Below are 72,089 nucleotides of genomic sequence, written 5' to 3' on the forward strand. Positions count from 1 at the left end.
TTCCTGAGCTTGATCGCAGAAGGGGCATGCCGAGGGGTGAGGAAGTTATCTTCTTTGCAATCTATCCGCCGTCCAACATCTATTTCTCGCCGCCAGCCAGGCGAAGAACTTGCAAGAGTTCGGTGCCCTCGATTTCCAAATTTGGGCGGCGCCATCCGACTCGATTACGCCAGCAAAGTAGGCCCTGTAGGCCGATTTTACAGTGAATTGCCCCGTGCTCTCCCAAGCCCAGTGAACCCTGTCTTCCGTGCCTTGCGTGAGGACCACGTCCTGCGTTCTGTCGACGAGCGCAATGAACTCGAGCAAAGCTTGCGCTGTCATGTCCGGTGAAATATCCTGCCACCAGCCCTCCGTCATGGCCTGCCGGACCGTTTTCAGCCGGGCAGGTCTTCTCACAAAGGCGTAGAGGTTGGGCATCAAGTCCTCGAGCCTTCCATCCCACAGCCACCAATCCGTCCAGAAGCGTGCAGATTCATCATCACCGAGTGTGCATCTCGTAGCTGCTTTATATAAACCCAAGGAATCATGGGACGCTTGCATGTTGAACTCGGCCCAGGGCCTGAGGGGGTCAATTCTTTGGAGCCACGGCCATCGGGCGCGCAGGGCAGCGTTCATCAGCCTCGGGTTGGGCACACCAAGGCCCCCGAGATCCTTAGGCGTGCACACCCGATCCCAGGCCACCAGACAATGCCCACCATGCACATCTCGACGCCCCTTCCACAGGAATCCATGACATATCTTGTTGGCCGCGGTGTTCGTCTTAACCGGCAGGTCAATCGCCATCATAGCATGTATCGGCATAGAGGCCAGGGTCGTGGGCAAGAGCTCCAATCTGCCCGCGCGGAAGAGGAGCCTAGCCTGCCAGGCAGGCAGCCGATCAACCATCTTATCGATCATGTATTGTAACTGAGCCGCCAAAACCTTACGCAAACCAAGCGGGAGCCCAAGATACTTGCAGGGCCAGCTCAGAACCTGGCACTCCAACTCGGTGGCGATCTGCAGGATTTGCTCCTCCGAGCATCTAATAGGGTGAGCGGAGCTTTTGATCAGATTTGTGCGCAGCCCAGAGGCCCGCCCAAAGTCACGTAGCAGCATGGAGCATGCCATGAGGCTTTGCAGGTCCGATTTGATGAAAGTGACCACATCGTCGGCATTGATGGAGGTGCGTTGCCGGAATCCAGTGGCCGCCAGTGGCTGCAGAACTCCCTCCGTCGTGGCCGAACTCAGCAGGTGGTGAAGCGTTTCCATGACAAGGACGAACAAGAGCGGCGAGACCGGGTCTCCTTGCCGCAGGCCTTGCCGGTTGAAGATGATATCCCCAGGTACAACATTCAGCAGAACCCTAGTTGAGGAGGAAGCGAGCAGGCCTGCGATCCATGAAATCCACTAGGCGCCAAAGCCCATATGCCGCGGGACATCCATCAAGAAAGCCCAATCCACCGTGTCGAAAACTTTAGTAATGTCCAGCTTGAGCATCACCGCTTCTTTCTTAGAAGCGTGCAGTTTTCTAGTCATCCCTTGCACCATCATAAAGTTATCGTGGAGCCATCTTCCTCTGATGAACGCGCTCTGGTGTGGCCCAACCAAGTCCGGCATCTCATCGGCTAGCCGGATCGCCAACACCTTGGCCGCTAGCTTCGGAAAGCTATGAATCAAGCTTATCGGCCGAAACTCCCATATCTCCAAGGCCGCGGGGGATTTAGGAAGCAAGGTAATGAATGCTTGATTGATGGAAGTGAGGCCACAAAAATCCAATCTCTGTAGAGAGGCAAATGCCTCCATCACATCCTCTTTGATGATCGACCAGCATGCCACGTAGAATCTGGCCGGGAACCCATCGGGCCCCGGCGCTTTGTCGAGCCCTTGCGAGCGAACAGCCGCCAGCACCTCCTCCTTGGTAAAATTGCAGAAAAAGTCGATGTGGGATAGGTCTTTGCGAGGGACGCCAATTTCCTCCAGATCCAATGTGAACTCACGCTCTGTAGTTTCCCCGAGCAGCTGGGAGAAGGAGTCCACAGCCTCGGCCATGACTTCGTGATCCGTCGAGAGCACAGCGTCCACATTGAGCTTGGTGATGTAGTTTTTCCGTCTTCTGTGGCTAGCATGTGTGCAGAAGTATTGGGTGCATGCATCACCCTCTCTAAGCCGGAGGAGTCTGGCACGCTGCCTGGCAATCGTGCGCTCAAGCGAAGCAAGGCCAAGAAGCTTGCGCTTGAGCGGCCTCCTAAGCTCCACCTCGGCCTGCGTCAAGGCCCTCCCCTCCATGGCGGCATCCAAGCGAAGGATGACCCCATTCGTAATGCGAATATGTTGTTGACATTCCCCACGTACTTATTGCTCCACTTGGCGAGTTGCTTTGTCGTAGCCTTTAACTTAGCCATGAGCCTCTTGAAAGGGTTCCGGATCAGAGGCTGGCTGCTCCACGCCGCCTGGACCACTTCTTGGAAGCCCTCCACCCTAGTCCAGAATGATTCAGAGTGGAAACGCCTGCCCCGCTTCAAATTAGCCTCCAGCACAAGGTGCAATGGGCAGTGATCAGATATGTTCGTGTTGAGCGCCGACAGGAAAGAAGTAGGGTACAGCGCCTCCCAATCCACGGAGACGAGAGCTCGGTCCAGTTTCTTGAACGTTGGTTCCATCCTCTCATTCGACCACGTGTACCTCCTACTGTTGAGGTAGAGCTCGTGCAAGTCCAGGTCAGTGATGCACCTTCTAAACCACCCCATCATCTGCCTGTTGATCCTATCGTTGCTTTTGTCGGATGGGTCCGTGATCAAGTTGAAATCGCCAGCGACCATCCAGGGACCTGCATGTCAATACCGGATGTCCTTAAGCTCCTACATGAAAACCACCTTGTCACTATCCTCCTGGGGCCCATACACCCCAGTGAACCACCAGCCCACCGACTCGTGGAATTGAACCCACGTCGTCACCGCGATTGTCGTGATGAGAGGATTCGACAGCTGCGTGCATGTGGACTTGCAAGCCAGTAGGATACTGTTGGGAAACGTAGTAATTTCAAAAAATTTCCTACGCACACGCAAGATCATGGTGATGCATAGCAACGAGAGGGGAGAGTGTTGTCCACGTACCCTCGTAGACCGATAGCGGAAGCGTTATCACAACGCGGTTGATGTAGTCGTACGTCTTCACGATCCGACCGATCAAGTACCGAACACACGGCACCTCCAAGTTCTACACACGTTCAGCTCGATGACGTCCCTCGAACTCCGATCCAGCCGAGTGTTGAGGGAGAGTTTCGTCAGCACGACGGCGTGGTGACGATGATGATGTTCCATCGGCGCAGGGCTTCGCCTAAGCTCCGCAACGGTATTATCGAGGTGTAATATGGTGGAGGGGGGCACCGCACACGGCTAAGAGATCTCAAGGATCAATTGTTGTGTCTCTGGGGTGCCTGCCCCCGTATATAAAGGAGCAAGGGAGGAGGAGGCCGGCCCTAGGAGGGGGCGCACCAAGTGTGGAGTCCTACTAGGACTCCCTAGTCCTAGTAGGATTCCACCTCCCATATGGAATAGGAAAAGAGGAAGGGAAAAAGAGAAGGAAGGAAGGGGGCGCCCCCCTTCCCCAGTCCAATTCGGACCAGACCAAGGGGAGGGGTGCGGCCACCCTTGAGGCCCTTTTTCTTCTTTTCCGTATGGCCCAATAAGGCCCAATACGTATTCCCGTAACTCTCCGGTACTCCGAAAAATACCCGAATCACTCGGAACCTTTCCGAAGTCCGAATATAGTCGTCCAATATATCGATCTTTACGTCTCGACCATTTCGAGACTCCTCGTCATGTCCCCGATCTCATCCGGGACTCCGAACTCCTTCGGTACATCAAAACTCAATAAAACTGTCATCGTAACGTTAAGCGTGCGGACCCTACGGGTTCGAGAACTATGTAGACATGACCGAGACACGTCTCCGGTCAATAACCAATAGCGGGACCTGGATGCCCATATTGGCTCCCACATATTCTACGAAGATCTTTATCGGTCAGACCGCATAACAACATACGTTGTTCCCTTTGTCACCGGTATGTTACTTGCCCGAGATTTGATCGTCGGTATCTCGATACCTAGTTCAATCTCGTTACTGGCAAGTCTCTTTACTCGTTCCGTAACACATCATCCCGCAACTAACTCATTAGTCACAATGCTTGCAAGGCTTATAGTGATGTGCATTACCGAGTAGGCCCAGAGATACCTCTCCGACAATCGGAGTGACAAATCCTAATCTCGAAATACGCCAACCCAACAAGTACCTTTGGAGACACCTGTAGAGCACCTTTATAATCACCCATTTACGTTGTGATGTTTGGTAGCACACAAAGTGTTCCTCCGGTAAACGGGAGTTGCATAATCTCATAGTCATAGGAACATGTATAAGTCATGAAGAAAGCAATAGCAACATACTAAACGATCGGGTGCTAAGCTAACGGAATGGGTCAAGTCAATCACGTCATTCTCCTAATGAGGTGATCCCGTTAATCAAATGACAACTCATGTCTGTGGCTAGGAAACATAACCATCTTTGATTAACGAGCTAGTCAAGTAGAGGCATACTAGTGACACTCTGTTTGTCTATGTATTCATACATGTATTATGTTTCCGGTTAATACAATTCTAGCATGAATAATAAACATTTATCATGATATAAGGAAATAAATAATAACTTTATTATTGCCTCTAGGGCATATTTCCTTCAGTCTCCCACTTGCACTAGAGTCAATAATCTAGTTCACATCGCCATGTGATTTAACATGAATAGTTCACATCACCATGTGATTAACACCCATGGTTCACATCGTCATGTGACCATCACCCAAAGGGTTTACTAGAGTCAGTAATCTAGTTCACATCGCTATGTGATTAACACCCAAAGAGTACTAAGCTGTGATCATGTTTTGCTTGTGAGATAATTTTAGTCAACGGGTCTGTCACATTCAGATCCGTAAGTATTTTGCAAATTTCTATGTCTACAATGCTCTGCATGGAGCTACTCTAGCTAATTTCTCCCACTTTCAATATGTATCTAGACCGAGACTTAGAGTCATCTAGATTAGTGTCAAAACTTGCATCGACGTAACCTTTTACGACGAGCCTTTTGTCACTTCCATAATCGAGAAACATATCCTTATTCCAGTAAGGATAATTTTGACCGCTGTCCAGTGATCTACTCCTAGATCACTATTGTACTCCCTTGCCAAAATTAGTGTAGGGTATACAATAGATCTGGTACACAAAATGGCATACTTTATAGAACCTATGGCCAAGGCATAGGGAATGACTTTCATTCTCTTTCTATCTTTTGCCGTGGTCGGGCTTTGAGTCTTTACTCAATTTCACACCTTGTAACACAGGCAAGAACTCTTTCTTTGACTGTTCTATTTTGAACTACTTCAAAATCTTGTTAAGGTATGTACTCATTGAAAAACTTATCAAGCGTCTTCATCTATCTCTATAGATCTTGATGCTCAATATGTAAGCAGCTTCACCGAGGTCTATCTTTGAAAAACTCCTTTCAAACACTCCTTTATGCTTTGCAGAATAATTCTACATTATTTTCTATCAACAATATGTCATTCACATATACTTATCAGAAATGCTGTAGTGCTCCCACTCACTTTCTTGTAAATACAGGCTTCACCGCAAGTCTGTATACAACTATATGCTTTGAAAGCGTATATTCCAACTCCGAGATGCTTGCACCAGTCCATTGATGGATCGCTGGAGCTTGCATATTTTGTTAGCACCTTTAGGATTGACAAAACCTTCTGGTTGTATCATATACAACTCTTCTTTAATAAATCCATCAAGGAATGCAGTTTTGTTTATCCCTTTGTCAGATTTCATAAAATGCGGCAATTGCTAACATGATTCGGACAGACTTAAGCATAGATACGAGTGAGAAACTCTCATCGTAGTCAACATCTTGAACTTGTCGAAAACCTTTTTGCGACAATTCTAGCTTTGTAGATAGTGATACTACTATCAGCGTCCGTCTTCCTCTTGACAATCCATTTATTCTCAATTGCTTGCCAATCATCGGGCAAGTCAACCAAAGTCCACACTTTGTTCTCATACATGGATCTCATCTCAGATTTCATGGCCTCACGCCATTTTGCGGAATCTGGGCTCACCATCGCTTCTTCATAGTTCGTAGGTTCGTCATGGTCTAGTAACATAACCTCCAGAACAGGATTACCGTACCACTCTGGTGCGGATCTTACTCTGGTTGACCTACAAGGTTTAGTAACTACTTGATCTGAAGTTTCATGATCATCATCATTAACTTCCTCACTCATTGGTATAGACGTCACAGGAACCGTGATGAACTACTTTCCAATAAGGGAGCAGGTACAGTTACCTCATCAAGTTCTACTTTCCTCCCACTCACTTCTTTCGAGAGAAACTCCTTCTCTAGAAAGGATCCATACTAAGCAACGAATGTCTTGCCTTCGGATCTGTGATAGAAGGTGTACCCAACCGTCTCCTCTGGGTATCCTATGAAGACACATTCTCCGATTTGGGTTTGAGCTTATCAGGATGAAACTTTTTCACATAAGCATCGCAACCCCAAACTTTAAGAAACGACAACTTTGGTTTCTTGCCAAACCACAGTTCATAAGGCGTCGTCTCAATGGATTTTGATGGTGCCCTATTTAACGTGAATGTAGCTGTCTCTAATGCATAACCCCAAAACGATAGTGGTAAATTGGTAAGAGACATCATAGATTGCACTATATCCAATAAAGTACGGTTATGACGTTCGGACACACCATTACACTGTGGTGTTCCAGGTGGCGTGAGTAGTGAAACTATTTCACATTGTTTTAACTGAAGGCCAAACTCGTAACTCAAATATTTTACCTCTGCAATCATATCGTAGAAACTTTTATTTTCTTGTTACGATGATTCTCCACTTCACTCTGAAATTCTTTGAACTTTTCAAATGTTTCAGACTTTGTGTTTCATCAAGTAGATATACCCATATCTGCTCAAATCATCTGTGAAGATCAGAAAATAATGATACCTGCTACGAGCCTCAATATTCATCGGACCACATACATCTGTATGTATGATTTCCAACAAATCTGTTGCTCTCTCCATAGTTCCGGAGAACGGCGTTTTAGTCATCTTGCCCATGAGGCACGGTTCGCAAGCATCAAGTGATTCCAAAATCCCATCAGTATGGAGTTTCTTCATGCGCTTTACACCAATATGACCTAAACGGCAGTACCACAAATAAGTTGCACTATCATTATTAACTTTGCATCTTTTGGCTTCAATATTATGAATATGTGTATCACTACGATCGAGATCCAACAAACCATTTTTCGTTGGTGTGTATGACCATAGAAGGTTTTTATTCATGTAAACAGAACAACAATTGTTCTCTAACTTAAATGAATAAGCGTATTGCAATAAACATGATCAAATCATATTCATGCTCAACGCAAACACCAAATAACACTTATTTAGTTTCAACACTAATCCCGAAAGTACAGGGAGTGTGCGATGATGATCATATCAATCTTGGAACTACTTCCAACACACATCGTCACCTCGCCTTTTTACTAGTCTCTGTTTATTCTGCAACTCCCGTTTTGAGTTACTACTCTTTAGCAACCGAACCAGTATCAATTACCGAGGGGTTGCTATAAACACTAGTAAAGTACACATCAATAATCTGTATATCAAATATACCTTTGTTCACTTTTACTAGTCTCTGTTTATTCTGCAACTCCCGTTTCGAGTTACTACTCTTAACAACTGAACCAGTATCAATTACCGAGGGGTTGCTATAAACACTAGTAAAGTACACATCAATAATCTGTATATCAAATATACCTTTGTTCACTTTGCCATCCACCAAATAGTTGGGGTAGTTCCGCTTCCAGTGACCAGTCCCTTTTGCAGTAGAAGCACTTAGTCTCAGGCTTAGGACCAGACTTAGGCTTCTTCACTTGAGCAGCAACTTGCTTGCCGTTCTTTTTGAAGTTCCCCTTCTTCCCTTTGCCCTTTTCTTGAAACTAGTGGTCTCGTCAACCATCAATACTTGATGTTTTTCTTGATTTCTACCTTCGTCGATTTCAGCATCACGAAGAGCTCGGGAATTACTTTCGTCATCCCTTGCATACTATAGTTCATCACGAAGTTTTACTAACTTGGTGATGGTGACTAGAGAATTCTATCAATCACTATTTTATCTGGAAGATTAACTCCCACTTGATTCAAGCGATTGTAGTACCCAGACAATCTGAGCACATGCTCACTAGTTGAGCGATTCTCCTCCATCTTTTAGCTATAGAACTTGTTGGAGACTTCATATCTCTCAACTCGGGTATTTGCTTGAAATATTAACTTCAACTCCTGGAACATCTCATATGGTCCATGACGTTCAAAACGTCTTTGAAGTCCCGATTCTAAGCCGTTAAGCATGGTGCACTAAACTATCAAGTAGTCATCATATTGAGCTAGCCAAACGTTCATAACGTCTGCATCTGCTCCTGCAATAGGTCTGTCACCTAGGGGTGCATCAAGGACATAATTTTTCTGTGCAGCAATGAGGATAATCCTTAGATCACGGATCCAATCCGCATCTTTGCTACTAACATCTTTCAACATAATTTTTCTCTAGGAACAAAAAATAAACACAGGGAAGCAACAACGCGAGCTATTGATCTACAACATAATTTGCAAAATACTATCAGGACTAAGTTCATGATAAATTTAAGTTCAATTAATCATATTACTTAAGAACTCCCACTTAGATAGACATCTCTCTAATCATCTAAGTGATTACGTGATCCAAAGCAACTAAACCATGTCTGATTAACACGTGAGATGGAGTAGTTTCAATGGTGAACATCACTATGTTGATCATATCTACTATATGATTCACGCTCGACCTTTCGGTCTCTGTGTTCCGAGGCCATATCTGTATATGCTAGGCTCGTCAAGTTTAACCTGAGTATTTCGCGTGTGCAACTGTTTTGCACCCGTTGTATTTGAACGTAGAGCCTATCACACCCGATTAACACGTGGTGTCTCAGCACGAAGAACTTTTGCAACGGTGCATACTCAGGGAGAACACTTTTATCTTGAACTTTTAGTGAGAGATCATCTTATAATGCTACCATCAATCAAAGCAAGATAAGATGCATAAAGGATTAACATCACATGCAATCAGTATAAGTGATATGATATGGCCATCATCATCTTGTGCTTGTGATCTCCATCTCCGAAGCACCGTGCTTGTGATCTCCATCTCCGAAGCACCGTCATGATCACCATCGTCACCGGCGCGACACCTTGATCTCCATCGTAGCATCGTTGTCGTCTCGCCAACTTATTGCTTTTCCGACTATCGCTACCGCTTAGTGATAAAGTAAAACTATTACATGGCGATTGCATCTCATACAATAAAGCGACAACCATATGGCTCCTGCCAGTTGCCGATAACTCGGTTACAAAACATGATCATCTCATACAACACATTATATCACATCATGTCTTGACCATATCACATCACAACATGCCCTGCAAAAACAAGTTACACATCCTCTACTTTGTTGTTGCAAGTTTTACGTGGCTGCTACGGGCTTAGCAAGAACCGTTCTTACCTACGCATCAAAACCACAACGATAGTTTGTCAAGTTGGTGCTGTTTTAACCTTCGCAAGGACCGGGCGTAGCCACACTCGGTTCAACTAAAGTGAGAGAGACAGACACCCGCCAGTCACCTTTAAGCAACGAGTGCTCCGAACGGTGAAACCAGTCTCGCGTAAGCGTACGCGTAATGTCGGTCTGGGCCGCTTCATCTCACAATACCGCTGAACCAAAGTATGACATGCTGGTAAGCAGTATGACTTATATCGCCCACAACTCACTAGTGTTCTACTCGTGCATAGCATCAACGCATAAAACCAGGCTCGGATGCCACTGTTGGAAAACGTAGTAATTTCAAAAAAATTCCTACGCACACGCAAGATCATGGTGATGCATAGCAACGAGAGGGGAGAGTGTTGTCCACGTACCCTCGTAGACCGATAGCGGAAGCGTTATCACAACGCGGTTGATGTAGTCGTACGTCTTCACGATCCGACCGATCAAGTACCGAACGCACGGCACCTCCGAGTTCTACACACGTTCAGCTCGATGACGTCCCTCGAACTCCGATCCAGCCGAGTGTTGAGGGAGAGTTTCGTCAGCACGACGGCGTGGTGACGATGATGATGTTCCACCGACGCAGGGCTTCGCCTAAGCTCTGCAACGGTATTATCGAGGTGTAATATGGTGGAGGGGGGCACCGCACATGGCTAAGAGATCTCAAGGATCAATTGTTGTGTCTCTGGGGTGCCTGCCCCCGTATATAAAGGAGCAAGGGAGGAGGAGGCCGGCCCTAGGAGGGGGCGCACCAAGTGTGGAGTCCTACTAGGACTCCCTAGTCCTAGTAGGATTCCACCTCCCATATGGAATAGGAAAAGAGGAAGGGAAAAAGAGAAGGAAGGAAGGGGGCGCCCCCCTTCCCTAGTCCAATTCGGACCAGACCAAGGGGAGGGGTGCGGCCACCCTTGAGGCCCTTTTTCTTCTTTCCCGTATGGCCCAATAAGGCCCAATACGTATTCCCGTAACTCTCCGGTACTCCGAAAAATACCCGAATCACTCGGAACCTTTCCGAAGTCCGAATATAGTCGTCCAATATATCGATCTTTACGTCTCGACCATTTCGAGACTCCTCGTCATGTCCCCGATCTCATCCGGGACTCCGAACTCCTTCGGTACATCAAAACTCAATAAAACTGTCATCGTAACGTTAAGCGTGCGGACCCTACGGGTTCGAGAACTATGTAGACATGACCGAGACACGTCTCCGGTCAATAACCAATAGCGGGACCTGGATGCCCATATTGGCTCCCACATATTCTACGAAGATCTTTATCGGTCAGACCGCATAACAACATACGTTGTTCCCTTTGTCACCGGTATGTTACTTGCCCGAGATTTGATCGTCGGTATCTCGATACCTAGTTCAATCTCGTTACTGGCAAGTCTCTTTACTCATTCCGTAACACATCATCTCGCAACTAACTCATTAGGCACAATGCTTGCAAGGCTTATAGTGATGTGCATTACCGAGTGGGCCCAGAGATACCTCTCCGACAATCGGAGTGACAAATCCTAATCTCGAAATACGCCAACCCAACAAGTACCTTTGGAGATACCTGTAGAGCACCTTTATAATCACCCATTTACGTTGTGACGTTTGGTAGCACACAAAGTGTTCCTTCGGTAAATGGGAGTTGCATAATCTCATAGTCATAGGAACATGTATAAGTCATGAAGAAAGCAATAGCAACATACTAAACGATCGGGTGCTAAGCTAACGGAATGGGTCAAGTCAATCACGTCATTCTCCTAATGAGGTGATCCCGTTAATCAAATGACAACTCATGTCTATGGCTAGGAAACATAACCATCTTTGATTAACGAGCTAGTCAAGTAGAGGCATACTAGTGACACTCTGTTTGTCTATGTATTCACACATGTATTATGTTTCCGGTTAATACAATTCTAGCATGAATAATAAACATTTATCATGATATAAGGAAATAAATAATAACTTTATTATTGCCTCTAGGGCATATTTCCTTCAGATACCGCCATGGGTCCCGACAGCCGGCGCGCAGAAGAACTGGTCAAAGGTCGGCCCGAGGCAGTGCCATACAAGCGACGTGTCCATGTCCTGTATTTTGGTCTCCTGGAGACAAACCACACTCGCGCCCGAGCTCGAAATGGCGTTATTTATTGCATTGCGCTTTGCCGGATTGTTTAAGCCGCGCACGTTCCACACAACTAATGGAAATATGCCCTAGAGGCAATAATAAAGTTATTATTTATTTCCTTATTTCATGATAAATGTTTATTATTCATGCTAGAATTGTATTAACCGGAAACTTAATACATGTGTGAATACATAGACAAAACATAAGTGTCCCTAGTATGCCTCTACTTGACTAGCACGTTTATCAAAGATGGTTATGTTTCCTAACCATAGACATGTGTTGTCATTTGATGAAAGTGATCACATCATTAGGAGAATGATGTGATGGACAAGACCCATTCGTTAGCTTAGCATTATGATCGTTACAGTTTCATTGCTACGGCTTTCTTCATGACTTATACATGTTCCTCAGACTATGAGATTATGCAACTCCCGAATACCGGAGGAACACTTTGTGTGCTATCAAATGTCACAACATAAATGAGTGATTATAAAGATGCTCTACAGGTGTCTTTGAAGGTGTTTGCTGGGTTGGCATGGATCGAGATTAGGATTTGTCACTCCAAGTATCGGAGAGGTATCTCTGGGCCCTCTCAGTAATGCACATCACTATAAGCCTTGCAAGCAATGTGACTAATGAGTTAGTTGCGGGATGATGCATTACAAAACGAGTAAAGAGACTTGCCGGTAACGAGATTGAACTAGGTATAATGATACCGACGATCGAATCTCGGGCAAGTAACATACCGATGACAAAGGGAATAATGTATGTTGTTATGCGGTTTGACCGATAAAGATCTTCGTAGAATATGTAGGAGCCAATATGAGCATCCAGGTTCCGCTATTGGTTATCGACCGGAGATGTGTCTCGGTCATGTCTACATAGTTCTCGAACCCGTAGGGCCCGCATGCTTAACGTTCGATGACGATTTGTATTATGAGTTATGTGATTTGATGAACCAAAGTTTGTTCGGAGCCCCGGATGAGATCACGGACATGACGAGGAGTCTCGAAATGGTTGAGACATAAAGATTGATATATTGGAAGGCTATATTCGGACATCGGAATGGTTCCGGAGAAGTTCGGGTATTTTCCGGAGTACCGGGAGGTTACCGGAACCCCCCGGGGAGTTGATGGGCCTTAGTGGGCCTTAGTGGGAAGGAGAGGTGGCGGCCAGCAGGTGGCGCCCCCCCCCCAAGCCAAGTCCGAATTGGACAAGGGGTTGGGGGCGCGGCCCCCCTCTCCCTTCCTTCCCCCTTCTCCTTTAGGTGGAAACCTACTAGGACTTGGAGTCCTAGTAGGATTCCCCTTCTCCCGACGCGCCTAGCTTGGCCGGCTGGCCTCCCCCTCCCTCCTTTATATACAGGGGCAAGGGGGCACCCTAGAACACACAAGTTGATCTTTTAGCCGTGTGCGGTGCCCCCTCCACGGTTACACACCTCGATCATATCGCCGTAGTGCTTAGGTGAAGCCCTGCGCCGGTAACATCATCATCACCGTCGCCACGCCGTCGTGCTGACAGAACTCACCCTCGTCCTCAACTGGATCAAGAGCACGAGAGACGTCATCGAGCTGAACGTGTGCTAAACGCGGAGGTGCCGTACGTTCGGTACTTGGATCGGTTGGATCACGAAGAAGTTCGACTACATCAACCGTGTTACTAAACGCTTCCGCTTTCGATCTATGAGGGTACGTGGACACACTCTCCCCTCTCGTTGCTATGCATCTCCTAGATAGATCTTGCGTGATCGTAGGAATTTTTTTGAAATTACTGCGTTCCCCAACAGTAGCATCCGAGTCAGGTCTATTCATAGATATTATATGCACGAGTAGAACACAAAGAGTTGTGGGCGATAATAGTCATACTGCTTACCAGCAACGTCTTACTTTCATTCGGCGGTATTGTTGGATGAGGCGGTATTGTTGGATGAGACTGGTTCTACCGACGTGCTTCACACACAGGTGGCTAGCGGGTGTCTGTTTCTCCAACTTTAGTTGAATCGAGTTTGACTATGCCCAGTCCTTGTTGAAAGTTAAAACGGCACACTTGACGAAAAATCGTTGTGGTTTTGATGCGTAGGTAAGAACGGTTCTTGGTAGAAGCCCGTAGCAGCCACGTAAAATTTGCAACAACAAAGTAGAGGATGTCTAACTTGTTTTTGCAGGGTTTGTTGTGATGTGATATGGTCAAGACATGATGTGATATAAATTGTTGTATGAGATGATCATGTTTTGTAACAGAGTTATCGGCAACTGGCAGGAGTCATATGGTTGTCGCTTTATTGTATGCAATGCAATCTCCATGTAATTGTTTTACTTTATCACTAAACGGTAGTGATAGTCATAGAAGCAATAGTTGGCGAGACGACAACGATGCTACGATGGAGATCAAGGTGTCGCGCCGGTGACGATGGAGATCATGACGATGCTTCAGTGATGGAGATCATGAGCACAAGATGATGATGGCCATATCATGTCACATATTTTGATTGCATGTGTTGTTTATCTTCTATGCATCTTATTTTGCTTAGTACGGCGGTAGCATTATAAGATGATCCCTTACTAAATTTCAAGGTATAAGTGTTCTCCCTAAGTATGCACCGTTGCTACAGTTCGTCGTGCCGAGACACCACGTGATGATCGGGTGTGATAAGCTCTACATTCACATACAACGGGTGCAAGCCAGTTTTGTACACGCAGAATACTCGGGTTAAACTTGACGAGCCCACCATATGCAGATATGGCCTTGGAAAACTGAGACCGAAAGGTCGAGCATGAATCATATAGTAGATATGATCAACATAGTGATGTTCACCATTGAAAACTACTCCATCTCACGTGATGATCGGACATTGTTTAGTTGATTTGGATCACGTGATCATTTAGATGACTAGAGGGATGTCTATCTAAGTGGGAGTTCTTAAGTAATATGATTAATTGAACTTTAATTATCGTGAACATAGTACCTGATAGTATTTTGCATGTCTATGTTGTTGTAGATCAATGGCCCGTGGTACCGTTCCTTTGAATTTTAATGCGTTCCTAGAGAAAGCTAAGTTGAAAGATGATGGCAGCAACTACATGGACTGGGTCCGTAACTTGAGAATTATCCTCATTGCTGCACAGAAGAATTACGTCATGAAAGCACCGCTAGGTGCTAGGCCTGCTGCATACGCTAATGATGATGTTAAGAACGTCTGGCAGAGTAAAGCTGATGACTACTCGATAGTTCAGTGTGCCATGCTTTACGGCTTAGAATCGGGACTTCAAAGACGTTTTGAACGTCATGGAGCATATGAGATGTTCCAAGAGTTGAATTTAATATTTCAAGCAAATGCCCGAGTTGAGAGATATGAAGTCTCCAACAAGTTCTATAGCTGCAAAATGGAGGAGAATGGTTCTGTTAGTGAACACATACTCAGAATGTCTGGGTACCATAACCACTTGACTCAGCTGGGAGTTAATCTTCCTGATGATAGTGTCATTGACAGAGTTCTTCAATCACTACCACCAAGATATAAAGGCTTCGTGATGAACTATAATATGCAAGGGATGAACAAGACAATTCCCGAGCTCTTCGCAATGCTAAAGGCTACGGAGGTAGAAATCAAAAAGGAGCATCAAGTGTTGATGGTCAACAAGACCACTAGTTTCAAGAAAAAGGGCAAAGAGAAGAAGGGGAACTTCAAGAAGAACGGCAAGAAAGTTGCTGCTCGGGAGAAGAAACCCAAGTCTGGACCTAAGCCTGAAACTGAGTGCTTCTACTGCAAAGGGACTGGTCACTCGAAGCGGAACTGCCCCAAGTATTTGGCAGATAAGAAGGATGGCAAAGTGAAAGATATATTTGATATACATGTTATTGATGTGTACCTTACTAATGCTCGTAGTAGCACCTGGGTATTTGATACTGGTTATGTTGCTCATACTTGCAACTCGAAACAGGGGCTACGGATTAAACGAACATTGGCTAAGGACGAGGTGAATATGCGCGTGGGAAATGGTTCCAAGGTAGATATGATCGCCGTGAGCACGCTACCTCTACATCTACCTTCGGGATTAGTTTTAGACCTAAATAATTGTTATTTGGTGCCAGCGTTGAGCATGAACATTATATCTGGATCTTGTTTGATGCGAGACGGTTATTCATTTAAATCAGAGAATAATCGTTGCTCTATTTATATGAGTAATATCTTTTATGGTCATGCACCCTTGCTGAGTGGTCTATTTTTGTTGAATCTCGATTGTGATGATACACATATTCATAATATTGAAGCCAAAAGATGCAAAGTTGATAATGGTAGTGCAACTTATTTGTGGCACTGTCGTTTAGGTCATACCGGTATAAAGCGCATGAAGAAACTCCATGCTGATGGGCTTTTGAAATCACTTGATTATGAATCACTTGGTGCTTGCGAACCGTGCCTCATGGGCAAGATGACTAAAACTCCGTTCTCCGGAACAATGGCACGAGCTACTGACTTATTGGAAATAATACATACCGATGTATGTGGTCCAATGAGTGTTGAGGCTCGTGGCGGGTATCGTTATGTTCTTACCTTCACATATGATTTGAGCAGATATGGTTATATCTACTTAATGAAGCATAAGTCTGAAACATTTGAAAAGTTCAAAGAATTTCAGAGTGAAGTGGAAAATCATCGTAACAAGAAAATAAAGTTTCTACGATCTGATCATGGAGGTGAATATTTGAGTTACGAGTTTGGTCTTCATTTGAAACAATGTGGAATAGTTTCACAACTTACGCCACCTGGAACACCACAGCGAAATGGTGTGTGCGAACATCATAACCGTACTTTATTGGATATGGTGCGATCTATGATGTCTCTTACTGATTTACCGGTACCGTTTTGGGGTTATGCTTTAGAGATGGCTGCATTCACTTTAAATAGCGCACCATCAAAATCCGTTGAGATGACGCCTTATGAACTATGGTTTGGCAAGAAACCAAAGTTGTCATTTCTTAAAGCTCGAACCCAAATCGGAGAAGTGCGTCTTCATAGGATACCCAAAGGAAACGATTGGGTACATCTTCTATCACAGATCCGAAGGCAAAATATTCGTTGCTAAGAATGGATCCTTTCTAGAGAATGAGTTTCTCTCGAAAGAAGTGAGTGGGAGGAAAGTAGAACTTAATGAGGTAATTGTACCTTCTCCCGAATTGGAAAGTAGTTTATCATAGAAATCAGTTCCAGTGATTCCTACACCAATTAGTGAGGAAGATAATGATGATGATCATGAAATTCAGATCAAGTTACTATAGAACCTCGTAGGTCTTCCAGAGTACGGTCCGCACCAGAGTGGTATGGTAATCCTGTTCTGGAAGTCATGTTACTAGACCATGGTGAACCTACGAACTATGAGGAAGCGATGATGAGCCCAGATTCCGCGAAATGGCTTGAAGCCATGAAATCTGAGATGGGATCCACGTATGAGAACAAAGTCCGGACTTTGGTGGATTTGCCCGATGATCGGCAAGCCATAGAAAATAAATGGATATTCAAGAAGAAGACTGACACTGACGGTAATGTTACTGTCTACAAAGCTCGACTTGTTGCAAAAGGTTTTTGACAAGTTCAAGGAGTTGACTACGATAAAACTTTCTCACCCGTAGCGATGCTTAAGTATGTCCGAATCATGTTAGCAATTGCCGCATTTTATGATTATGAAATTTGGCAAATGAACGTCAAAACTACATTCCTGAATGGATTTCTAGAAGAAGAGTTGTATATGATGCAACCAGAAGGTTTTGTCGATCCAAAGGGTGCTAACAAAGTGTGCAAGCTCCAGCGATCCATTTATGGACTGGTGCAAGCCTCTCGGAGTTGGGATAAACATTTTGATAGTGTGATCAAAGCATATGGTTTTATACAGACTTTTGGAGAAGTATAGAGACTTTTGGAGCTCTGTAGCATTTCTAATATTATATGTGGATGACATATTGTTGATTGAAAATGATATAAAATTTCTGGATAGCATAAAAGGATACTTGAATAAGAGTTTTTCTATGAAAGACCTCGGTGAAGCTGCTTACATATTGAGCATCAAGATCTATAGAGATAGATCAAGACGCTTAATTGAACTTTCACAAAGCACATACCTTGATAAAGTTTTGAAGAAGTTCAAAATGGATCAGTCAAAGAAAGGGTTCTTGCCTATGTTACAAGGTGTGAAATTGAGTTAGACTCAATGCCCGACCACTGCAGAAGATAGAGAGAAAATGAAAGCCATTCCCTATGCTTCAGCCATAGGTCTTTCATGTATGCAATGCTGTGTACCAGACCTGATGTGTGCCTTGTTATAAGTATATCAGGGACGTACCAAAGTAATCCCGGAGTGGAGCACTGGACAGCGGTCAAGAACATCCTGAAATACCTAAAAGGACTAAGGATATGTTTCTCGTTTATGGAGTTGACAAAGAGCTCGTCGTAAACGGTTACGTCGATGCAAGCTTTGACACTGATCCGGATGACTCTAAGTCACAATCCGGATACGTATTTTTATTGAATGGTGGAGCTGTCAGTTGGTGCAGTTCCAAGCAAAGCGTCATGGCGGGATCTACGTGTGAAGCAGAGTATATAGCTGCTTCGGAAGCAGCAAATGAAGGAGTCTGGACGAAGGAGTTCATATCCGATCTAGGTGTCATACCTAGTGCATCGGGTCAAATGAAAATCTTTTGTGACAATACTGATGCAATTGCCTTGGCAAAGGAATCCAGATTTCACAAGAGAACCAAACACATCAAGAGACGCTTCAACTCCATCCACGATCAAGTAAAGGAGGGAGACATAGAGATTTTCAAAATACATACGAATCTGAATGTTGCAGACCCTTGACTAAGCCTCTTCCACGAGTAAAACATGATCAGCACCAAGACTCCATGGATGTTAGAATCATTACAATGTAATCTAGATTATTGACTTTAGTGCAAGTGGGAGACTGAAGGAAATATGCCCTAGAGGCAATAATAATGTTGTTATTTATATTTCCTGATATCATGATAAATGTTTATTATTCATGCTAGAATTGTATTAACCGGAAACTTGATACATGTGTGAATAATAGACAAAACAAAGTGTCCCTAGTATGCCACAACTGAAGGAAATATGCCCTAGAGGCAATAATAAAGTTATTATTTATTTCCTTATTTCATGATAAATGTTTATTATTCATGCTAAAATTGTATTAACCGGAAACTTAATACATGTGTGAATACATAGACAAAACATAAGTGTCCCTAATATGCCTCTACTTGACTAGCACGTTTATCAAAGATGGTTATGTTTCCTAATCATAGACATGTGTTGTCATTTGATGAACGGGATCACATCATTAGGACTATGATGTGATGGACAAGACCCATCCGTTAGCTTAGCATAATGATCGTTAAGTTTTATTGCTACTGTTTTCTTCATGACTTATACATATTCCTCTGACTATGTGATTATGCAAATCCTGAATATCAGAGGAACACCTTGTGTGCTATCAAACGTCACAACATAACTGGGTGATTATAAAGATGCTCTACAGGTGTCTCCGAAGGTGTTTGTTGGGTTGGTATAGATCAAGAGTAGGATTTGTCACTCCGAGATCACTCCAATGAAAACATTTTGTGACAATACTGATGCAATTGCCTTAGCAAAGGAATCCATAATTTCACAAGAGAACCAAGCACATCAAGAGACGCTTCAATTCCATCCGTCATCAAGTGTCGGAAGGGAACATATAGATTTGCAAGATACATACGGATCTGAATGTTGCAGACCCGTTGACTAAGCCTCTTCCACGAGCAAAACATGATCAGCACCAAAACTCCATGGGTGTTAGAATCATCACTTAATCTAAATCTAGTGCACGTGGGAGACTGGAGGAAATATGCCCTAGAGGCAATAATAAAGTTATTATTTATTTCTTTATTTCATGATAAATGTTTATTATTCATGCTAGAATTGTATTAACCGGAAACTTAATACATGTGTGAATGCATAGACAAAACATAAGTGTCCCTAGTATGCCTCTACTTGACTAGCACGTTTATCAAAGATGGTTATGTTTCCTAACCATAGACATGTGTTGTCATTTCATGAAAGTGATTACATCATTAGGAGAATGATGTGATGGACAAGACCCATTCGTTAGTTTAGCATTATGATCGTTAAAGTTTCATTGCTACTACTTTCTTCATGACTTATACATGTTTCTTAGACTATGAGATTATGCAACTCCCGAATACCGGAGGAACACTTTGTGTGCTATCAAACGTCACAACGTAAATGAGTGATTATAAAGATGCTCTACAGGTGTCTCCGAAGGTGTTTGCTGGGTTGGCATAGATCGATATTAGGATTTGTCACTCCAAGTATCGGAGAGGTCTCTCTGGGCCCTCTCGGTAATGCACATCACTATAAGCCTTGCAAGCAATGTGACTAATGAGTTAGTTGCGGGATGATGCATTACAGAACAAGTAAAGAGACTTGCCGGTAACGAGATTGAACTAGGTATAATGATACCGACGATCGAATCTTGGGCAAGTAACATACCGATGACAAAGGGAATAACGTATGTTGTTATGCGGTTTGACCGATAAAGATCTTCGTAGAATATGTAGGAACCAATATGAGCATCCAGGTTCCGCTATTGGTTATTGACCGGAGATGTGTCTCGGTCATGTCTACATAGTTCTCGAACCCGTAGGGTCCGCACGCTTAACGTTCGATGACGATTTGTATTATGAGTTATGTGATTTGATGAACCGAAGTTTGTTCGGAGCCCCGGATGAGATCACGGACATGACGAGGACTCCCGAAATGGTTGAGACATAAAGATTGATATATTGGAAGGCTATATTCGGACATCGGAATGGTTCCGGAGAAGTTCAGGTATCTTCTGGAGTACCGGGAGGTTACCGGAAACCCCCGGGGAGTTGATGGGCCTTAGTGGCCTTAGTGGGAAGGAGAGGCGGCAGCCAGGAGGTGGCGCCCCCCCAAGCCCAGTCCGAATTGGACAAGGGGTTGGGGCGCGGCCCCCCTCTCCCTTCCTTCCCCCTTCTCCTTTAGGTGGAAACCTACTAGGACTTGGAGTCCTAGTAGGATTCCCCTTCTCCCGGCGCACCTAGCTTGGCTGGCCGGCCTCCCCCTCCCTCCTTTATATACGGGGGCAAGGGGGCACCCTAGAACACACAAGTTGATCTTTTAGCCATGTGCGGTGCCCCCTCCACAGTTACACACCTCGATCATCATCACCGTCGCCACGCCGTCGTGCTGATGGAACTCACCCTTGTCCTCAACTGGATCAAGAGCACGAGGGACGTCATCGAGCTGAACGTGTGCTGAACGCGGAGGTGCCGTACGTTCGGTACTTGGATCGGTTGGATCGCAAAGAAGTTCGACTACATCAACCGTGTTACTAAACGCTTCCGCTTTCCGTCTACGAGGGTACGTGGACACACTCTCCCCTCTCGTTGCTATGTATCTCCTAGATAGATCTTGCATGATCGTAGGATTTTTTTTGAAATTACTGCATTCCCCAACAGCAACAACCACCGTTTGGGTCGGATCTGCCATATGAAAAGACCTACATCTATCCACCAGGCGAGCAGCATCTAAAATGCTACCCCCTTCACATCCCGGCCAAGTGGCAGCACGTCCACTTGCCAACCAAAGAGCCCCACAATACCGCGATGTGAGACTGCTGGAGCGGCCTCGAAAAGAGCTCTAGGTATGCCAGCATGGCTTCCTCATCGATAACCTCTCCCTCACGTGCGATCCTGAGCTGCACCATGAGTGTGCGCTGTTGGGTTTTCACCGAAGCGCCACCTGCAGTCGTCCATTGATCCTCAAGCTACGCCGAACCGTGGAAGGAGGTGTCCTGCGCTTCCTTTTCTGCCTCGTGTTCCTCGGCCTGGACAGGACAGGCGTCACCGTCTTCACATACCGTTTCCTGAACCTTGACAGCGGACAGGTGGATGAGTGTGTCGTGGAATGGGCGCTACTGGCCACCGAGCCTGATAGGCTGACGACAAAGGTGTCGTGCGCGCCCACCTGCCCGCCTGCCGCGCGAATCGGTCCTGAGCTATCCCAACTGGCGTTGGAGGCTGATAAAGCGAGATTCAAATTTCGAAACTCGCCGGGCTCCTCAGCTCCATCCTCTGGCGAAAGCAGCCACCGATCTGGGCCACTCACGAGCTGTCGCGGCGTACTTTCCAGATCCTCCCTGGCCCCGCATGGGACAGGTGTCGAGAAGCCATCGGCCGGTTCGGACTCTGGAATCCTCTCGGCCTGATGCACGCCTTCCACCCTGGTCAAAAGCGGGTTGCTGACCCTGACCTGATCCGCGGGCCCCGCCACGTCTACCGGCCCTCCTACGTCAGCCAGCCTCGGAGCCTGCACAGGCCCCACATCCCCGACGGCCATGGCCGCCGGCGTCACTGATTGGGAAGCCACCATCTCCACCTGCGTCACCGGAGCGCCCAAACCCGTGGTGTCGCCTGTCGGCTGCTGGACCGGCCGAAGCGGGGGAACCACCTCCGCCTCGCCACCGGCGGCATCCGGCGGCACCTCGCCGGCAGCCGCCGCAGTCAGCACCGTGACCAGCCTTTCAGGCATGGCAACCTCGCGGCCGACCGCCATCGCAGCGGTGCCCGGAGCAGGCCGCGTCGTCCAGGGCGCAACCGTGGTGGGCAAATCCACAGCCACCCTACGGTGGCCGTATGCGTCGCCGCGGCGAGCAGGATGTCACTGCCGGCCCCCCTCACCATCACGCGAGCCCCTGGAATAGGTAAAGCGGTGGCGTGCATTGCGCGCGCCGCCCGGGCCATTCGGGTCCGCCATGGGCAGGTCGAAGCCACCATCGTCGCCGTCATCCCCGTCGTCGCCGAAGGAAGGACCAGACCCCTCCAGCGTGTTCTCCGTGGTGACCAAGTGCACCTTGACCGCATACTCCAGCATGGTCTTCTCCAGCGGCACAAGCGCATCCGCCGGCAGGACTAGGTCGTCCGCTAGCTCCACCTCCATCGCCTCGTCGGGCTCCTCCACCAGGACGATCTTCTCCTTGGGCAGCAGGGATGGATCATCCGTCCAAGCGTACGCCTCGAAGCTGCCCAGGTTTGCACGGCTCGCCGTCCGAGTACCAAGGCGCTCCACCCACGCCGCCGAGCCGAGCACAATCTGAGCCGTGTCGCGACTCCAGACATGCGGCAACAACCCCACCATGTCGATCCGAACGCGATAATGAAACCTCTGCCGAGTGGCTTGCAACTGCCGGTTCCAGGGGGAGAGCCTCAGGGAGAAGCCCCTCCCGCACACCTCGCCGACGCTAGCCACCGCAACACGCGCCGCCCGAGAGTCGAAGACGAGCAAGAAATCCGTCGGCCAGAAGCGATGCACCGTGAACACCTCCACAACCACCGGGACGGCCGCCTCCACGTCAGCGGCGGCCGCGCTCGGCGCGACCCGCGGCCTACTGCCCATAACCACGGCGACCAAACTCCAGCGCAGCGCCTCCTCGGCCGCCGCCACCGCGACCGTGCGCAGGATCACACAACGTTCCAGCTCCGGCCTCAAGGACGGAGAGCCCCGCCGGCCCCTCCTGCTTGACTCGCCCACCTCCGGCGCCAACTCCGAGGGCACCCTACTGGCCAGAGGCACAGCAGAGCCCAGGCAAGCCAGCTCCAGAGGGGCGCGTTGTTGCGGCCACCCAACCCCACCCACAGAGCCGCCGCGCTCCGAGAGATCCCTGTCGGCCGCGTGGGCCGCAGTTCCCAGGCGAGCGTGCACCGACGTGGCTCGCTGCAGAGGAGGTGGGGACGCGCGAGGGGGGTAGCGCGGGCGGGGAGAGAGGGGGGCAGCACGGGCGGGGAGTGAGGGGGGCCATCGCGGTGGCCAAGGTGCTCGCGGACCGGCCGAACGGGAGCAGCCGGGGATGAACGGGAGCGAGGGAGACGACACTCCCGGGCCAGGTGGGCAGGCAGGCGGCAACGAAGGCAAACCTGCTCGTTGGTGCACATGCCGGCGACGTGCTCTTCGCTGAGGCAGTTGAAGCAAAGCCCCACCAGATCCGAAGGCAGGCCGGGGCAGATGTTCATGGAGGGGAGGGGCGGAGGCACCGGACGGCGCCGCGGCCGGCGCCGCTTGCAGCCCGCGGTCTGCCAGCCACCGGGAGAGGTCGGAAGGGGATCCGCCTCCCTAACGGCGATGGGGGCCAAGCGCGGGGCCTGGGACGGCGTAGGGCTCGAGGAGCCCGCGGGGGGAGCGGCGCAGGGCACCGGCACAGGGGAACGGCGGGGCGAAGAGGGGCCAGACGACGGCGAGCAGCTCCTCAGGACCTCGTAGTAGGAGCGCGAGCGGTCGAGTCCCTCGTCCTCCGACGAGGACACATCTCCCCAGCACAGCGGGCTAGCCATGTCACGAGACGGGGAAGGGTCTCGAGCGGGTGTGGACGCCAGGGCCGGAGTGGCCAGCGGCGGAGGGCGGTGGGCGCCGAGGCCGAAGCGGCCGACGGCGCGGGCTGGTGGACGCCACCACCGGGGTGGCGGGCGGCGACCCCGGTGGCGGGGGCAAGGGGAGCAGGGCTAGGCTAGGCTACTGGAGGTCTGATTTTCTCCAAAACATGGAGAAAAATCAAATTTTGGAATTATAAGCCCATGAATGCAACTCTTGAATGGTGGAAGTGTTAGAACAGAACCAAGTTTCCCTCATCATATAATTGTATGTTCAATATTAAACAGGTCGGTCGTAGACTAATCATAAAGATGATAATACTGCAATTTTACTAGTATTCAGTGCTCATTCTAGAAAACACACATAGGCCACTAAATCCAAAATTTCCAAATTAGCATGATTCTAGAATGCTCATAACACATAGGCCACTAAATCCAAAATTTCCAAATTAGCATGATTCTAGAATGCTCATACGTGTACAACAGTTTGAACGAAAACCATGACCTGCGGATCCCACTATTTCTTTTCCTTTTTTGACCACCTTCCCTTTTTTGAACGGTCACCGGGAGAGAGAGCTTCCGCACCTAAATATATTACCGCTCATAGTTGTTATTCCCTCCGGCCCATAATATAAAACATTTTCGTAAGGAAGTATTCCCTTCGTCCCATAATGTAAGACAAAAACATTTTCGTAAGGAAGTATTCCCTCCGTCCCATAATGTAAGACGTCTTACATTATGGGACAGATGGAGTACATTACAAGAGGAGATCAAGACTAGAGGAGAGACAATTAAGCCAGGATCTGTTGGCGTCTCGTAGTGCAATGGCTTTGAATCTAAATATCCAGAGCGAGAAATAAAAAATAATGCTCCCTTTGAGAATGAATGCTTGTATTGAAAGTACATATATAGATAGTTATGGTTTTCTATTTATATAATATACACTACTTTACGAAAGGTAAGAAGAGATGAGAAGCATGCAAACAAAAGAATGTCACCTTTCACAATCAGTGAAATCGCTGGGATTTTGGATCACCCCATGAATGTAAATCTACCTCCGCTAAAACATGGATAATCAAAACCAACATCTTGCACCGGTATTAGAATGTGAATCTTCCAAAGAATGAGTTTGGTGTCGATCCACCATCTGACAATGCTGTAGCTGGTAAGGAAGCGACATTTGAGAGGACGCCATGTTGGCATTTATTGAGCTGCCAAGGTTAAGAATGTCAACTTGGCATAATTGATATTTTAATATCAGTCTTATAACAGTCATTCCTGTTGCAGATAATTTCCAACCAAGTATCATTGAAAACTTTATACCGGGCATGGAAGCAAGATAAATTCTTAGTACTTGTAACAACAACAAAAAAAACACTCCCAAAACTGAACCCATGTCAGCAGGATGGAAGCAGAAATCCATAGATGATAGACCCACGTCCTTGTTCAAGGTGATTAGATGAACAACTCTACCATAATCATAATGACAGTTAGTTAATGCTTATATGCTGAGACAAGTTTGAGAAGGATGGGGTTTTCCTAAGTGTGGCTTTTAATATCTATATTATGCTATAGGAATTATAACTGTCCAGTCTAGAATGTACTCTTCAATTCTACACTATAGACATGTCACATGATGTTCAACAGTGTTATCCGAATAAAACACTTCCCTGTGACCTTAATATTTGAGTAACTTAACCATGTGCTAGAATAACATACGATCTAAGGCCTTCTAGAGCTAATTTGTACTCCCTCTGTCCCAAAATAGGTGTCTTGTAGTTAGTACAAAGTTGTACTAAAGTTGAGACACTTATTTTGGGACGGAGGGAGTACTAATTAAACACCATATCAGAGGTTACAAGCTAGGACACTAAGATAAAACATTTTATATATACTAGTTATGAGTAACAAGTACCTCGTCAGGGCTGAACTGTAGTAGCATCGCAACCACAGGCAGCAAGGCCCCCACCTCCCCTGTGTAAAAGATACCAAGTCGATGTTTCATATCATCTGTCAATCAACAGCAAAATAAGCAATAAAAAGTTCCAGATACCTGTTTCAAGAAGCTTTAAGATTACATTTTTTAGGTATGTCATATCTACTCCTTCTCGCTTTTGTGATCTCTCCATATTCCGAAGCTCAGCCTTCAACATTGCTTCCTGAAATACAGAATTTCAATAGATCAGGCATCCAACTGAAGGCCTCGCACCAAGAACAAGTCATGTAAAGATTACAAATTTCATCGGAACACAAAAAGGGTGAAAGATATTTTTGTTAAATATAAGGTCTTAGTTCTGTATTTTATTCAACTCATCACTGCATTGACCGAATAGCAAAAGGGGAAGGGGGCACAAACTATATGAATATAATTTTGTGAAATGCAGGAAGCATGTGTCTTGTTCAATCAATTATAAATGATTAAACAGTACTCCCTCTGTCCAAAAAAAGTTGTCCCTCAAATGGATGTATCTAGCACCAAATTAGTGCTAGATACATCCATTTGAGAAACAAGCTTGGGACAAGTTTTTTCGGACGGAGGGAGTACACAATACATGTACATAAACTGTTGTTACATATTCATGACTTCACTGACTCCCATCGCTGGATTCCACGAGAATCCCACAGAACTAGGAATATTGTGCAACTTAATGGCCTAGAGACAAAGCTTCTATTAGCCTACTGCACTCCAATGTTCACGTGATAAAATAAGAATAGGACATCTTTCATACTTCTAAGAATGTATAACAAAGAATGATGACCCGAAAGTTAATCACATCACGAATAATGTGACAACAGTTCACACCAAAGTTTTCACTATCAGTTTCAGCAAGGTTAGTTAGATAAATAAAATTTGACCAGAACAGCATCAAGGAACAGATAATATAGGAGCATGACTTCCATACCACTTGAGTGCACACACTGAGTAATAGTTACTGCAGAACTACTGTTGGAGACAAATAGGCTTGAGCGGTACTTCAGAATTAGGAACAACAGTATAAAAATATGATTTAATTCCACAAAAGACAACACATATAATGGAAAACTGTCACAAAAATATACAATGAAGATTTTATTCAGAAAACTACTTATTGAAGGTCATAATCCACAGAACTAAAACCACTTGGCTTTTGCCTGCACCTGAGGCTAATTCATGCCAAGCTCAATTATGTTGATTGTGCTTTTTATTCTGCTTGTTTTATTATTGCGGTAATCAGAACTCCAGCTAACTAGGAGACAGGCAGTGTTTGACAATTAAATCAAACTCACAAAAAAGTTGCGACATGAATTGAAGAAACTTTGTTTATGAGACCATTATTTTCCATATCAACTGTGGTATGTTATACAACACCAAAGCCTTTCAATTCCGAACAAGTTGGAGTAGGCTAGAGTTGAAACCCATGAGATCTTGAAACCTAGTTATGGTTCTGGCCTGTGGATAGCTAACTTCCACTCACCCCTGTCCAAGGCTAGTTCTTTGGTGATATTTCAATCCCTCAAGTCTCTCGTAACGGATTCCCCCCATATTTGTAAGTATCAGTGTCGCCATCACTTGTTCAAACACTTTGACGAGTGTTTGTCCAAGGCCCACCACATGACATTTCACTGTATCTTTCCTTGGGCCTTCTCCATGTCAATGAACACCATATGCAGTCCTTTTGCTCCTTGTATCTCTCCATAAGTTGTCGTACCAACAAAACGACTTTCATGTCAACCTCCCAAGCATGAAACCAAACAAATTTTTGGTCACTCCTCTTCTTAAGCGGTGCTCAACGACTCCCATAGCTTCATTGTATGGCTCAGCAGCTTAATTCCATGGTAATTAGCACAACTTTGAACATCCCCCTTATTCTTGAAGATTGGTACTAATATACTCCGCCTCCATTCTTCGGGCATCTTGTTTGTCAAATGAGGTTGAAAAGCTTAGTTAGCCATATTAATTGTATTCAAGGCATCTCCACACCTCAATTGGGATACAATCATGACCCATCGCCTTGCCTCCTTTAATTCTTTTTCAAGCCTCCCTGGATTCGCTGCATGTTGGTATCATCAAAGGAGTAGTCCAGCTCAATGGCGGAGCTCTCAGTCTCTCCACTGAACAGTTTGTTAAAGTACCGTCGCCATCTATTCTTGATCGCCTCGTCCTTCACCAGAAGTCGATCTTCTCCATCCTTGATGCATTTGACTTGTTTGACATCCCTCGTCTTCCTTTCTCAGATCTTGGCCATCTTATAGATGTCCCTTTCGCCCTCCCTCGTGTTTAAATGTCGGTAGAGGTCCTCATATGCCCTACCCCTTAGCTTCACTCAGAGCTCGCTTTGCGGTCTTCTTTGCCACCTTGTGCTTCTCTATGTTGTCTGCACTCCTATCCAGGTATAGGTGTCTGAAACTATCTTTCTTCTCCTTAATAGCCTTCTGGACATCATTGTTCCACCTCCAGGTGTCTTTAGCTTCGCTTTGACTTCCCCTGGTTACCCCAAACTCCTCTGAAGCCACCTTCCAAACGCAAGTCGGCATCTTAATCGACATATTGTTTGTATCTCCTCCTTCCTCCCAAGAGTCCTCCATAGTAACCCTCTCCTTGAAAGCCTGAGCTGCCTCACACGTAAACTATATGGAAAGCCTGAGCTGCCTCCCCCTTAAACTATATGTTATAATATGGTCGTAGATAATTGATTTCAATTCCTGCCCTGCCCTGCCCACCCCGTGACTGATGACAATACATTCACTAGCAGGCACCAGCCATGAGGGGTTCACCGATAAAATCCATGTGTAGTTTAGTGAAATGAAAACTTCAATGTGCAGTTTTGTGATAGTTCATTATACACGTAGTTTTGCTGATTTTACTCCATGAATAAAGTCAACACACATACCACACTATATTTGGAAAATACGGTACACATTTTGCAAAACTAAATCATATTTAACATACCATGACTAGAATGATCATCTTGTGTTTTTAAATTAATCAGCACATCCAATCAAGGCTACACAACTAATTTGGGTGTGAAAAGGGAAAGATTCAAAGTCACCTGTTGATCATGAAGACGGTTTTCACGCTCAAGATCTTCAACTTCTTGCTGAACAATGCAAAGAAAAAATTTAGTTCATACCAAAAATGAAAGAACAAAACCACCGAAAATGTCTGCTAAGCTGAAACTGACTTGAAGCGCCAAGATATGCCTATGTGACTGACTCAATTCTTCTTCCCTTTGTGCTTGTTGCCGTGCAAGAAGCTGAAATGTACACAATTGTAAGCTGAAAACTGTGAGATGTCGTATCCCAGTTGTTACCCGTTTTCATCAAAGTATTGTTGATTAGCGAGGTGTTATAACTTGAATGGGTAACTGAAAAGAAAGAATGGGTAAAACATTAGGACATCATCACAAGGGTGAAAAATTACAGATCAAATGTCCAATTAAATACATGTAACTAGTTTGGACTTCGTTTTCTTGGGAGTTTGCTGGAGCTCGTGTGAGCCAGAGAGGAAGATGGCATCGGTGCTGCCATTCAAGATTCACGTGGTCTGGTTCGGCCCATTGGCCCTGGTGAGCTGCACCTGGGTTTGTTACCAATAGGGTAACCTTCTGGCTCGCAAAACCAGTAGGTTCCAGTAGGGACTAACCTTTATGACCCCAGGGTCCTGCAACACACAGCCGCCGCCGCCACCGTCGCAAGATGCAGATCGCAGGTAGCCGGCCGGCCACCGGAGTAAGCACACTGGCACACACCCTGCAGGTTTTTTACCATCTGCCTCTTCTCTCTCCCATCGGCACGTCCCCACTGGTTCCTCTACCATCTCTGCCTCTCCTCTCTCCCACCGACACGCGCACCTGCTGGTTCCTCTCCAATTCGCCTCTCCTCTCTTGCTGGTCTGCAAGTCTTTCCCATAGCTATTGACATCGACCGGCACGGGATGCAAATGGCAAGCCAAGAGCAGAAAGATGCCATTGACCATGAGGTGTTCGTTTTCTAAATTCAGCACAAGCCCCTTTTAGCCCTGTGGCCTTCTTTGTTTTGTCTTTCGCCCTTAATCCAGGTCATGATTTAGTTGTTGCACTCCCCTTTTTTAGCACAAAGCTGCTGTACTAGTGTATTGTGCTCCCAGCACAAGCTGCAGGTGGTAGGGCCGAACCTAGAACCTAAATGTTACCCTTTACCCTACCAGGGAGGTGCGGGCCAAACCTTTAACCTGACATTTTCCAACAGGTTCTGAGGTCCAACACCAGGGGGGGACCAGATCAGACCACTTGAATATTGAGCTGCCATACAAAGCCAACGAGCTGCAGCCAACATCCGCCCAAGTCGAGACAGTACGCGACTCCAGCTTCCATTAGATCGTAGATCGACGGCTGATAGGTGCTTGGACAAACTGAACCGGCACTGTAATATATCAGGCCCTTGTCGAGACAGGTACAGTCCTGACATGAGGCCCTGGTGAGTGAAGGCTCAGCAGCAGTCCTGGACTAGGTGGGCAGGGGCTGAGCTTGTGGAACCATGCTGGTAACCCTTGCGTGGCTGCTCCTGTGGATCTGGTTTGTGTTGAAATATATTGCCCGCCGTTCTCTATCAGTTTGGATTTTTGGAGTAATCGGCTGGTGCATGAATTCAATAGTTTGACTGGATTAGCTGTGTGTGAATATGTGATGGATTCTTCAGCCAATTTGATTAAGCTGTGTGATAGATTCTTGACAAAGTTTTATTCAACTATTTTTCCCTTGATGCCATTTTAGTTGATCGTTTTTATGCAAATTGCAGCTGATGACCAGCTATTCACAGTACCTATCTGCCCCACCTCTGTGGCCACGTGGCACACGCACATGACCAGTAACAAGACCTTGAAGTAGTTAGTTGCCAATGTGAGATGGAGAACATCCAATGATATAGAGGTCGTGCTGGGTAGAGGATCCACTCGTATAGCCAAGTACAGGAACAGTGGTTAGAAATTGATAATATCCACTAGATTTTTGCAACATTTTACTAACGATTTCCTACTGAGCATTTAGGAGAATAGTTTATTTGAAACATAACATTACCAGAATTTGCTGCTCAGCCAATTCAATACTTAGTGCATCCTGTTTAATATATCCTGCAAATACAAATAGTGTTAACAGTGCCAAAACATCCGCAAAAAAAAGTTAACAGTGCCAAATTTTAACCATTCAACTGATGGGGAAAAGAAAGGAGATTAGAAAATGATATAGTATTGAGAAAACCAATTACCTGGACTTTGATTGTCACGTTTGCTGACCTGTAGCATCAATACAGTACTCTCATTAGCAGTTTCAAAACATAACTCCATATATTCACAAGTAATGCAATGTGAAATATGAGAAGGAAACTCTCACTGTTGTGAACTTGATTCACAAAAAGGATGACATGTATCTAGGGTTAAGGCAAGCAAGAACAATCAATCTTATCTCTCCAGTTTATTCTCCTGTCCCAACCTATGTCTACCCAATTTGTCGCAGCCATGCCGTCTGGCAATCTTCAGCACGGTAGTTATCCCATATAGTGGATGCTTAGGCCACTGACCTTTCCTAACACAATATGACTTCCTAATGAATTAAACTCCTAGTCCTAAACTTCCTAATACAATGTCATTCCCTAAAGGACTCTTCTCCTTTCCTTCCCCAGCACATGACCTGCTGTTGCTGCAATATCCCTGGCCCTCTTGCCGGCCGCATACACCGTACTAGTGTCCACAACACTACACCCTTCCCAGACTAGCAGCTTCTCCTCAAGCTGCAGGATGGTGGCCGTGGTTGAAGTTCAATCACATCACACTGAACTATTTGCTCGGCAGTACATTTTGTTAGATCAATCCCTTGGTCTTCCCTCGGCTCCTTTTCCTTTGTATGCACAATTGAACAGCAACCCCATACAAAATTCGAAGCCCAATACCTCTGCAAGCTATTTTTTTCAAAACTGAAAACTGTTGAATGTGTGGCACATCACTGTTGGCCCAAGAGGCCCAGGTCCATACCCCAGAGAGGTATTCGACCTAGAAGGAGAGGAGCTCGATCCTGTCTGGAGCTAAATGCCGCTACACCACACTGAAGCCACGGAGTACACCTCTCCTCTCTTAACATGGTATCAAACTGCTTGCCAGGCTATCTTTTTTTTTCGAGAGTACGCAAATTGCATACCATAGCTTTATAGAAGAAGAGAATTGCATTAAAAGACGACTACCACTTGCTGCTAACAACGAGCATAGCACGAACTCCACACCCGGGCTAGTCCAAAGACAGCCACCAACTACAAAACAACTACAAAGCAAAAGAGCCTGTCCAAAAAAAACCTCGCCGCGTCTCAACCGTCGGTCACCCCCGAAGAACAGCATCTCCACCAAGCATCCCTTGTCGACGCACCATCCCCCCTTAATGCCTAAAGGAGGTAGCAAGAGGATGGCAGGACTTGATCCGCCTCAAGGAAGGCACCGTCTTGGATTCACTAGCAACAGTCGTACATTGCGCCTCAGAAGATCGATCATGGACAACGACGAGCACCGGAGGAGCGCATCATAGGACCTCCAAACACAATGCTCTCAACAAAGGGACGACGTCGATGACGCCGCCATCGTGCCGATCCAGCACCAAGTCTAGGCTTTCGCCCGGAGACACCTATCCACACCAAGCGAGCGGAGGAAATGGCGACACGCCTCGACGATGCCTCCAAGGAGGGGAACAACACCCACGGGTGCCATCGCCGCCAGCCCGGCAAAAACCGGGCAGGATTTTCATCCGTATTGCCGCCCATCTCCCCACCTCCAAGGTTTGGGGCAACACCGTCCATGAAGCCTCACACCGCCGCCGCCGTAGCACCTTGACAAAGAAGATGCACCGCCGTGGTCCGCCAACACCTCGCACAACGGAAAGAACACGGCCCAAACTCCACCAACAATCCAGACAAGGTACAGCAGCATCCTCCCTCCACCTCGGGCATGGACCAAGACCCCTGCGACGCGTCACTCACTCCAAGGGACTGCCACGCGAGGGATCCAGCCGCTCTGCCCAGATCAAACCAGAGAGCCCAGATCTGAGTCGCCCCATCTCCCAGAACTCCGGCGTCAGCTCCACCGAGACACCACCGCCCGCCCACGAACATGGAGGTGGCCGGACGCCCACTGCCCGCCAGGATCTCCTTCCTAGCTGGGCCTCCATAGCGCTGCCGCCTCCATGGTCTCGAGCACGCGCCACCACCACCAGCTCACACCGGCACACCACCCTGCTCCGCCTCCCTGCTGCTATAACTCGCCAGGAACCGCCGCTCCTCCGCGCTCTCCACCGTGCGCCGGCAGCTCCCCGAGATCTCGCGCTGCCGGCGGCCACCGCCACCACCGCAGCCCCGTAGACGACCCGTCTCCGCGCAAAGAGGGCTCGCTGGGGAGCGCTGCCTTCGAGGGCCTCTGGGCTCTAGGGTTAGGGTTCCTCCAGGCTGGCAAGCAGGTATAGAAAAACTTAACCCCCCCCCCCCCTCGCCTCCAAGGTCGCACGCGCGTGCGACCCGGGAGGCGAGGGGGGTAGGGAGGCATCTGAATTCCAGGTCTCTAACCAAACAATATTCAGGCACATCACAGGCAGGTCTTAGGCCAGGCAATTGTTGTCCAGGGTTGCAACCAAAAAAAATGACCTAGTCGAACCACTCTTTGGCTGACATGTGGAGCCAGCAAGTCAGGAGCTTCTTGTACCTCCGGCCACTCACCATGGCTTGATCCTGTCACCCGCCTCCCTTTCCACACCAGAGGTCCCGAGAGGTCTAGAGAACAGTGGCAGAGCCACCTCCCAAGCAACCCCATGCATCTGCTGGGCCGAGCTCGCCCAGCAAGCACCCGCTGAGAAACAGTGCAGTCTTAGAGTTGAAGATAGTGTTTCTTGGAAAAAGTGCACTGACATAGCCACAGGCCTTGCGGCTCCAAAGACCGGCTGGCTCCGGCGCTGCTGGAGCCCGCACCACCGGCACCATCTCCATCCCCATTGCAGATATGGCGCCAATGGTGAGTTGGCAGCCACATGCCAGATCTGCAACACTGGTTCAAACTTGCAGCCAGCCACCTCCTTCAATCCCAGGAAATATTAAGCCCAACATCAGAATCTCCATCGATTCCTCATCCAACAGTGCACCTGAAACAGACACCTGCTGTGACTCCGGCGACAATGGCGTCAATCTCACTTCGCAGTTACATGGTCACTCTCCTCCATGTGCCGGCTTCAGCTCCGTCAGAAAGGACACATCGAGTTGAGAGACTAGACCTCTTTGTGAGAACCTAGACCTGTTCGTGGAATGTGGGCATCAACCAGATTAGGTTCATGGGGAAGTTTCTCGATCGGAGGCAACAATGAAGGTGTGCAAGGCTCCGGTTTTCCTCAGACTCGAGGTCAGAGAGCAGAATGTGGTTCCACTCGATCACAGAGAGAGAGAGAGAGAGAGTAAGAAAAAAAATTCCAATTGCTAGGATCTCGTGTGGCATAATCTGATGGTCAATATGTTCATTTGTGTGATTTAGAGGAACTTCTGCCGTTGAGCTGCATGGACAAAAGACGGTGTTTGTAGGCTGAGCCTTGGATGGATACATGGACAAAAGACGGTGCCATGAAAAATACATGCAAAATGAGAGGTCAAGGGAACGGTATAAAACTTGGGACAAGGAAAGTGAACCAAAAACAGGTTGGGGTCGTCCGAACAACATCGATACTCTGAAGGGAGTAAAAAGGACTTTTTATGAATGATGCAAATCACCAGCTAACAGTGGGTGCTTCTTAGTTGTTGCACATGAATTTCCAACAAGTACATAGAAACAAAAAAAACATGTGAGAACAAACATAACAGGGAGTGCCCACCATTCATTCCCTTTTTCCTGCTTCAATATAGCAAACAAAGGTAGCAATGAATGGGCTTAATAGAATAACTCACTGCTGCTTTAGCCTCTAAAGAATGATGAAGATCCTTGTTTGCGTTGAGAAGTTTAGCTATCTCCCGTTCCTTCTCTTCAATCATTCTATCAGAAATATCACGGAACGATTCATGCTCTTCCTAAAAAATCAAGAATATATTAAAATACTGAATGGAAAGACCACATTCAGTCATACAAGTCATGCCACAGGGCAGGAAACAACCTTCAATTTCTCATACTTCAGTGTCCATTCCCCTAGGTTCTTCTGAAGGTGGTCTTCAACATGGCCATTGCTTTGACCCTTCATAGACTCACATTTTACTGCATTATCCATGTTCATACATTTGATCAACGAACCTCATTAAAGAGAAAGGGAAAGAATTCTGAAAATACACTGAAGTCCTCTTACATCTCCAGCTTTCCTCTACACTTGCCAATTTTTTCTCCCATGATTCTTTTTCTGAGAGAAATTGAGAGGTAACATAATCTAATTTTTTCATGACATTCTTCAGTTTTTTGTCCAACTCCGCAAGACCCAAATCCCTGGAAGGAAATTAAGTAAAGGTAAAATGTTTCTCAAACTAAAAACTGCTTGCAGAAAATAAATTGATGGTATCACCGTGCATCAGCTTACAGGAGTAGTGCCAAGGTAGACGGGTCTAAGTGTCTAAAGTAGTCTCGACTCATGCTGACTACTATGACCAATCTCAACTGGTCGACTGCCAGTCATAAGACCATACTTCATACAAATACCACACTGCTGGTCTTTTACAGTAAAAAACTGGAGGAGGGGACAACAGTATATGGCTACATGCTGAACCAGACGCACAACATCTTGCTATTTCCGTTAAAAAAAAATCTTGCTATCAGATTATTAGAGGCACTTGTAAGAAAGTACATGCTCAAGCGGAACCCAGAAGCAAATCCTAACTTCATAAGAAGCTGATATGGGTACATGTCGCACAACTGATATGAGTACATGTACGCACTGCACATGCTAGATACTGCTCATCTCTACATACTGCTAGTCTGCTACTTACAAGATACTACTGAACGCATTAGGTTTGATCCTCTGGGCTCGATCGGAGGCGTATCCCCTTCGGAGTGGGCACGGACCGACATGAACACACTATCCGTCAACAGCACAATATGTCAACCGACTACTTATAGTTGACTAATCGGCAACAGGTCAACAACTCTCGACTAGTCCAATCAGTCGAGTCAGGATGTCCAGCTGAGATCCAAGTACTGACTCATAGATTAGTCAAGCGACTCTAGTAGTGCTCTGAATACCATTCGGATTTTTTTGTCACAATTAGTAGTATTGCAAACAAGGTGGGCTACTACTATACACAGGCTACGAAGTTAGTTCATTTTTTAAATAATACTCCCTCTGTAAACAAATATAAGACGTTTTAGATCACAAAAGAGTAATTCAGTAACCTCCCAAGTAGTATCTTAGAAGAATTTCCGGAAGCATAACCATTTTAGTTATGGACGTCATTTCAATTTAAGAACATCAAGAAATGATCGAAGTTAAGCTGATATACCTTGCCTCAATCTCTTCACTATGCCTGCATTGAGCAACTTGAAGGTCCTGGATCGCTTCATCTCGTTCTTCTAAGGCAGCTGCCACCTCCTTTTCAGCTTCCTACATTACAACAATGGTGATTGATTAAATAAGTTGTGACATATTTGGTTACATTACACATCTACTAAACAATCGATGACATACTCTTATTGCTTCTTCATGTGCTTTAAGAACATCTGAATTTTGAGCTGCGCTCAACTCAGCATCCTTCCTTTGCAGAAGTGCATGTGCACGGATCTTGTACGCGGAAAACTCACTTTCTAGTCGACTGATCTGCAAAGTTCAAAATGCTAAATTTTGAGTTCTCGTCATAAGTGCTAGTTACAGCATGTTTAAATGATGTCTTCGCATCTGAAAGTCAGTGAAGCTCTTAAACACAAGGCAGTGTCGTAATAACTGGGTCAATAATATATCCTATGCCATTTTAGGCTTAAAAAGAATCATCGCGTAACCAGAACATTAAGGAAAATAGACACGGTGGTTCCTCACTAGTTCAATCTCTCATAGTAAAGGCACTGTCAGGTTTTGTTACCTATTAAAGTTATACTAGACAGACATTTCATCAACTTCTACTCACCTCTTTTCCGGCTATCTTTTTTTACCAGCCTATCTGTGAATAAACCCTTGTAAACACCTATCCAAACATGCTTCTCCCTATACTCCGGCTAGCTCTGCTATTCTTGGCTGACCTCTAACTGCAGAACTGGTACAGGTCGCCATCTTTGGTCCAAACAGAAATATTGCAGCTTATACTATTAATTAAGTACTTACCTGATGAGTTCAGAGGAACTCCATGTTTACTTTATTGTGTTACTGCCTCTGTACTCCATCCTAAACCGCAACCCTTGAAAAGTCCTCAGGTCCAGCATTTGGAACACAACCAACTTGCAATGCATGAGGCAACGATGCATTATATTGTTATGGACTCATACTCTGGCTATCAGAGCTGTCAACTACGGAACATACCATCAAGAGAAATACCCAGACATGCAGAGCTAACTGGTGCAACCATCACGTGTTAGGAAGTGTTAATCAAGACAAGTCCGGTTGGAATATGAACAAAGTCAATTAGTTACAGTGTTATGAATCCATATCTTAGAAGTTTGAACGTGTTAAAGAGTCCAGTGTATTGGTTGCATCCTATATCCATACAAAAGAGTCAGCATTATAATTACAAGGCAAGCACCAAAAATCTCTTCTAAAGAAGTGAGCCTAGCTCACTTGGGTGGGGAATTTGGGTTCCTACTTATTATACTGCCAGGGTCTCCGCTACAGTAATCTCTTATATATTCCATCCCCAACTTATTATAAATATCGCCAAACTGGGTGTCCGTCTCCTCTACCAAACTACCCATACGACCTTCGCAGCAAATCCAAACCACAGCGGATAAAGTATTATGTTGTCACCGACTTAAGAACCAATGGTGGTGCCAGGAGGTAGGACCTGTGTTATCAGTACCTAACTTCTACGGAGTAGGGACAGAAAGCTTCCAGTGCAGGTACAAACTTTTGGATAAGATAAGATTTAAAATAAAATGCACCTCCTCCTTCGCAGAAATTAGATTCGAATCTTTGTTTTGAAGCAATTGATTTTGCGTTGACAACTCTGATTCCAATTGATCTGCAGAATATCCAAATATCTGTATAAATGTATTACTCCAAAATCAAAATAGAAAGTTTGGGGCAGACTTACTTCTAAATTTGGCAGATTCTATCTCAGATCTAAAGCGCGCACTTTCCAATGCTTCCAATTTTTCTCTAAGGGATTCACATTCGGCTTCCCAGCTTTGTCTTTCTTTTTCCTGAATATCAGTTGGGACAATTTTGGTTAGTGCCTCCAACTCCAAGACATCATAAAAAAATGTGTTAACCATACAGCAGTAAAAGCTGTTTCAAGGGGAAGTTAACTAAAGTTTAAAATATTCTACTGATGCATGGTGACAAAAAAATACGACCTACTCGACATTTTAATAAGTTGATTGAACAAACTCATAGGGTGAGTTAATCTACAAGACAGAAACTAAATCAAGCCAGGCAGGTAGGTATACTCAGAAACAAGGTTACATGGACAGAACATGAAGTAACATGGCAAGTTTTTGTGAACTATAGCTGTTTCAAAATTTGAACTTAAGGCTAACCACTAAAAATGATCAGCATATGTGCATAAATAGTATTTTTACCAGTGCAATTTCTGGATGCTCACTGTTTCCACAAGATAATAATCAGCATATGTGCTATTGGTATTGAAGATGCCTACAAGTTTGGTGTCTAATATATTAAAAACTATCAATGGGAGGAGTTGGTACAAGATAGGCTGACATACATGTTGGTCCTTTAAATGAGTAAGCTCGCCTTTAATCTCCTCCAAGGTAGCTTTAAGCCGGGCAGCTTCACCGGTTGATGCTGCTTCAATTCCGGTTATTTCTGAATCTTTCTCCGCGAGTACCATCTGGAACAGTTTAACTATAAATCAAATATTCCAATAGACAATGGATGTTCTATTTAATCCACCTCTTATTCCCAGCATGTTGAGGCTTATCTTCTTCAGCTAGAGAATACTTTGACAACAACGTATCACATAAGAAAACAGCAATGTTTGAAAACACTCAAGTGGCAGACACAGGATATAACTTAGTCTATGATACAATGCTGCACAAAGATAACTTTTCACTCGAATTAATACCTGCAGTGATTGAATCGTTTCGGATGCCTTTGTCCTCTCTGCAGAAACCTCAGCTAGCTGTGCCTCCATGCTCTCTAATTGCTTAAGAGAAGAAAGAAGCCAGATTCGATTACCCTAAATACTAATACTTTTGCATATTCACATTTACAAATTTCCTTCCTGCTTCTCTTTCCGTACCTTGCGATGCTTAGCAGAAAGCTCTGAAACTGATGCATGCCTCTTTTCTTCTGCAGACTGCATTGATCTTTGGATTTGTTCTAGCATCTTTATAGACATCACATTAGTCCACTTCAGATTATTTTAGCTCATCAGAATAACTATTGTTAACTCCGATCATGAGCATCAACTATACATATCCGAAGGTACGCATATATTAATATCTTGTTTGGTTATTTCAGCATACTGAGAGTATGAGAAATAACTAAACAAATCTCAGCAACACAACCAAAAACGCAATTACTTTCACTCGATCAGCATTCAGCATCACCTATCCCCCATTTCCACCTTTGTAGGAGATTGGCAGTTGGCACTTACTCCTATGAAGTACTAATACGATTTTCAGAATTCGAAGTGTATACCCCTGCAACTCTTTTATCCTTCAAGATCATGTGACTGATTATGTTCGCTTCTGTTTTAAGAACATGATCACATTTCCCACAATTCAAACAACGAGAAATTATTAAGCCCTTTTTATACATGTACGTACCTGCTCTTTTTCAAGCATTGACTGTTGCAATTTCTCAAGGGCATTATTCCTGGCCTCCAAAGCAAGCCGTGTCTCGTCAAAATTACATCTTAACCTATGATTTGCATATAGTAGTAAGACAAAGATATTGTATAATTAGCATGCCTATTGCAGAAGATAAGCATGAGATTTGATGAGTTGGTTGCAACATTAAGGAGATCATTTACTGGTAACTGCTCGGTTGGCTGGCGAGTAGGGGATTAATAGGGGAATCGGGCAGTTAATCGACTACTCAGTGACCCACCTGTTAGGAAAGCAACTTAACTTTATTGAAGGCCCAAGGGGCATATATATATATATATTACACAGACTTGAGGTGCAAGAAAACTAAACATAGACTAATAAGGACTCCTAGACCAATACTAATACTCCTTAACACCCCCCACCCCCCCACCCCCTCAAATGCAAAGCGTAGGCAATAGCTTGCATTTGAAGAAGTGTAATACTAGAAAAATGATAATCCAAATCCGCGTCTTGAGAGCGTCGTCGTAGCATGAAGAGTCTTCAAAACCTGTCGAGTTGCCAAAGGGGATAACGAAGAGATGGCACATCAGAGGAAGACACCGCATCGATAGAAGATACAAGAGAAGTATCAAGAGAAGATGGGTTGTCGAAAGAAGATGGCACATCAAGAGAATGAAGCATTGCTTAAAGAATCATGGCCCATGAAAACCGATAGCGAAAGAAGCACGGCGGCAAGAGAATGGGCTTAGATCAACAATGCAAAGAGAGGCCACAGAAATCCTATAGAGGACAATGACCAGAAAAAGGCTGACGGACATAGGTATGGTGGACTCGCATGACATCAGAAACACAAAATATGAACGGATTTGATGGACGCAGCAGAAAATAAACTAAAAACTAGAAAGCTAGGAAGCACACACTAGACGAAGACGACGAAGCCATCGTGTTAGCAAAAGAGATTATGAAGGAAGTCGTGCATGTAAGATGCCGACAAAGAGCAGCAAAGAGGAGCAAGCAGAGATGTATGAGTGCTACGAGGTTTAGCAGCAGCCAGCGCAGACAAGCATGCTGCAGCAGCAGCCAATATAGTAGGAGATAGCAGCAGCCACGCACACGGAAGCAAAAGCAGGAGGAGAGGAACACCTGCACGGCTGCATGAGCGGACGCACGCGAGTGAGAAGCGGCTGCACATGGGAACATGCGTGCAGAAAGCAGCGGCTGATGAATCGGGATGGTGGTCGTCACGCGGCGGCGACAGTCTTCGCGGGAGGGCCGATCGTCCCGCTGGCAGACTTGGAGAGCAGCCAGCGCGAGCACAGGAGCCCTGCACAGGGGCGACGTTGACTGAGGTGGCGGCGATCTTTAGGGCGATGGGATCCTGCGCGACGGTATTGACCGATCCAGCCCGATCTCTGGAGGGTGCCAAACCAGCCCGATCTGGAGGCAGCATTGACCAGGGAGGACCCGGGCAGGGCACGTGAAGGAGGAGGGAGGGCAGCGCGAGATGTCCAGAGGAAGATGGCGGCATGGTGAGGGGAGGCAGCATCCGGCCAAGAGAGGGTTGGTGGCGGCGCAAGATTAGATCGGATCAGCACGAGTTGCGCGTGCGGAAAAAAAAAACTAAAGCTCTAATACCATGTTAGGAAAGCAACTTAACTTTATTGAAGGCCCAAGGGGCATATATATATTACACATGACTTGAGGTGCAAGAAAACTGAACATAGACTAATAAGGACTCCTAGACCAATACTAATACTCCTTAATACCACCGAGTAGGGATTAATCGGCCGACATTTTGAACAATGGCTGCTTGTGCAAGAGTACCAGATATGAACATGCGACACGTAATATATCCCCGTTGTTAACTTTGCAAGATGGTATGTGCATAAATATTGCCAGCTGTGTGAACCATGTAAAGGGGTCCATTTTAGTCCCAAATATTCCACCCACGGTGCATCCTGCGCAGCATGCACTGCCACTGTTCTTCTCTCCCTGCCCTGACCATCTTATCGCAGGACCGGTGCTTGTATTGTTGTACAGTTGCTCCGTGCAATCATCTCTACCTCCTGCTGTTCTCTCGATGATAACGAGGCAGCTGGCCATAGGAGACGAGGCCTGCTGGGCCAGGGTCAGGTGGCAAATGGCACCAGATATAGAGTGCATATTGACTATTCAGTTTTCTTGAAAACAGAGAGCAGAGCGTGGAGCCATGGGAAGCGATAGGGAGCTAGAGAAGAATGACGAGTAGTGGTGAGCTGGGCGAAATGGAATTGCGGAGGACAGGTGAAGCTAAGTGTTGTGTTTACATGGCGAAAGGAGAAGAAGGGTGGCCTCGTTGCAAGCGGTCACGCAGCGCGCACATGTCCCAGTAGAAGCTCTTTTGGGAGCAGATAGTGGCGTGCTTCAAGGACACCTAGAGCATGCATGCTGACACACGCTGCAGCGCCGGCGGCAAACAGAGTTACGAGGTGGCGGCAAGCTCATCCTGTTCGACATTCAGGCCATGCTCCCCTGCTTCATCGTCCTCTACATGGTCAAGGCTCTAGAAAGTTTTATTAGCTAGCTGTGGTTTCTGTTTGTTAAGAGTTATATATATTTACCAGTGTACCCCTTCGTATTTTCCCTGTTCTATAAGGGGTTTTCTGCATATTCTACCACACACACACACACACATGTCTCTGATATATACAAGTTGCAATTTCCCTAACATGGTATTAGAGCCCAGGTCACAACTCATGTCTCTGATCGATCTTGTACTGCTTACCCTCGATCCAAATTCTCACGCCACCGCCGCCTTCTTGCCCATGCCTTCCTGTTTCCTTCTCCAAGACACAACCGTCGTACTGTCCTAAATCGGCTAGATTGACCACTTCTCTCCGCATACGTTTGCAGCCTCCGCATAGTCCTCCGCCGCTGCGCCGATCTCAACCTCGTCCGCCGTCCCGCCCTTCGCCTATCTGCCATCCTGCCCTTCGCCTGGTCCGCCAGCATCTTGTCGTCCATCGTCGGCTTCTCGTGTGTGAGGCTGTTGTTCCGTGCATCCGCCTCGTCCGCCGGCTTTCGCATGCATGCTACTGCCCCGCGTACGCCGGCGCAGGCTGCTACTACTCTATTGTGGCTTGCTGGCCATGCTACTGGTTGCTACAAGCCAATAACTGCTGCTACTAACTGTTGTTCGTGGTTGGTGTAGTGTCTGATTTGAAGTGCACGGATTGTTTCCTATTTCAGTTCGGCCAGCTGCCGCCTGTCCTCCTTCTCCATCGAGCAGACTGCCCGGGCTATTGTGTTCTGTTCGGTTGGATCGACTGATTACAAATAAAAGTAAGTAAAAAGAGAGAAGAGAGAAAAGGTGCAATGTCTTCATTGGGCACGGTTTCCCTCCCTTGTTGCCCGCTGATTTTTTACGGTGTTCCCTACACTAATCATGTCTCACACATGCGCCGCCTCTCAATGCTTGGTGCTTGTCCGGCTGTGACGTCGTCCCCTTTGGCGTCTTTCGTAGGTTGTGCTAGTCGCTCTACAGCGACTTCTACATAAGGTCATGGTGGTCGCTTTTTGCGACCTCCACACATGGTGATTCTCGCTCTACCTCGACTCCTCTTGCGACTTTAACGGCAGTTTTGGTGCATCTCGCTCCATCGACTACGCCTCACACACGCGCCTTCCCTTGGCCCTTGGTGCTTGTCTGCATGCGACCTCGTCTCATGCACCGGCTTCTGCATAAGATACTGGTCATGCTAAACCGCCTCCTCCAGCGGCCTCCACAGGAGGCGGCGGTCACTCCTCTGTCGATGCTGTGATGGCGGACAAAGAAATTGAGATCGAGGCTGTGGAGCTGATGAACATCATCACGAAGCAATTGGAGGCCTTCGCACTCCAACGAGCGGAGGATCAGGCGCTCCTTGCCGACATGGTGCAGCTCTTGACGGAACTCGAGCAACGGCTGTCTGTCGTGCCCCCATCTCCAGATTCCATGACTGCAGCAGCCGCCCATGACGCCACCTCCGCAAGCCCGGCCCTCCTCCCCAATGATGACTCGCCTCTGGTGCTCCCCCTCACCAACACCACCTCTGGTGTCCCCTTCTCCAGCGGGAGAAATCGCTGCCGCCGCACCGGACTTCCACCAGCCGGGCAGATTGTCCACCCCCACCACCCCCTCACTTTTGTTGCCAACCACCATCAGCAGCCAGCACCCTTTTCCCACCGACAGCAATCTCCTTACTCGCCACAGCCACCCCTAATATCAATCTGGGCCACTTGGCACCCTCACCCTACAGCCCAAATCCCACCCCAATGTTGCCACCCACCTACCAGCAGCCGCCCTACCATCACCAGCAGCAGCAGATTTTCACCGCCACCTCTACCGCCTTCATGTCTCCACCCGTGAACCGATTTCATACGCCGCTATGGCCGCACCCCCCTACACAACCCATCTCAGACGTCGTACACAGCCGCAGCTCCTAGTGGCATGACTCAACTATATGCATGAAACAAAATATGATGAAAACTAAATAACAAGGTTAACTCTAACAATCACCCCCTTAACCTGTTCCGCTATGAATTCCAGGGGGGGTTAGAGTTATATATATTTAGTCGTGTACCCCTTTGTATTCTCCCCGTTCTATAAAGGGTTTTTTGAAGGGGGGCCTTGGCGCCTGTGAAGCTGTTGCCTTGGAAACAGCCTCTTGCAGAAATGTAGGGAAAAGTTGCATACTAAAGACCCCAAGCGGTCGGACTGATGCGGAGCATCCTACGATCATCCCCATGTACACTACAACGAGACCTCGACCTCAAGCATACGCCATTGGACACAAGGTGAACTCGTTCCTAAGTCCTTCCCCTTTCCATCCATGCGAGACATGGTTGCTACCTAATGCAAAGACACTACATGTGCTCAGGAACCAAGGACTAAAGGAGGAAGAACGGACAGCGTCAAGACTTGTGCAAAGTTTCTGCCAAGCCCGGAACCTCCGGCCCCCGGACCTTCCGGCCAGCCCGGAACCTCCGGCCCTCGACACTCCAGGCGACGCCCGGACGCGCCAACTCTCTGGATAGCCCGGACCCTGCCGTCCCCGGAACTTCCGGCCCTGCCTGCGCGCAGAGACTCGGCCCGAGGTCATGTACCCCTTCGCCCCTCACTTACCCCTTCGTGGCTATCACTATATATACTCATCCCCTCCTCCATTCTAGGGTTAGCATAGGTTTAGCTCATTTGAGATAGAGCTTTGCTCATCCATCTGGATCTACTCCATCGAGAGAGACCGCTCCCTCTTCGGAGAAGATCCACCTTGGATTCAAGACCCCTTCATGGGAAAACCCCTCAAGACCTCCTCACGGAGATGAACTAGTTACCAATTGTATCGTCCTTTGTTGGATTTGGATCGTGTATCTCTTTGTGTTTCGAGGATCTAGCATATGTGTGACCGAATCTTGTTGGTTTGAGTGATTCTCTCGTGTTTTCCCTCGTGTTCCCCCTCGTGTTCTTCGTGTTCCTCGTTGGGATCCGCTCCTTTCGTGAAAGATCAGGCAACTAGGGTTCTACCCTACATCATCTTGGTATCATGAGCCACGTTGATCACGAATTTGGAGCCTCCCCCATCGTTTTCTAGCCTTGTTTTGTTTGATTTCGTCCTAATTTCAAAAATCCCCACCAAAAATAGCCCCCAAATTTTTTTGTGATTTGTTGGTTTCGATGATGTTTTGTTGATTTTGATCCATGGATTCGTTGTGTTTCAAGTGGATCTAGCCTTCCCCATCTTTTCCCCTATTTCCATCCACGAAATCTTCTCAATTTTGCCCCGAGAAATCGAGTTTTCCCGCCCCCGTTCTCAGATCTGGAATTTAGGGTTCGTCCCGGAAGAAATTCCACGACCCTCGGAACTTCCGGACTCCCCCGGAACTTCCGGGCTAACCAGAGTTTACCCCAAAAAATCCCCAGACTCCCAGCACTTTTTCCGCGACCCCCAGAACTTCCGGCCTAACCAGAGACATTACACAGAATTTCAACATCAGCCTCTTTCACCGTTTTCATCATAACTTTTCACTCCGAACTCCGATTTGAGTGTTCTTTGGCTCGTTTTGAAGCTATCGACGTGCCCGAGGTCCTCACATTGGTTTCACCACCTTTTGAGCCAATCAAATTTTTGCAACTTTGGCATCTTTGCCTAGGACTTCCACCATATCTTCCGCAAAACCACCATAGACTTCCGCAACCTAACCCATTTTGTTCCGCTTAGCATTTGAGGTTGTTTGCGTAGTGACTTGAGTCTCCTAAGGTGTTTAGGCTACTTAGGGACGGTTGCTTCTTCATCAACCACCACCATACACTTCCGCCACCCCAACTTAACCCAATTTTGTGTGAGCTTGTTTGAGTGTTGGTTTGTGTCTCCTAAGGTGTTTCGGCTACTTAGGGACCGTGACTTCAACTCCGACAAGGTGTATAGCCCCACCACACTCTTCCGCCACCTTAACCCATTTTGACCGGGTTTCCACCAATACTTCCGCAACCACCACCACTTTCCGCTACCACTATTTGACATTTGAGATTTTGAGTTTGCGGTTTTTCCGTTTCCTAAGGTGTTTCGACTAATTAGGGACGGGTCTACATCATCTTGGTATCTACATCAAGAACACCGCCACTCATCATCGCCATTGACGGTAACCTCTATATCATCTTGTTATAGTGGTATCCCATCATTGTACATTTTTGCCTTTGCATTGATAACCCCTAGCCCATTTTGCGTCACTTGCCTATCGAGACTAGCCATTTGAGTATTGCCGGCAACGTTACTTGTGCACATTAGTGATCATCGATCTACACCTTCCATTGCATACATACCATATCATATTGGTATCATCTTGGTATCGTATCATCCCTTGTGTCACAAGATTGTTCCCGTATATACATAATTGCTATCTTGGTTTGTGCATTTCGCATTGTAGCCATATCAAAAAAAAAAAAGAATAAAGCTTTTAAGCAAAGAAAAAGAGAGCAAAGCTTGTAAGCAATAGCCATAGCATCATACCACATTGCATAAGATTGTCATATCCGATCATCTTGGATCATCTTGAGAGGAACACCGGAACATCATACATATATAGCATACTTGGGATAGAAGTCGTTGCATTTTTGTCTCTTATAGGTCATGCACAAGTGTCGTATCCGCCTATTGAGCAAATCGAGCTAGCGTCTCTCTAGCGTTGTGCAACAAGAGCATTTTCCGTGGATTTCACATTTTGAGCTCGTTCCTTGGTTGCACGACCCCATTTATCTATCCGTGTGTGTGTTTCCGTGTGCCACCCATTGCTATTGGTCTACTTGTTTCACTTGCGAATTTGTGAATCTCTTTCAACATTATTGACTCTTGCTAACATTTTGCATCAAAAATTTTTTGTGCCACTATCCTCACCGAGCTCCGCCATAAGCCTTATTTGTGTAGGTGTAAGAAATTGACGAGATCGGTACCAATTGTGCTATTTCTTTGTTACATCATTGAGTGATCATTGATCCATTCTCAACATCGGTCAAGGTACATTTGGTATAGTTCTCTCCTTTCTTCCACTCATATTTGCTCAAGTCTTGTGATGGATAGGCAAGGCATTTCAACTCCGGTCTTCGACAACAACGACTGCGCGAACAACTACATCACCAAAGCGTCCATCTTCGATCTACAACGACAAATGCAAGGCGCACAATCAAGATTGCGAGAGCGCATCGACAACCTCGCCATCGACATACGACACCGAAGCACATACAAGAGACTACTTCGACAACAAGCTTTCCGCACAAAAGGAGGAGCAAGATGCAAGGATGGAGGAGATTAGGGCCTTGGTCAAGTCTACTTCCCCTTCGTCATCTTCAAGGCGGCGGCGAGCAAGTCGATCATCTTCGGAGCGCCCAAGCGATGCAAGCGCAATTCGTCCACGTCCACATCTCCATGGCGACCACCATCACATTCGTGATCCACATCGTCATGAAGAGCAAGTCACCTCCAAGCATCATGTGAACGACGACGATAAACGACATCTACTACGAGCTCAAGCACGACAACGACACAATCATCATGAAGATGCTCTAGACGCGCAAACCTACAAGTCCCAACAAGCTCTACATCAAGCTACGGCCAAACTTCATGAGCACAAGAGAAGACCGCGAGACAAGCACCACCAAGAGGAAGCTACGGCTACCACCACCACTTCGGCATCTTCGCCAAGTGCTATCAAGGCATCTTCACCTACCTCCCATGAGTACGCCTACATCGACTTCATCAAGTCCAAGGCGACCACCTACAAGCGAGGACGACACTTCCACCTTCGGAAGCCCCTCAAGGAAGATGGCCGAGCATAGGAAATTTCCTTCGGTCATGGAGACGAGCTACGAGGTGCCACATCATATGGGCCTCCTACAACAAGACGGTCAAGCAAGGGCCATCCCCTTCGACCACGGCGGCGAGTACGAACCTCTTCAACAACATGAAGACGGCGCCCCAATATGTCTCCTACTCCGAGTCAAGCTACGAGACCGCACATGGGACCCTCCCTTAGTGTATTTGCATGCTTGGTGGAGATCCTTGTTGTTATTGCCATGTTCACCATGTGCCCCATGCTATTGTTGCTTCTTGTGTTGGAAGAGTCATGATGTTCCATTGCTATTTACATGGGACTTCTTGCCAATACAATGATGACACTTTGCTCATATCTTGTTTTCATGCTTGTGATATGTCATGTGCATTATGTATGATCGCTATTCGCACACATGACATGATTGCCATGATTACCTCTAGTATGTTGCATCTTCGCACTACTAGCTTGCTTGACTTTATTCATATGATTACTTGCTTGGTTGCATCACCCATGATATTTTCTTACTCGCTTTCTTGAGTTGATGACATATATGTTCATGCCTCTCACATGATATATCTTGTTCATTGTCACTTGCCTCAAATAGTTGCATCTATGCTTATTGATCTTGGAGACTTGGACACTTTACTTGTGATGCATGCTTGTTTGATTGAGCCTGTTATATTTGGTTGTTCTCGCATCATATGCCTTAATACTATGAAATACTCCCTTGTCCTTTCTTGTGATGAGCATGATGCATACACTTGTTGGGTATCTTACCACACGAATGATAGGTTTTGCACTTCCGCTAACCTCATTTGTTTTTCCGAGTGTTTGTCATGTTCTTTCGTTTTGAAGGATTCACAAGGCGGTACCATCACTAGACATATTGGTCATGCAAAGGTCTACATGATGCGCGACACCAACATATTCGACATCCTCATAAAGGTGAACTCCTTCCCTTTGAGCCATCCTCAAATACGCATATTGGATGGGTCATTCTTTCATTGTTGTCTCCTTCTTGTCTACATGATACATCTCGCGAGCGGAGGAGCGACATTGGAGATTGGCTCTATGGACCTTCACATTGAGGAGCGCTCAAACTTATTGGATGCACCTCCGGAACTCCACTCATGCCACGACATCGAGCATTGGTACATCAACACTCCTTTGACACATTGCACCAACACCTACATATTTGTTGATTGTGTGTTCAAATATCATGCTCGATGGACATCTCATACTCATAACAAATTTGCATCTTATGCATGGATTGACTCACATTACGATTGCCTTGTTGCATCTTGTATCCCCATGTCATCCATGATATATGAGCTTGTGCATTTTCTTAGCAAATTTGTTGTGATCTTCCTTGATGGCATATTCATACATAATGATCACATTGCCAACCATCAATTACATGATTGCACACATTTTGAGCATCCATTGCCATATTCATGCTATTGATAAACCATCTCACTATGACACTAGAAGAGTCAAGCGAGAGCAGCTAGTTTAGAAGGAAAAGGACACCTGGGGCTATTCGGCCTCACTTGTCGGAGACTGAACTGCCGCTCAAGGCCTCATCTCCAAAGCCCGGCTCGCGAGGCGTCCCTCTCGCTGTAGGGCGGAGCCCCCTCGCCTCACTCTTGTGACATGCTATGTTTCCCTTCAACACTGGGATGACACTCTTCTTAAAAGCAAAACCGGTCGCGCCACAATGGTAGAATTTGTCGCTTTGCGCACCATGACAACTACCACAACTATGTGTGCACAACAAATGAATTTGCTCTCATGAATGCTTTGAATATCATTATATATCATCTTGATAAGCTTCATGCGCTGTGTCACGAACAATCTTGCCGCACGGACCCATTCTTACATCTTGGACACTATGTGCGCTAACCATTGTATTTCCAAGTGTACTTTGTGTTTGCTCATTTTGCATGTACCACTTCCCGAAGACACCTTGGAGTACTTGGATTGCGCAATGTCTTCAACTCCGTCCAACTACAAGTCCATCCACAACAACCGTTTCCATGGTGATGAGGATCACGATCCGAGGTCGGATCTTTCCGGGGGGTGGGGGGGACGATGCGGAGCATCTACGATCATCCCCATGTACACTACAACGAGACCTTGGCCTCAAGCATACGCCATTGGACACAAGGTGAACTCGTTCCTAAGTCCTTCCCTTTTCCATTCATGCGAGACATGGTTGCTACCTAATGCAAAGACACTACATGTGCTCAGGAACCAAGGACTAAAGGAGGAAGAACGGACAGCGTCAAGACTTGTGCAAAGTTTCTGCCAAACCCGGAACTTCCGGCCACAGCCCAGAACCTCTGGCCCCCGAAACCTCCGGCCCTCGACACTCCAGGCGACGCTCGGACACGCCAACTCTCTGGATAGCCCGGACCCTGCCCGGACCTTCGCCCGGAACCTCCGGCGCCCGGACCTTCCGGCCATCCCCGAACTTCCGGCCCTGCCTGCGCGCAGAGACTCGGCCCGAGGCCATGTACCCCTTCGCCCCTCACTTACCCCTTCGTGGCTATCACTATATATACTCATCCCCCTCCTCCATTCCAGGGTTAACATAGGTTTAGCTCATTTGAGATAGAGCTTTGCTCATCCATCCGGATCTACTCCATCGAGAGAGACCGCGCCCTCTTCGGAGAAGATCCACCTTGGATTCAAGACCCCTTCATGGGAAGACCCCTCAAGACCTCCTCACGGAGATTAACTAGTTACCACTTGTATCGTCCTTTGTTGGATTCGGATCGTGTATCTCTTTGTGTTTCAAGGATCTAGCATATGTGTGACCGAATCTTGTTGGTTTGAGTGATTCTCTCGTGTTTTCCCTCGTGTTCCCCCTCGTGTTCTTCGTGTTCCTCGTTGGGATCCGCTCCTTTCGTGAAAGATCGGGCAACTAGGGTTCTACCCTACATCACGGACTCTTCCCCAGACCCTGCGCAAGCAGGGTTAAGTGCGCCGGGTTGCCCTTTTTTGTAAGGGGTTTTCTGCATATTGTACCACACTTGTACGTGTATATATACTGGCCTAGGGCCACCCCGAAATACAAGTTGCTACTTCCCTAACACCGTTTATCTGAATCCAGATTGACTCAGTTTACCATCATGTCAATTACCACCACTAAACACTACTCCCTCCGTCCCATAATATAAGATTGTTTTGCAAACAATCATTTTGCAAGCTAATATAGTTTGCAAAACAATCTTATATTGTGGGACGGAAGGAGTAACTGTAAGCTAGGCTGCTTGCTCCATCAGTCTTAGCGTGTTCCTTTCTTGTTTTGTTGCGTGATGTAGGTGACCACCCAACCTCCCAAATCCAGGGTCGGAGATGATATTGACTGCAGCAACCAAATTTGGAAGCACCAAAGGATCCAAGACTGTCATCAACAGAGGGGAGTAGCCCCGCTCATCGCCAACGACCAATTCTTCTTCAAATCCAGCCTGCTAGAAAACATCGCCACGCCACCTCCACAGATTAATGGACTCTCACCACTGGCTTCTCTTTCCCTGGATCACCTCGTGTGCAGGCTTGCTTGGTGCCTGACATCATGGCGGTGCGGAGAGCAGCAGATTTGGAAGGTGAGCTTATCGACCTCAAGTGCATTTTAGTCTTTAAAAGATAGAATCTTATCTAACTACGCAAGCTGGGCGGGTTGGGCGCTAATTATTTCTTCACTGAGTTTGTTCACAAAGTAAAGTAAAAATTGGTGGCGACTGATCCATCAGTGTGGTGGCTGGGCCAGTAGGTTCAACAAAGTTTTGTCGTGCCTATAACTAGCAGTCGAATGGCATCTCTAGTAGTTGGGAGGTTTTACTTGGTTTATGGTGGGGCGGCTCTATATAAGAGAGGTTGCAACATTATTATTCTTGTTCACGGATGCAAGCTGGGCGTGTTGGGCTGATCCACCCATATTAGTTGCTTCACTAATTTAAGAGTTTTGTGCACAAAGTGAAGTAAAAATTGAGTGGGAATTGATCCCCCAGTTGAGTGAACTGGGCCAGTAGGTCAACTCAGTCTCATTCCTAACCTCATATCTAGAAGTTGAAAAGGCATTTACAGTAGTTAGGAGGTTCTAAGGCAGTGGGGCTCTGTATAAGAGGTTGCCATATTGTGACTGAGATTAAGCAAAAGATAAATCAAGTACATTACCCAAGTCCCTCAAATCCCTGCTACGTCTCTGTCCTTTAGCTAGCTATATATTCTAAATTGTACATCGTTAAATAGATGGCCCCCTCTCCATCTGGCGGCTAGCACCGTTGTACCTTAAGTCATGTACACGACAACATCGTACAGTGAGACCAGTACATATACTCACTTGTTGTTCACAGTCCGCAGTTGCTGTCTTTCAGCATCCATTGCCCGTAAAGCCTCACTAGCCTGGTGACGAGCACGTTCCAGTTCCTGTTGTGCCGCTAGCTGTAGAGAAGCAGTTTCCATAGCCTTCTGATTAATCTCATTAAACCGAGCTTCCAGATCATCTTTTTCCTGTTAAGAACGCAAAACCGTGTCACGAATGAACAAGAAACAACAACTCATGGTTATATTATCTCGAAACCAACTCATAGTTCTAGCATGTGGATAGCTAACGTCCATGCACCCCTGTCCATGGCGAGTTCTTTGGTGATATTCCGGTCCATATATCTCTTCACGAACGTCATTAAAAAAATCAAAAATTATAACTTGAGCAAATTCTTGAGCAGACAGTGAGTGATTTCCAAACTGAATGCAAAAATTTTAGAAAGTGATGCAACCACTATTCTCAAGTTAATGTACAGAAAGCTCAAAGTGGTTACCTTCTGTATATCTTGTATACGGTTTTTCGCACGCTTGTGAAGCCTCTGGAACTTAGTATCCAACTCAACATATTTTTCATCTCGTTCCTTTAGTTCTTTTTCAATCTTCAGTTGAGCTACATACATGGGAATGAATGATGATTTAGATTCTAAAAAAGGGAAATGTGCAACGACAGGAAGCAAAAAAGCGCTGGCCACATTACACATAAAAAGGTGCATTCTGATCAAGCAAAAAAGGTCCAGAAGTCGATATTGCCATTATTCAGAGAAGCATAATAATCTCAAGCTAAATGGTTTACACAAGTTTGGAAAACTGGAGCAGGAAAAACTAGCCTAAATGATAACGCCCACACATGTGGCACTTATCAACATGGCCCAAACGCAGTCGATGCCGTTCGATCCATTTGCACGAATATTGAAGCAGATGCCATCTGGGTCGAGAGCCACGTAAGCACCCAGCATCATGTGGGCGTTATCATTTAGTGCCACATATGTGGGCGCTCCTCGCCCGAACGGACACACGACGCTCGCCCGAACGTGTGGGTGAAACTGCTCTTCGCCCGCACGACGCTCGCAAGGTGATAGATGGCAACTACAGTTGTGCATATTTGGCAAGTAGTTAATCACACACGGCAACTATGGCTGACCATACATGACAACTATGGTTTAACCACACGTGGCAACTCCAATTAGTTACACATTGTGCATATGTGGGAACTAGTTAATCACACACAACGACTATAGTTGACCATACATGGCAACTATGGTTTAACCACACGTGGCAACTCCAATTAGTTACACATGACAACTATATTTAATGATACATGGCAGACGTGGCAACTATAGTTAATTACACATGGCAACTAAAGTTGATTAGACACGCGTTCCCGCTCACAGGGTGGGGGTGAGCAGTTGCCACACGATCATGTGGGCCGCCGTAGCTGCGCCCGAACGTATGGGCAGTTTTAATGTTCGCCCGCACAGGGTCGTATGGGCTGGCTCCTGGGTACGACCGGACGCGTCGTGTGGTCGGGTGTCCATTGTGCCACACGTGCGGTAGTTATCGGCGTCCAAAACTAGAAGAATCGGGCCGATCAACCACGGCATTCCAAGTTCCGCAACCAGACCAATATCAAAGCGTCGGGGAGGGTAGCAACTAACCTTGGTTGAGCTTCGCCGTGAGCTCCTGAACCTTGCCGTCCGCCTCGGCGTAGGACATATTGACGTGCTCGAGGGCCGCCTCCGCAACCTTCTGCGTCTGTTTTTGCTCTTGAACCTCCTTGCTAAGCCTTTCGACCTGCTCCTTCAAGCTCCTAACGAGCTCGGAGTCATCCTCGTCTTCCCTCCCACTGCCTATTCCCACCTCGGCGCTATTCGCCAGCTGCTGAGCACCGGCGATCTGGGACTTTAGGTACTCGTTCTGGATGCTGAGCTCCGTGACCGTCCGCTCGAGCTCTTCGCGTGTCCGTTCCGCCTCGTTCTCACTCGCCCCTTGGTCTTCTCCCGCTACCGCGTCAGTGTCTGCCCTCTCTTCGTCCACCGGCGCCGCACTCTCTTCTTGCGACGGATCACACGCCGCCTGTTCCGGAGCCGGTGGTGTGGTGCCCTCTTCGGGATCCATCCTTTGCGAGCCGGATCTGGTTTTGCCCCGCCCGCGGGGTCGAGGTCGGGGCATCGGGTGGGATCGGAGAGGCTGACTGTCGAGGTACTGGACTGGATTGGCAAGAGGTGGACTAGATTAGGGTTTACGAGCGAAGCGAAACCCCGGTCTCCAATGGCCCGGTTGAGGCAGGTTCGCCGTTGGTGGCAAAGTGGGGAGGAAAATGTTGTCCGGGAACGGAGATGGGAGTCTCAGCCGCGCCACGGTGCTGACGTGTGGGGCCCGGGACCAGAAGAGAGTGGTGAATAAGGGCATGTACATCGCCAGAGACGCATGGTGTCTGTAACATATGCACACATCAGCTCTACAGACTACCCAAAACATAACGCACAGCAGGGGCGTCTGTTAGGCAGGCTGTAACACTCCAACCGTCCGTAAATATCTGGCCACGAACATGAGATCTAAACAGCCCACTACAGGCGACAGACTCGTACAATGGAAAATAAGCTATCTGTAAGCGGTGATTTATCCGGGAATAGACCGTCGGTATTTGGGCAGACAGGCTTGATTGTTTTTACGTTTCTCTCTCCAACATGTCATCTATTTTCCTATATGGACTTTATTAGAGACAGCTGATTAGATACCATTGTACATGCCCTAAAAGGGCAATGACCGGCGCCACCGCGTCAGATCCACAACGGTGCCCTCGGAAATTGTCAGACTGGCTCACACATAGCTGTTCGATCAAATTCATCACTCCCTGCCTATTTTCTTTGTCACCCTGCGGCAAAATTTCATGTGTTTGACCCTTTTGAAGAAGTTGTTTGTGATCTGACCCTCGTTTGTAAAAAATTTGGAATCTGATCATTTTCCTACCTGTTAGAAGGGAGAGAGGGACTGTAACGCCCACGATGCGGCTATATCTCCCACGTGTCGAGGCACGACTTAGAGGCATAACCGCATAGTGGTTTTGTCGCAAGAAGGGTCATCTTCACACAATCCCATGTAATGAATAAGAATGGGATAAAGAGTTGGCTTACAATCGCCACTTCACACAATACATAATTAAATATCATACAGCATCCAAAATACAATCATATAGACCGACTACGGTCAAACTTCAGATGAAAATAAGACAACCCCAAATGCTAGATCCCCGATCGTCCCAACTGGGCACCACTACTGATCATCAGGAAAAGACACATAGTAACGACCACGTTCCTCGTCGAACTCCCACTTGAGATCGACGCCATCATCTGCACTGGCATCGTCGGCACCTGCAACTGTTTTGGTAGAATCTGTGAGTCACGGGGACTCAGCAATCTCACACCCGCGAGATCAAGACTATTTAATCTTATAGGACAAGGAGGTGCAAAGAGGTGGAGCTACAGCGGCAAAACATATATGGTGGCTAACTTGCGCAAATGAGAGCGAGACGAGAAGCAATGGAACGGACGTCATCTAGCAATGACCAAGAAGTGGTCCTGAACACCTACTTACGTCATACATAACACAGACCGTGTTCACTTCCCGGACTCCGCCGAGAAGAGACCATCACGGCTTCGCACGCACTTGGTGTATTTTAATCGGGTCAAGTGACAAGTTATCTACAACCGGACATTAACAAATTCCCATCTGCCTCATAACCGCGGGCACGGCTTTCGAAAGATAATACCCTGCAGGGGTGTCCCAACTTAGCCCATCATAAGCTCTCATGGTCAACGAAGGATGAACCTTCTCCCGGAAAGACCCGATCAGTCTCGGAATCCCGGTTTACAAGACATCTCGACAATGGTAAAACAAGACCAGCAAAGCCGCCCGAATGTGCCGACAAATCCCGATAGGAGCTGCACATATCTCGTTCTCAGGGCACACCGGATGAACACTACGTACAGCTAAAACCAATCCTCGAGTTTCCCCAAGGTGGCGCTGCAAGTGGCTCTAGTTTGGACCAGCACTCAGAGGAACACTGGCCCGGGGGTTAAAATAAGATGACCCTCGGGCTCGCGAAAACCCGGGGGAAAAAGGCTTAGGCGGCGAATGGTAAAACCAAAGTTGGGCCTTGCTGGAGGAGTTTTATTCAAAGCGAACTGTCAAGGGGGTCCCATAAATCACCCGACCGCGTAAGGAACGCAAACTCAAGGAACATAATCCCGGTATAACAGTAACTAAGGCGGCAAGAGTGGAACAAAACACCAGGCATAAGGCCGAGCCTACCACCCTTTACCAAATATATAGATGCATTAATTAAATAAGAGATATTGTGATATCCCAACATATCCATGTTTCGACATGGAACAAACTTCAACTTCACCTGCAACTAGCAACGCTATAAGAGGGGCTGAGCAAAAGCGGTAACATAGCCAAACAACGGTTTGCTAGGAAAGGATGGTTAGGGGCTGACATGGCTGAAATAGGAGACATGATATAGCAAGTGATAGGTAGCAAGCATGGCAATAGAGCGAACAACTAGCATAGCAAAAATAGAAGTGATTTCGAGGGGTGGTCATCTTGCCTGCAAGATTCTCAGAGTTGTCGAAAGCTTGATCCTCGTAAGCGTACTCGACAGGTTCCTCGTTCACGAACTCGTCTCCCGGCTCTACCCAAGACAAGAACACAACAAACGGAACCACAATCAACAACGAGGAAAGCGCAAGCATCATGATGCAAAACATGTATGATATGCAAGATATGATATGCGATGCATATGCGTGCTCCGGAAGGGAAATGATGAATATGGCAGTAACTTGGCAAACCAAGCATGCCACTAGAAAGATGAGATGATTTCGGTCGAAATCGATATAAAGATCACCGGAATCGGATGCACGGTTTGCAAATGGCAAGCAAAACAAGAATGACACTAATCTGTGATAAACAGCAAGATAGCACTTAAAATGCAACAAGTAGCAATGTTACAGCACCCCAACATAGCAACAAAGCACATGGCAGTAATCTACAGGATATGCTTGACAAAAGATGAACACTGAGCTACGGCTAGTTCACAACAAATCAAGCTCAAACAAGCATGGCAAAAGTGCAAAAGATTACTGGTTCACAGACTTGGTGAAAAACTGGACATGGCAGTAAACAGCATCAGGTAGCAATGTTCAGAGCACGAAAGCAACATGCTACAGGAACTCAACATAGCAAAACAAGGCATGGTAGTGTTTTACTAAATTCAAATGACAAAAGTCCCTTACTGACCATAAGCCAAAAAGGATCAGAAGATATGATGGCCAGCATGTAAACATAGCAAGTTTCGTTATCAGGTTTCAGACTTAGCAGAAAACAGAGCATGGCAGAAACAATAATATGTAGTCCTCTTTGTGAGCTTGATGCACTCACTACAGAGCAACGCATGACAAACCAAGCACACCTACAGCAAGATGGCATGTTTATTAAGCTATCCATGGCAAGAACAATTGCATAGCATGTACGGATCAACTACAATAAGCTTGGCAAAATTGCATATCATGTTAAGAATCTGCCAGAAATATTTTATAGCAAAAGTAGAGCAAGATTGAGTCATGCTATGGCACTACATAATTGCAAACAAGGGCAGGAATGGATCAATTACAACTATAGCTACAAAACATCCTTACTGAACATCACCAAAATATGCATGGATCTCTCTGTAGCATCAAGTTTACATGGCAACAAAATTACAGCAGACAAGGACTTAGAGAAATCACTAAGTCCCTGAAATCAGAAATATTACGGGACCTACTTTGCATGCTTGTGCTAGTCACCACAGAGATCAAAAAAATACATGAACTATACCACTGGAAGGATGGCATGGCATACTTCAAAACACATGTAGAGCTCATGCTCAAAAGATGCACAGATTAAATGATACAAAAATGACAAATCTCCAAGTTCTGTCAAGAACCAGAGAATAACAGCAACTAGCCCTCTTCCAACGAAGATTTGGGAATCAAGATGACCTCTAATGAACATGGTTCAATTGAACAAAATGAAGAGTATTGCGAGACGAACAATTTGACATATTATACGCGCAAATTGGAGCTACATGCACAGAGTTATTGCATCTCGAACAGGAGCACATGCTGAAGATTTTCCAGGACTTGAGAGGAATTTTCAGGGGGGTTCGAGAGAAAGTCAACGGGGGGCACCCATACCAGATCCGATCGGGGTTCGTGGAGCTCGGGCCGCCGGCGGGAGGAAGAGGAGCCGGAGGGCGACGGCGAGGGAGGGGCCGGCGGGGCCTGGCCGGAGGAGGGCGCCGGAGGTGGGGGTCGCCGGCGGGGGCGGCGAGCGCCGGCGGAGGCGCGGCGGCGGGGACCGGTGGCGGCGGTGGCGGCCGGCCGGCGGGGAGGCCGTGGCGGCGCGGGCCCGATGCGGCGGACGGGGCGCGGGGAGGCGGCGCGGTGGAGCGGGCCGAGGGGGCCGGGGACGGGCCTGCGGGCCGGCGGCGGCGGGAGGACCCGGCGGCGACGTGGCGCGCCACGATTCGTCGGTTGCGGCGGCGGACGTGTCCGGCCGACGGCGGACGCGTCCGGCGGCGCAGAGGAAAAAATTTAGGGTTTCGACTGCAGTTTCGTTTTTCGGGATGCCCACATATAAATAGGTAGAGGGAGCTAGGAGACTCCAAATGAGGTGCGGTTTTTGCCCACACGATCGTGATCGAACGACCTAGAGCATGGAAGAGAGTTCGTGGGTTTTGGGCTGGTTTTAGAGGAGGTTTTTGCTGGATACCCAAATGGACTTTGCGGATGCCCGGTTAACCGATGGAGTACCAAACGACCTCCGAATGGAACGAAACTTGACCGGTAGTCTCCGGGTGGTATATTAAGACCACTTGACAAGCCTCGGTCCATTCCGAGAAAGTTTGACACACGCACACGAAAGAAAACAAGAAGGGTGCACCGGAGGAGATAGGAGCGCCGGATTGGAAAACGGACAACGGGAAAAATGCTCGGATGCATGAGACGAACACGTATGCGAATGCAATGCACATGATGACATGATATGAAAATGCATGACATGACAAAATACAAAACGAAAGACAAAACCCGACAACGGAGGGAAAAACATATCACATAGCTAGAAATGGCAAGAGTCGGAGTTACAAATATGGCAAGTTACATGCGGGGTGTTACAGGGACTTTGGTGGAATGTTCATTGTATTGCTTGAGCCTCGTGGACATATATATAGGAGTACATGATCATCTTGAAGTACAAGGCAAGGTAGAATAATATCCTACGCTATCCTAGCTTTCCTAATAATCACGATACTCAACATCCCCCGCAGTCACAACGGTAACGACGCAGACGGTGAGACTGAAGAAGAATCCGAAGGGAAGCCGACGGACAGCCCCCCACAGTCGTAACGGTTGATGCATCGCGGAGTCGCGGCTGGAGTGAAAACCGACGAGGTTGCTCAAGCAAGGCGGTAGCCCTTTGTGCCGATGTCGATGTAGCCGAGAGCGTAGGGTGGTGTAGCCGTTGTTGAGGTAGCCGTGCGAGGGACACCGTGGTCGATATCGAGTCGGGGGAGTGCGAGGACACCCCACCACGTAGAAGTCGACGCGCGAGGACGGCGGAGTGGACCGTGCGCCGCGATGCTATGGACCGGAGGGGCGACGCAGCGGCAGTGCGCGTGTCGGGGCGACGGCGGGGAAGACCTCAAGGCGATGCAGGGACCGCGTGCCATGCTCGCTACGGCCCGACGGGGCGATGCAGCGGCAACGCGAGGGTCGGTGCGGCCTCGGGGATGGCCTGGAGCGGACGGCCTCGGGGCGGCGGTTGACCGCGGGCCGCGGCACTACGGCCCAAAGGCGACGCAGCGGCAGCGCGCGGATGTGTGCAACCACGGGAACGGCCTCAGGGCGGCGGAGGGGGTCACGTGCCGCGGCACTACGGCCCGAAGGGGCGACGCAGCGGCGGCGCGGACCGGTGCAGCCACGGGGAGAATCACGGGGCGGCGGCGCTACGACCCGACGGGGCGACGCAGCGGCAGCGTGTTGCTCGATCGGCGGAGGGGCGCGCTGAACTTGGTGACACAGCGGTGATGGCCGGCGTAGATCAACGAGCGGGTCGACGCGCGGATGACGGCCGTGAGGGGCCGACTATCGCGCGAGGCCGCTGGGTCGGGGCGACGGGCGGGCAGACGCACGGACGACGGCCGTTAGGGGCCGCGTGTCGCGCGAGGCCGCCATGTCGGAGTAGAGGCGCACGGGGGGTCGACGGCGGCTGCAGGTGACGCATACCGATGAAGTATAGATCGAAAAACCAAAAAGAAAAACGCCGATCAAAACGACCGGCGACAGAGCGAAAAAACCCGGAGCAAGGGCTCGGGAAAAAGATTCTCTAGGGCAGCCAGTCAACATGACCGGCGGACGAACCCTAGGTACGGGCGGCACGGCCCCCGGCTGCGGTCATGGAGGCCAACCGCTCCGGAGGCGGCGCGCGGGTGCGGAAGCGGCGGCAGCTAGGTTTAGAACCCGGAAACTGATACCACGTTAGAAGGGGGAGAGGGACTTTGGTGGAATGTTCTTTGTATTGCTTGAGCCTCGTGGGCATATATATAGAGTGCATAATCATCTTGGAGTATAAGGCAAGGTAGAATAATATCCTACGCTATCCTAGCTTTCCTAATAATCACGATACTCAACACTGCCGCCAAGGGGCCTGGCGGTAAGGTATAACAGCCTACCGCCGAAGTCCGTGGCGGTAGGGTTGCACGCCCTATCGCAAAAAAATCCTAAGTTTCAGACACAGTGCGTGTGCGCACCTACCACTGAGGGAGTCCTGGATTAGGGGGTCCTCGGACAGCCGCACTATATCCTTTGGCCGGACTATTGGACTATGAAGATACAAGATTGAAGACTTCGTCCCGTGTCCGGATGGGACTCTCCTTGGCGTGGAAGGCAAGCTTGGCAATTCGGATATGTAGATCTCCTCCCTTGTAACCGACTCTGTGTAACCCTAGCCCCCTCCGGTGTCTATATAAACCGGAGGGTATAGTCCGTAGGACAACAACAATCATAATCATAGGCTAGCTTCTAGGGTTTAGCCTCTACAATCTCGTGGTAGATCAACTCTTGTAATACTCATATCATCAAGATCAATCAAGCAGGAAGTAGGGTATTACCTCCATCGAGAGGGCCCGAACCTGGGTAAACATTGTGTCCCCCGCCTCCTGTTACCATCCGCCTTAGTCGCACAGTTCGGGACCCCCTAACCGAGATCCGCCGGTTTTGACACCGACATTGGTGCTTTCGTTGAGAGTTCCACTGTGCCGTCACCATAAGGCTTGATGGCTCCTTCGATCATCGGCAACGATGCGACCCAGGGTGAGATTTTCCTCCCCGGACAGCTCTTCGTATTCGGCGGCTTCGTACTGCGGGCTAACTCGCTTGGCCATCTGGAGCAGATCGAGAGCTACGCCCCTGGCCATCAGGTCAGGTTCGGAAGCTTCAACTATACCGCCGACATCCGCGGAGACTTGATCTTCGACGGATTTGAACCCATGTCAGGTGCGCCGCACAGTCATGATGAGCACGACTTAGCTCTGTCATCGGACGGTGTTCGGGATATCCCACCTGCAGCTACTCCGGCTCTTAATCCGGAGCAGATTGCGCCGTCCGAGGACGAATGGATGGACCCCGCCACGGAGGCCGCACACTCAGCGGCGATAGAGCCAAATACTGACTTCACCCCCTATGAGACCCGTGTTGCCGGACACCTGGATTCGTCCCCGGACACGGGCTCCGAACCGTCTGCGTCCGTGCCTATCGAATCCGATTGGGCACCGATCATGGAGTTTTCCTCCGCGGATATCTTTCAGCACTCGCCACTGGGCGACGTGCTAAATTCATTAAGGTCTCTCTCCTTGTCTGGAGACCCTTGGCCGAACTATGTCCGGCTTGAGTGGGAAGCGGACGACGAAGAAATTCGTTCCCCACCCACCACCCACTTAATAGCCACTATCGATGACTTAACCGACATACTCGATTTCGGCTCTGAAGACATCGACAGTATGGATGACGATGCAGGAGACGAACAGGAACCACCACCCACAGGGCGCTGGACTGCCACCTCATCATATGATATATACATGGTGGACACCCCCAAAGAAGGCGATGGCGATAAGGCAACAGAGGATAATCCCTCCAAGAAGCAATCCAAGCACCGGCGTCAGCGGCGCCGCTCTAAGTCCCGCCATAGCAAAAGCAGCGATACCGGCACAAGAGACAATAACGCTCCGGATAGTGCCGAAGACGAAGACAATCCCTTCCAGCCAGGCCTGGAGCGGGAGGATGGGCAAGCTAGCCCTCAAGAACAGGCAGCAGACGGAGAATCAGAGGATGACAATTACATACCTCTCTCCGAAGACGAGGTGAGCCTCGGTGACGAAGAATTTATCATGCCTGAGGATCCCGTCGAGCAGGAGCGCTTCAAGCGCCGGCTTATAGCCACAGCAAATAGCCTGAAGAAAAAGCAACAACAGCTTCGAGCTGACCAAGACCTGCTAACGGATAGATGGAACGAGGTCCTGGCGGCCGAGGAATACAAACTCAAACGCCCAACCAAGAGTTACCCAAAGCGCAGGTTGCTACCCCAACTCGAGGAGGAAGCATTAAAACCTACATTACCAGCGTATGATGCGGCTGATCGGTCACCTCGTGGCCGAGACAGAGTGGCATATCAGCCCGAAGTCCAGCCCACACCCCGCCGCCATTCAAACAAAAATACCAAGGCCCGGGGCAACACGCGGGACCTGCGAGACATATTGGAAAACAAAGCAGGACATACAAGATCGATCTACGGATCACGGGGGCGCGCCCCAACGCGTGACGATGATCGTCACGCCGGATACACTAAAGTCAAATCCGGCCGGGCCGAATACAGCAGACAAGACTCGTACGAACTGCGACGTGACATAGCCCGGCACAGAGGCGCCACACACCCCCTATGCTTCACCGATGAAGTGATGGATCACGAATTCCCAGAAGGATTCAAACCCGTGAACATTGAGTCATATGATGGTACAACAGACCCCGCGGTATGGATCGAGGATTTCCTCCTCCACATCCACATGGCCCGCGGCGACGATCTACATGCCATCAAGTACCTCCCACTAAAACTCAAAGGACCAGCTCGGCATTGTCTGAATAGCCTGCCAGCAAACTCCATTGGCAGTTGGGAGAATTTGGAAGATGCATTCCTTGACAACTTCCAGGGCACTTATGTGCGACCACCGGATGCTGATGACTTGAGCCACATAACCCAACAGCCAGGGGAATCGGCCAGGAAATTCTGGACTCGGTTCCTAACTAAAAAGAACCAAATTGTCGACTGTCCGGATGCCGAGGCCTTAGCGGCATTTAAACATAACATCCGGGACGAGTGGCTCGCCCGACACCTCGGCCAAGAGAAGCCGAAGTCCATGGCAGCCCTCACGACACTCATGACCCGCTTTTGCGCGGGCGAGGACAGCTGGCTGGCTCGCAGCAACAACGCATCAAGAAATCCTGGCAATTCAGATGCCAAAGATACTAACGGCAGACCACGTCGCAATAGACACAAGCGCCGCAACAATGGAGACAACGCCGAAGACACGACAGTCAATGCCGGATTCAGTGGCTCTAAATCCGGTCAGCAGAAAAAGCCGTTCAAAAGAAGCAATCCGGGCCCGTCCAGTTTGGACCGCATACTCGATCGCTCGTGTCAAATTCACGGCACCCCCGATAAGCCAGCCAATCACACCATCAGAGAATGCTGGGTGTTCAAGCAGGCCGGCAAGTTGAATGCCGAAAACAAGGACAAGGGGCCGCATAGCGATGACGACGAGGAGCCTCGGCCGCTGAATACAGGAGGACAGAAGAGGTTTCCTCCACAAGTGAAAATGGTGAACATGATATACGCAACCCATATTCCCAAGAGGGGACGGAAGCGTGCACTAAGGGATTCTATGCGATGGAGCCAATCGCCCCAAAGTTCAACCCATGGTCCTCTTGTCTGATCACCTTCGATCGCAGGGACCACCCCACTAGTATCTGTCATGGCGGTTCTGCCGCATTGGTCCTTGACCCCATCATTGACGGATTTCACCTCACTCGAGTCCTTATGGATGGTGGCAGCAGCCTGAACCTGCTCTATCAGGATACAGTGCGCAAAATGGGCATAGACCCCTCGAGGATCAAACCCACCAAAACCACCTTTAAAGGTGTCATCCCAGGTGTAGAGGCCTGTTGCACGGGCTCAATCACACTGGAAGTGGTCTTCGGATCTCCGGACAACTTCCGAAGTGAGGAGTTAATCTTCGATATCATCCCCTTTCGCAGCGGCTATCACGCACTGCTCGGACGAACCGCATTTGCCAGACAATGCGGTACCGCATTACGCATACCTCAAACTCAAAATGCCAGGACCACGCAGGGTTATAACAGTTAATGGAAACACAGAGCGCTCGCTCCGCACGGAGGAGCACACTGCGGCCCTCGCAGCAGAAGCGCAAAGCAGCCTTATTAGGCAAACCGCCAATTCAGCGAAAAAGACCCCGGACACCTTCAAGCGAGTCCGGAGTACCCCTCGGGAGGATCGCCAGGCACGTTTTGAGCTCGCCTAGCAATTCGGCCTCCGTCCTAGTCCCAGTCAAGCGGCGAAATTTGCGCCGCGCGTACATAACTACGCACTCAAGATACCATGGGCATAGGCGGAGGCACAGCTACGGCACATCCCACAATGCGGCTCAACCGCCCCAGGGGCTGTATACCTTTATCATTTTCTCTCTTTCAGGACCTTACTCTCTGGAAGCCCTTTCCGGTAGTCTGATTGTTGGACCCATCGCGGGAAGGAAATACCAAGGAAGCAAGACGCTCTGACGTACAAGGAAATCCCCAGGTGGTCTCTGATAACGATTGATATACCTGTTTTACATACCCATACGCAGCTTGCCCTTGGATAGGACATGTCAAATAGTCCTATTTTTTGCTTATTGCGCTACTTGTATCCGTACGCTATTATTTAATAACAATGCATAGCGTTAGCCTATTATTGCATTTCCTTTTTTTCCTTGTCTGCTTATTTACGACAAATTGCACCCGTACATTCTGGTACGACCAGTGCACCAGGGGCTTAGTGTACCCATAACACGGCGTGAAAAGTCCGAACACTTTCGACAGTGCGGCACCCCGAACTTATAGCATTATATGCATCAGCTCCGAATCATGTCTTGGGTCAATAGTTGGGTTTGCCCGACTCCCATGTTTTGGTACCTTACGTTCCGCTATATCGGCTAAGATAGCACTGGGAGAACTACTGCGATTGTGTCCCGGTTCTTCCGGACGAGCACCTCAGTTGAGAAAGCCGAAAACTGACTGTCATGATGCGGCGAGAGCTGGTCGCTGTTCGAGAGGTTTCAAATCCTTAAAGATTTTTTCCGCTTCGAGCGAGGAGTCGGCCTTGTCCGATTTAGGCGTACATAGCGCCCCAAGTTCGGCCTTCCGAATACTAGGGGCTTCGCCAAAATTTAAAATTGTAGACTTCTATGGCTAAGTGGGAGTGATAAAGCCTTATAGTCCGATTGCCTGGTTCGTTGTGCTGAACACCTCCTTCGAAGGACCCAAAACTGGGATAAAGAGTGATCAGGTTTATCCCGAACACCCCAGTACTAGTTACATGGGGGCAGAAGCCGACGACTGGCCAACTCTCAGATTTTGTAAACGGCCGCACAGAAGGTAATATTTTAAATTAACAAAGCGTTACATAGCGCACATGAACTCGTTTCATATTACAGGATCAAATGAGTGCATTCATTCAAATATTACATCCTTAGCACATTCCTCCACTACAAGGCGAGCACCCTTCAGGACACTATCATAATACTTTTCGGGGTGGCGATGCTCCTTGCCCTCCGGCGGCCCCTCCTTCACCAGCTTTTCGGCGTCCAGCTTCGCCCAGTGCACTTTCGCCCGGGCGAAAGCCCTGCGCGCACCTTCAATGCAGACGGAACGCTTTATGACTTCAAACCGGGGGCAGGCATTTACAAGCCGCCTCACCAGGCCGAAGTAGCTGCCAGACAGGGGCTCTCCAGGCCACATCCGGACTATGAGACCCCTCATGGCCAGTTCGGCCGCCTTGTGCAGCTCGACCAGTTGCTTCAACTGGTCGCTCAAGGGCACCGGATGTTCGGTCCCAGTATACTGAGACCAGAACAACTTCTCCGTCGAGCTCCCCTCCTCGGCCCGGTAGAACTCCGCGGCATCCGACACACTGCGGGGTAGATCTGCGAACGCTCCTGGAGAGCTCCGAACTCGGGTAAGTAAAAGGAAAGTTTCCTTCACATGCTTGCTTTGCATAATGAATGCCTTACCCGCCGCTATCTTCTTAACCGCCTGAATCTCCTGGAGGGCCTTTTGGGCTTCCGCCTTGGCATGTTGTGCATTTTCGAGGGCCTTCGCAAGCTCGGACCCTTGCGTCTTAGAGTCACGCTCCAAGGACTCGTGTTTCTTGACGAGAGCCTGGAGCTCTTGCTGCACCTCGCAGACTCGGGCCTCTTGCTTCTCTCGCTCGATGCGCTCCTTGGCCGCTTTGTCTTCGGCCTCGGACAGCGCCTTCTTCAGGGCCGCCACTTCGGTCGTGGCCCCTAGCAAAATTCATAACGATCCTATTATTCAAAAACCACATTTTCCTTTATCAATATACAGACAGAGTATCACTTACCTTTGTTCTCTTCGAGCTGCCTCTTGGTAAGGCCGAGCTCTTCCTTGGACCGCTCAAGGTCCCGCTTCAGTGCGGCGACCTCCGCTGTACGAGCGGCAGCGGCCAGCAGTGAAGCCTGCTTATTCACATAGACACATTCAGATTAGACTCCTGCGGTTATTATTTGATCCTCTATTCGGCCTTTCTTCGCGAACGCCAAACAGTGCATCAGGGGCTACTGTCTATGCTGTAACATTTTCTTATAATTTGATTACTTACCTCAAAGCCTGTTAGGAGGCTGGCACAGGCTTCAGTCAGTCCGCTTTTGGCGGACTGAACCTTCTTGACCACCGCACTCATAACAGTGCGGTGCTCTTCGTCGATGGAAGCGCCGCGAAGCGCTTCCAGCAAGTTGTCCGATGCCTCTGGATGGACAGAGGCGATTGGCACGGATGGCTCGCCCCCCTTGGCGAGGGGTTGCCTGACAGAATCCGGAACCACTGGAGGTTCCGACGTAGTATTCGGCTGGGGGCTAGGCTTGCTGCCCCCGGCGTTAGGGCCCAGGGGAGTCTTGCCCCTCGTGTGCCTAGCGCCTGGAATGTCGCCTTGGGGCGCCTCCGGAACCGTCTCCCCTGGTTCAGTGCCCTTTGAGACAACACCTCGGGGTCGTCCGTAGGGCGGGGGGAGGAGGCGGTCGGGAGTGAATCGCTGTTCATATCTGACGGGCCCAAAGAATCATCCGAAGAAGATACGTCGATATGGGCTCGGGATGGAGTGCATAATCATGTTCGGTGTGATAAGAAGCAATAAAATAAAACATACCAAGAACTATTATGGTATCCAGATACTTAGGACTTCGCCAGGGGCTTGTCCCTGGGCAACCACTCATCGTCGCTAAAAGCGGTTGTTGTGGAGCAGTTCGGAAGGAGGGTCCTTCCCTTCTTGGACCCTTCGGCCTCCCCAGAGGGGGCGGCCTTCCTTTTCTTGTCTCCCCCGGTTGGGGGGAGAACTTTCCTCTTCCTCCTCCTCGTTTTCGTGGGAGGAGTGTGCCTCGGTGTTTACGATGAGTCCGATATAACCTTGCGCCGAAGACCTTTCCTGGTCCCCGTGGCCTTCTTCTCCGGCGCCTCATAAGGCGCCGGAACCAGCATCTCCGTCAGGAGAGCATCTGCTGGATCTTCGGGCAGGGGGGCTGGACAATCGATCTGCTCCACTGTCGCTACCCAGTCTTGTTAAAAGGCGTGGAGGCTCAGATCCCTCACACAGTTATACTGGGGAAAAGAACATCTTATGAGATATAAAAGACTTACCGGATTGGCAGGGCGCTTTGCGCTGAGTCCGCGATCCTCGGTAAGAGGAGGAGGTACCTCGACGCCCTTAAACAGCACCTTCCAGACGTCTTTGTGCATCGTGTCGAAGAGCTCTCGCAGCGTCTGGTGCTCAGCCGAGTCGAACTCCCACAAATTGAATTCCCGACTTTGACACGGGAGGATCCGGTGGAAGAGCATGACCTGGACCACGTTGACAAGCTTGATTTTCTTGCTTATCATATTCTTGATACATTTCTGTAGTCCGGTCAGCTCCACCGACGAACCCCAGGACAGGCCCTTCTCTTTCCAAGAGGTGAGCCGCATGGGGATGCCAGATCGAAATTCGGGGGCCGCCACCCAGTTGGTGTCGTGCGGCTCGGTGATGTAGAACCACCCCGATTGCCACCCCTTCACGGTCTCCATGTAGGAGCCTTCGAGCCAGGTGACGTTCGGCATTTTACCCACCATGGCGCCTCCGCACTCCGCCTGCTGACCGACTACCACATTTGGCTTCACGTTGAAGGTCTTCACCCATAGGCCGAAGTGGGGCTTGATGCGAAGGAAGGCCTCGCACACGACGATAAATGCCGAGATGTTGAGGATGAAGTTAGGGGCCAGATCATGGAAGTCCAGACCATAGTAAAACATAAGCCCGCGGACAAACGGATGGAGGGGAAATCCCAGTCCGCGAACGAAGTGGGTAAGAAATACTACCCTCTCATGGGGTTCTGGAGTAGGGACGATCTGCCCTGCTTCTGGGAGCCGGTGCGCGATGTCTGCGGCTAGGTATCCGGCTCCTCGGAGCTTCGTAATGTCCTCCTCCGTAATGGAGGAGACCATCCACTTGCCACCCGCTCCGGACATGCTTGGAATGGCTTTGCGGAGAGGATGAAAACTTGGGCGCTGGAGCTCGAGTGCGTATGAGTGGGCAGGAGAAGAGGAAGGCGTGGGTGAAAAAGATGAATCCTTGTCCCTTTATAAGGGCGGGAGAAACTATGCGCCTCCCCACCTGCCTGGTAAACTCGCTTATTCCCCAAGCACCGTAATTGATGGCGCAGTTGGGTTACCCACACCCGTATTGATGAGAATCCCGTGATAAGGGGACACAATCTCTGCTTTGACAAGACGTGCCAAGAAAACCGCCTCGCAATATGTGCAGTAGCTGGTTGAGAAAAACGGTTCGAATAATGACCGGGCCGTGGCGTGATGTCATGCTGCGAAATGTGTCAGCAGATTAGATTTGTGGGATATTATACTCTCTACGGTGGTATGTGGAATTTATTTTGCAGAGCCGGACACGATCCTTGTGTTCAAAATCTTCTATGGAGTATTCGGAGGAGGAACCCGCCTTGCAATGCCGAAGACAATCTGCGCGCCGGACTCGTCGTTATTGAAGCCTGGTTCAGGGGCTATTGAGGGAGTCCTGGATTAGGGGGTCCTTGGACAGCCGGACTATATCCTTTGGCCGGACTGTTGGACTATGAAGATACAAGATTGAAGACTTCGTCCCGTGTCCGGATGGGACTCTCCTTAGCGTGGAAGGCAAGCTTGGCAATTCGGATATGTAGATCTCCTCCCTTGTAACCGACTCTGTGTAACCCTAGCCCCCTCCGGTGTCTATATTAGGGTTTAGTCCGTAGGTCAACAACAATCATAATCATAGGCTAGCTTCTAGGGTTTAGCCTCTACGATCTCGTGGTAGATCAACTCTTGTAATACTCATATCATCAAGATCAATCAAGCAGGAACTAGGGTATTACCTCCATTGAGAGGGCCCGAACCTGGGTAAACATTGTGTCCCCCGCCTCCTGTTACCGTCCGCCTTAGACGCACAGTTCGGGACCCCCTACCCGAGATCCGCCGGTTTTGACACCGACAACCACCGGGCACCTTGACGGTAGGGTTACACATGTTACCGCCATGCCCTATGGAGGTAGGGATGCGTTGCGCTGACGTGGTCAAGTTCCTTACTGCCAGGGGCTTTGGTGGTAGGCTGCTATACCCTACCGTCATACCCCCTGGTGGCAGGAAAAGGATCAGATCCCGAATTTTTTGCAAACGAGGGTCAGATCTCGAACTACTTCTCCAAAAGGGTCAAAACACGAAATTTAGCCTCACCCTGCACATACCTCCTCTTCCCTCACTCCGGTATGCCTCGCCTTTTTACCGTGGGCATGCCCACCGGCAAGCTCGCCGCTCCCTCCTGCTTGCTCTCGCGTAAAAATGAATAGGTAACCCCAAATATAAAAGTGAAGTAACCTAGCAGTAAGTATTCTCCTTGATTGAGAATTAAAATTTATCGAGCCAGTAGAAATTTCTGCAGCAAACAAAATCCTCAGTACCTACATACAAAACACAAGACACTCTTGCCCCCAATATTTCGAAAAGTTTGTCAATCTTCTTGTCTTACTAGTTATATGGTAGGATTTGTCGATAAATTGTGTTGTATGGTAGGATTTGATAGTTAGGTAAATAAATAAAATGGTACAACAAATAAAAGTATTTTTGACGGGTTTTTTGGTAAAGGAAAAAATAGGTCTCCGGAGCCATAGATTCACTCGAGACATCTCTTCATAACATAAGTGTGGTGTGATGGAGAAACAACTATTTAAGTATAATATTTATACTCATAACTATGACCATTCATGGCTAATTTTGCATACGCATTACATCCATAATATGTAGCCCGTTATCTTGTTGCATCTACAACTAATACTCCACCCACCCAAAGTGTTATCCAGTATGCATCTTGAATTATAATAAACATGGCATTGCAATAAGCATGATGACATGATGTAGATAGTAAAACTATCATCTAAGTGTGATAAAAAACATCGTTTTCTCTTTAGTAGCAACAATGTAATATGTGTTCGTTCCCTTTCTGTCATTGGGATAGATCAACGAAAGATGGAACATACTACCATGCACAACTCCCTCTGAAGAACTACCTATCAATCTTGGTTACAGAAGACAAATAGATCAGAGAGCATACATGACTACTTAATTATGCAACAAATAAATTTCAAAAGATTCAATATAATTCAGTGAACAATCTGATCATAAAGTGACAATTCATTATATCACAACAAACACAACCATTGATTACATCATATTGACCCTGATCATGTGAGGCGGCTCACATGAAGTTTGTATTGAATCACAAGGGAGAGAGGATACCATCTAGCTACTGCTATGGACCCCAAGGGCCTAAGGAAACTAC

At 47.9% G+C, this 72,089-nt stretch overlaps 1 protein-coding gene across 3 annotated transcripts; it reads right to left on the bottom strand.

The window, feature by feature from the left end:
• Positions 1–25,104: 25,104 nt before the first annotated feature.
• LOC109736785 (protein GRIP) lies at positions 25,105–55,167 on the bottom strand. 3 transcript variants are annotated; one of them, XR_012202384.1, is made up of 21 exons: positions 54,452–55,160; positions 53,291–53,406; positions 52,813–52,982; positions 40,119–40,212; positions 39,590–39,676; positions 39,413–39,493; positions 39,053–39,178; positions 38,423–38,531; positions 38,271–38,350; positions 36,874–37,002; positions 36,689–36,789; positions 35,548–35,681; positions 35,362–35,459; positions 35,159–35,278; positions 31,469–31,496; positions 31,282–31,334; positions 29,410–29,592; positions 29,278–29,325; positions 26,301–26,406; positions 26,163–26,221; positions 25,105–25,458 (listed from the first exon to the last, which is right to left on the bottom strand). XR_012202384.1 is itself a non-coding variant. In XM_020295995.4 (21 exons), exons 1-21 carry the CDS (start codon positions 54,963–54,965, stop codon positions 25,348–25,350), a joined length of 2,436 nt encoding a protein of 811 aa, XP_020151584.1. In that variant the 5' UTR covers positions 54,966–55,167; the 3' UTR covers positions 25,105–25,347. The 3 variants fall into 3 exon arrangements, 1 of the variants encoding a protein (XP_020151584.1); XR_002226468.4 differs by having other exon boundaries at positions 29,410–29,481; positions 31,028–31,334; XM_020295995.4 differs by having other exon boundaries at positions 29,410–29,481; positions 54,452–55,167.
• Between the last annotated feature and the right edge of the window lie 16,922 nt (positions 55,168–72,089).

Source organism: Aegilops tauschii, chromosome 2 (genome assembly GCF_002575655.3).
Source record: "Aegilops tauschii subsp. strangulata cultivar AL8/78 chromosome 2, Aet v6.0, whole genome shotgun sequence".
Lineage (NCBI taxonomy): Eukaryota > Viridiplantae > Streptophyta > Magnoliopsida > Poales > Poaceae > Aegilops > Aegilops tauschii.

Excerpts from the sequence above, each read along its gene's own strand:
- LOC109736785 (XM_020295995.4), bottom strand. The coding sequence starts at position 54,965 with ATGCCCCGACCTCGACCCCGCGGGCGGGGCAAAACCAGATCCGGCTCG. Across the intron at positions 39,677-40,118 it reads CAATGCTTGAAAAAGAGCAG|ATGCTAGAACAAATCCAAAG; the intron begins GTACGTACATGT and ends ATGTCTATAAAG. Across the intron at positions 35,460-35,547 it reads TGTAGAGGAAAGCTGGAGAT|TAAAATGTGAGTCTATGAAG; the intron begins GTAAGAGGACTT and ends TGGATAATGCAG.